This window comes from Styela clava, chromosome 2 (genome assembly GCF_964204865.1).
Source record: "Styela clava chromosome 2, kaStyClav1.hap1.2, whole genome shotgun sequence".
NCBI classification, from domain to species: Eukaryota; Metazoa; Chordata; class Ascidiacea; order Stolidobranchia; family Styelidae; genus Styela; species Styela clava.
The window spans coordinates 5,696,879-5,768,056 of record NC_135251.1 but is presented as its reverse complement, the minus strand read 5'-3'; the positions used below and the strand labels follow the sequence as shown (position 1 = coordinate 5,768,056).

The 71,178-nt window shown below is 35.8% G+C and overlaps 2 protein-coding genes across 6 annotated transcripts; both read right to left on the bottom strand.

The window, feature by feature from the left end:
- Nucleotides 1–4,158: 4,158 nt before the first annotated feature.
- On the bottom strand, nucleotides 4,159–7,636 carry LOC120345318 (uncharacterized). Its single transcript, XM_078110123.1, has 3 exons — nucleotides 5,378–7,636; nucleotides 5,115–5,251; nucleotides 4,159–5,009 (listed from the first exon to the last, which is right to left on the bottom strand). The coding sequence occupies exons 1-3, from the start codon at nucleotides 5,435–5,437 to the stop codon at nucleotides 4,814–4,816; spliced, it is 393 nt and encodes a 130-aa protein (XP_077966249.1). The 5' UTR covers nucleotides 5,438–7,636; the 3' UTR covers nucleotides 4,159–4,813.
- Nucleotides 7,637–40,104: 32,468 nt separating this feature from the next.
- Nucleotides 40,105–64,053, bottom strand: LOC120335734 (carnitine O-palmitoyltransferase 1, liver isoform-like). 5 transcript variants are annotated; one of them, XM_078120470.1, is made up of 18 exons: nucleotides 63,881–64,053; nucleotides 62,939–63,013; nucleotides 60,585–60,724; nucleotides 59,649–59,811; nucleotides 57,242–57,343; nucleotides 56,543–56,691; nucleotides 55,275–55,449; nucleotides 53,899–53,983; nucleotides 52,677–52,813; nucleotides 51,890–51,964; nucleotides 51,052–51,221; nucleotides 50,724–50,946; nucleotides 49,892–50,056; nucleotides 49,356–49,490; nucleotides 48,462–48,534; nucleotides 47,783–47,862; nucleotides 44,006–44,125; nucleotides 40,105–40,245 (listed from the first exon to the last, which is right to left on the bottom strand). In XM_078120470.1, the coding sequence occupies exons 1-18, from the start codon at nucleotides 63,944–63,946 to the stop codon at nucleotides 40,120–40,122; spliced, it is 2,259 nt and encodes a 752-aa protein (XP_077976596.1). In that variant the 5' UTR covers nucleotides 63,947–64,053; the 3' UTR covers nucleotides 40,105–40,119. The 5 variants fall into 5 exon arrangements, with proteins under 5 accessions (XP_077976596.1, XP_077976602.1, XP_077976604.1 ...); XM_078120476.1 differs by lacking the exon at nucleotides 44,006–44,125 and adding an exon at nucleotides 42,382–42,495; XM_078120478.1 differs by lacking the exon at nucleotides 40,105–40,245 and adding an exon at nucleotides 42,470–42,550.
- Nucleotides 64,054–71,178: the final 7,125 nt, after the last annotated feature.

Sequence of the window (71,178 nt, the reverse complement as noted above, 5' to 3'; positions counted from 1 at the left end):
CTTTTGCTGGTTTTAGTAGGTTTTTTGGTGGTTTTTGCATGTTTTAGCTTGATAAATGACAAATACTGATCAACGTGGCTAATCAATTTTGTGGCCCCTGGAGCCGACAACCTTGGACCACTCTGTTCTAGACCTTACCATTGAATTTGATAAAACAAATCAAACTACAAAAGTAGACATATCAGAATCGATATATATTGGGTGAGCCACTCAAACACTGAGGATTCTGACCCATGTTGTCAAATAGATCGAAAGCTTGAGCTTTATGAAATCCCTAATACTCACAAAGCAGAAAACTAACATTAAAATATTACTATGATATTAACACGACCTATTTCAAATTATTATTTCAAGGAGCTAATGGAATGATGCTTCAATAGAGTGAAGTATCGTGGCCCCCTGTTTGAGTGAGTGACCATAGATTTGTATCTGGCTTCTATTTTGTTTACCGAAAATATTGAACTTGGAAAATATATTTTCTCTCGTCATGTTCGATGTTGATGTCTTCATTTCTCACCATTCTTTTGGAAATTTGTAATATAATTTTGGCGCTAGTAGGAATATATCAAATAGAAAGGCCTGCTGTCGTTCGTATGAAATAGGCAGAGCAGCCCAGCCCAGCCCAGGTATTTGGCAGATAGCAGTTACATCACCAAGAAAAAAGGCTCAAAAATATCTAAGACTTCTACATTGTGAGACGAAGCCAATCTTTAGCGCTCAAATTAGGGTTTAGAAATAGGATTTACATATTTATCCCAGGGGAGAGGAAAGCCAATAAGATTGCTTAATCATCATATGCCGAACCACGGCCTCTCGTTCGGTTACCATTTAGTTAGCCAGTTTTAAGATGCATGGACTTGATGGTGGAGAAAGCCGTAGCCGACCAGGGGGTACATGAACCACCTTATGGTGGCGAGGAGTCCAGTCATCTTCTCATGCGTAATCAATCCTGCATGCGATTCGAAATTGCGAACCCATGCATGGTAATCAGAGGTGCGGTGGCAAGCATATTCCTAACTCTTAGCAGAATTTGCCACACTGCCAAGCCATGCGCCACACCTCTGAGAGTTTCTCCATATTACCGGCCAACAAGTCGAGACAGAATAAGTAAAAGAAATTTCTGTTCTTTAGTTGAACACCAATGCTCGCCATAGTTTTATATGCTTAGAACCAGATCATGTTCGTTTCATTGCACTACACATACAAATTTGTAGGTAAGTGGTTGTCAGAAGGGCATATCTGCTGTAAATTTGCAGGATATATATGCATACTGGCTATTTTGCAATTGATGATAATTTTCTGCTATATATTTTCAAACAACTTCTATGATTGTAGGAATCATGTTAATTTAAGATTAAGTAAAATTATATATCACTCAAGGGAAAAGGCAGTGGGGGATATTACATGGGTAATAACCCTCATTTTTTAATTTTCCACGATTCAAAATTTCTGCCTTCTACTTGGAGCAAACAACGGCCTCGTTTTACTTCCAGCAAATCACAGTATTGCGGTCAAAACTATTTTATTCTGTGCACTATCACATCAACGCAATTATCACCACAAGTTTTTATTTGTTTTTACAGCATCTTATGCTTTCATGGCGCTGATAAAAATGCTTATCTCCGGTATTATTCAGATATTTACCTTACTCACCATCAATCATATCGTGATTAATCAAGATTATCAAAAATGCATGGTTTATTAATGAAGAATTGCCAACTGTGGCAGCATCAATGAAATGAACTTTTTCCCTAAGAAAACATCAAATTTATTCTTCGACTGATGAAAACCTCGGAATTGTTTATATACATAAAACAAAATACGAAATGGAATATTACTTTGCGTCGCATCAAAACATTGGGACATACATGCATATATCATTTGTTTATTGTCTATAATCATGTCATATTTCGTGACTGACAATTTACGGTAATTTTATTCTCGCTATATTTCATGTACATTCGTGTTTGTGCCATATTTCATATTCAAATTTTATGGTAGCGTCATGTAGGGCATCGAAAATACAAGATTAGAGAGATTGATGTTACCTCCGTCTCTCTACAGCAGGGGTCACCAACCTTTTCAAAGCCGAGGGCTACTTTTTGGGTACAGATTAAGCCGAGAGCTACCAGTTCAATGTACACTTCTAATAAAGTCAGTTTGCTCGATTAAGTTTCAAATACTGATAATTACTGGTATTTAGTCAAGTAGACCCACTAATAAACTTTAGGATTCTCCAGGATATCAAACGAGTATCACAACGTCGCAATAAATTTCTATCAATGACACTTGCATTTAAAAACTGAGTGTTTTCAAATTGATTTTAAAGTGATCACTAGTATATTATCCTAGGAAACCAAAACGCTCTTGGATTATTTGCAAACACTATGCACGAGCCTAAGATAAAACGAACTTAACAGTTGTGCTATCAAATTTTACAGAGTGTTGTTCTGCGGCGCGTAACTTGACACTGTAACTCTGAGTGAGACTTGCAGATCATCAGAAAGCTGTGTTCCGTGTTTGTTCCGGGTGAAGTACATGTCAAAAAATGTTGATTAACAAAGATAGGTTGAACCAAACAATAGTTTCGAAAAATGGGATTGCCGTATGATTTAAATCGCAAGCTTTTTCTGCACATACTGCGCTGACATGTGGATAGTTAAGCGTGGTAGATTGCGTGATTTCACTCCGCTTTGCCGTCGCTAAAATCGTCCACCAAAAAAACAATTCAGACACACGCAAACTTTTTTCACAGGGTTAAAAATAAATCCACCTCTCATTCATTGTGAAAATGGTTGATTCCCTATCGTTTTTCTGCCATTTTTCCTTGGAATCAATAATTGTATTATTGCTACTCCACAAACCGATGGACAAGCAAAAACGGAGTGGCAGTTCTTACCACTTCATGGCAGCTCCTGCAACGAACGAACAGATGGCAGCTCTTGCCATGGTTTTTGACGCGGTTACAGCAGCACAATTTTCTGCCATTCTTATGTGGCAGCTAAAAAGTCGGTCGCCGTGGGTTTGGCTTGGCCATAGCGGGCTATGGTTTGGGAATACCTCCATGGTTTTGCGGCAGCTGTAGACGTCACAGAATACTTGACACTGTACTTGAAAAAAATATATGTGTGATGTCATAATTGGAAGATTATTAAATGACCCGTCACATTACTGAGGTCAAATCAGGTTGATTGTAACAATAATTAATATAGTGCGATTCCCAGCTCCCATAGAAGTGTGATCTATACCAGGGGTCGGCAACCACCGGGCCGCGGCCCATTGCCGGTCCGCGGAAAGGTTACTGCCGGTCCGCAGAGAGGTGACACAAAAGCGGACAAGGCCGTAATAAAACTTTTACAATCTAACCACAAACCCTATGACTGAAAAACAGCACCCAACAGTAAACCGAACAAGCACAACACCTGGAGTCCGCAAACTGCGGGCCAAAGGCGGCCCGCGAGCTAATTTGTTGCGGCCCTCGAACGACCGGAAATTTAATACATAAAACAAAAATTGATCCCAATTATATTATTATTATATTATTGTCTCTACACGGATTTATGTGGCGAAAAATGCTGCTGCACGGCGCTTGTTATGTAACAAGTAGCGTCAGTTGTATGTCGTTTGAGGTAATTTTGGGACAGGCTTTCAACACAGCAGTAGAAGGGCAGCAAAGCGAATGCTCCATAATTTGAAGTTTAATTAATCGAAGGCGGAAATATTGCGGCCCGCGCGCTACTGGAAATGTGTTTATTTGGAACATGAAGTTTGCCGACCACCGCACAACACTATTAAGCAGCATGGGTGACTTCATAAACAATTGCCATATCAGTATGTCGCAATAATACAGGGTCAATTGTTTTCTCTACGCCCGTATAAGAATGTCTCTCATCAGTCCGAATAAGATCTCCCCAATAAAATGATACAGTCATTGTTAACTTTCCCGAAATCCTATTACTGTACTGTGAGGCCTGGTTTTCAATATTTAGGGGCGTAGCCAGAAATTTTCAAAGGGGGGTTCTGAATTTTTTTTTTTGCCAAGTTAGATTGAAACAGCTAGCGGGTCCGATCGAACGCTAGAATACGCTTGTTTTTATTAGTCTTGGGAGCAGTGTTAACTCTAAGGAAATTATGAGTGCGAAAGTGCTTCGCAGTCGAAAAAAAAAAGTGCGAAAGTGCTTTTTTTCGATTTTAACAACAAAGTGCTTTTTTCGATTTTAACAAGTTAGGTGCCCTAGCTTTTGTTATAACTCATTTCGCTCATTCTGTGAATTTCACGAATTAAAAAGAGTCTCTCTGTTCCTTTAAATCTTGATTAAAACGAGAGAATTCATCGGCAAGGAAAGACACCTGCTGAGCACACCTGTCGCGATTTGAAGCAAATTCATCACTAACGAAAGGACACCTGCTTGGCACACCTGTCGTGAACGAAACTTTCCTGCAATCAACCACCGGAGTCAATTGCTCGAATGACCAGCAAAGCCTTGCACATTCGTGTTACTGCCGGCCATAGATCGATACCAAACTTCGCCTTAGGATTACATTAATGTTTCGTCGTTTCAGATAACTGTTACATGGTGTTTCTACATGAGGTCTGTGCATAAAAGGATTTGCAGGCGGAGCCAGAACCAATCGGATAATTATCAATTTTTTATTTAAAAAGTAACGACGGTATTTTTCTCAAAACATAACATACATTTTGCATGAGTGGCCCACCAAATATCCCGGGGGTCAACCCTTGTTTTCAACGAGAGAAAGTTACAAGGCTTCGATATCAAGTAATAAAATTGCACAGTTCACACATTTTTTTTATTCACAAATAAAAATACAAAAGCGAACGAATAAAAACGGATGGCGTGGCTTCTGCAGCCCGTTCGTGGCGACGTAGCTTGGAATCTTTCCAATGTTGCAAGACATCCTTGAAGAATGATTCCGCTTTGTCTGCTTTTATGGATGTCTCCTCGCCACATCTCAGAAGCATTGTTAGGTGTCTGCTGCTAAGCCTATTCCTACAAAAGTGGTATTCATCAATATCAAATATAGTCCTATTTTCTAAATAAATAAGAAGTTTTCTCAAATTCTCATACTCTCAAAATTGTTATAATAATTTTTACCTGTGTTTCGTCTTAATTATGTTTATTGAAGAAAACCCTCGTTCGGCCCCCGAGGTACCGGCTACGGAAACTTGTAGGACTTTGCCCAGCACTTGAAAGCATGGGTACTCGGGCGCTGCCGCTAAGTACTTGCATACCTGTAATTTATTTGCATATATTAAATTAGGTTTCATATGCTTCGAAGCTAAGTGCGTGTGTGTTGGATGAGAGATCAGAAGCATACGACAAATAAATACAAATGGTAGCTACCGATTAGAACTTACGTTCTCCATAGCCGGTATTTGGAGAATATGCAGATCATGACGAAGATTCTGCCATTCCATCACTACTGCCTCCTTGTTTGTGAATTCTTCGATCAAAGGTCCATATTGTCTGATTTTCTTATAATGAACTCAGAAATGTAAGTAACATACGTGCAGATTGCGGTTCCTGTTTTCTTATCGTGTATAATATATGGAAACTCTCTTTTTCTCTGCCATGCCTACTAAAATAATTTCTAAGAAAGTAAAGTGGTAAATGCCTCGTTCATAATTACGGGTAAAATTGGCTTAACGTAATATTAGGAAGTGGAATTGTAATTAATCTACCACAAATTGATTGCACACTAACACACCATGCGATGATTCATATTCTAAGCTAAGCCTATTTTATCATAATAAATCTATGACAAACTTTTTCCATCCTCGTAGGTAGGTCAAATCTGGGCGCTATCGCTTTAACCACGCTTCCTCGTTCGATAGAATATGCTTGAAAGTAGTCGCTCCTCTTCCAGTTTTATAAGATTGTTTGACGTCATGTTTCTCCGGCTCCCTTTTTCATTCGTTATCGATTGTTGTGTTGTGAAAAAAAAGGGCTAACCTACTTTCCCTTCAAACCTTTTTCTCCAAAATATTGCACAATATTACTTTGAAAGTCATCTCCCGCTTTACGAGATAGGTTAACCTACTTTCACTCCGAAGATTTTTTTCTGCTATTTAAGCAATATCACTTTGATAGAGGCCACCCGCTGTTTCAAGTAAGCGATAAGTTAACCTACTTTCCCTTCAAACCTTTTTCTCCAAAATATTGCACATTTGCTCAATATTACTTTGAAAGTCATCTCCCGCTTTACGAGATAGCGTAACCTACTTTCACTCCGAAGATTTTTTTCTCCGATATATTAAGCAATATCATTTTGATAGACACCACCGCTGTTTTAAGAGATAAGTTAACCTACTTTCCCTTCAAACTTTTTCTCCTAAATATTACACAAGATCACTTCTAAAATCTTTCCCCGTTTCGTGATCTTAAACTAGCTTTTAGCCTAATTTCTCGTTTACATTAATGTTATACTATTTCAGAGCTTACGCAAGGACAAGCAATTTTTTAAAATGTCGGCATGCCTTGATTTGCGTGCGAGTTAGTTAAAATCGGGTAGAAAACATCATATATAGGCAGAATTTGTGAAGGAACACGAAATACAACGAGGATGATTCTCGAAAATTGAAATTAAAACATTGCACCAAAAGTGTGTTTCACGACGACATAATGCCTTTAATAAATTAAAAGGTATGGTCGTTCACAGCGAAATTCCAGTTACATATAGCACACCTTTCTTTGCCTGTCGGTGTTGGTGAATATTTTGCAAGTCCTATTTTAAAAATCGACCATTTATCCGTAGTCAGCGGGTATCCGCATTCAGAAATAAAACACTAAAAATCGCGAAAATTAATTTTAGAGAGAACTATAACATGCAGATATCAGTAGCCTCATAATGGTTTGTATGTACAAAAACGCGCTCGCATGTAGCGCAGATCAAATGCATGAAATGTGGAACTATTACTTGGAATTTATTGTTAATGAAGTTGATTTTTTATTGCCATTTAATGATTATTTACATGCGCGGTGTGATTAGTGGCGAGCAAAATATATTATATTTCGGACAGAATTGTGGGTTCACATCGGCGAAGATGTTAAAGACCACTATTACGGAGTGCATTCACAACACAATTTAATTGTATCCTGATTTTTATCTTCTGTGTAGGATTTGTATCACAGTTTGTAAATTACGGTCGCAATTTTTTTAGGCGAACAATATTACCATTACTGACCCCGGGATGCGATATTTGTGAGGCGGATAGTTGGTATTTCTATGTTTTTAATTTTAGATCGTGTCCGTGTAACCTTCGTAATAAATAATATTTTAAAACTCCGCAAATTGGTAATCTCTTGAATACTCAGTGTCGAGTATTCACGTAACTCAGATTTGAGTTAAAACACTGATACTAAACTCGTGAATGAATCGGCAATAATGTCATTTCTACATGGTTAAAATAAAAATATGTTTTCCCGATATCTTGAGAAATTTCCATAAATACATTATTTGCATGGTTCGACGTTTCTAAGTTTACAAAAACGGGGCTGACACGCTCTGTGCAAAATTAGGAATTGGAAAATATGACACAAAAAGGCAAGGGAATTTCTTTTTTTACATTTATCGTTTCTACCTGTTAGCGATAGCCCCAGGTTAGTTCTTACCCGTAAATCGTTGTAAATTAATGTTATTAAATTCTATATGGCTTTTCAATGGGCTGTGATTCGTATCCATGAAAGTGATCGAGTCGGGAAAAGTACGTCCTTAAATTAACTTATAACCCTTCTCTCCTTTTATGCACCCACGACGGCGGTAAAATTCGTTTCATGTCTGTTTCATGGAGAGAAAGGAAAATACGCCTCCGCAATTGCAATCAACAATTACACATTCTTATTTATCATTATCAGCGCTAAATAATAAAGATAAGATATGGTAATGACAAAAGTCTGTCGGTTTTAATTGTATTACGGTCACAAATATTCTGGACATTAATATCATAACCTCGCATATCAATGAGAAATGGATGCAATGTCGCAAAATTCCGAAAAATGCCACGTGCTTTTAACATTCCTGGTTACAATGCAATGGCTGTTAATAAGGCATATGATATGTGTTTTGTGAATTTGATGATTTTGCAAAGTTTCTTCTAATTCAAAAAATAACTGCATAAGCGTACATTATATTACTAAATAATGTCGTGTCGAGTTTCAGAACTTTCTAAATCCAGTAAAATCTCTTAAGAAGGGAACAAAGGCCCGTCAAACTTGCACCAGAAAATCGTTTCATTTTGTGGCAATTCGTGGATGTCACATGACCACACTCTCGTTCAAAGAAACTCACCGCGATTACGCCGTTGGAGCGTTTTGCGGGAGAAGTGGAATACGCGTGCTTGTATAATAATCATATAATTAACAAGAATTTTGCGTTAATGCAAAAGCTTTATCTTCTATGTCTGCATCTCATAGGTTAGAATTCCGGTAAATATCGTTATGATATGTAGAATTGAGTTACAAAAGTACTGGTATGTTACTTATTTGACAACTTAAGACTCACATAAACATATTTTTCAATTTTGAATTTTTTTCCTTTCAAAATCAGAAAAAAGTGCTATTTCTCTTCAAAATCGAAAAAAGTGCTATTTCGCAGTCCCTAAAAAAAGTTGCGAAAGTGCTTCGCACTTTTCGCAAAAAAGTGCGCTAATAGTGAACACTGCTTGGGAGTCTAAAAAGCATTTCAAGCTACGGAAAATTGCTATCTATGATACAGAAAATAGATTTTATTTTTTTTACATTTCAAAAGGGGGGGGGGGTCGACCCGCAAAACCATCCCCCTGGCTACGCCACTGTCAATATTGATAACTACAAAAACAAAATATCGAAGTAGGCTCGATGTAAGAAACACGTTACGTGTGTCAATGTCGACCATATCTCGAATATCGAAACAATGGCCATCAAACAAATACAGATATCGCATTAAATAGCATCACCGTCGTTTTTGTTATATTCAACATAAATTTCCTGGTGCGTATAATTTATTGCATAGGCTTAGTTCGTTTGTATGAAGGTGGTCCGCCAAGAGTTTGGTCAAGGTTTACCGGTCCGTCACTTGAAAAAGGTTGCCGACCACTGATCTATACAATAGCAGGACAAAAATTTAAGCTTATTTCGGAACAGTCTTCGGGTGACTCATGTGGTATTCTCGGGCGACTTGGTGCCCGCAGGCAACGGGTTTGTGACCCCTGCTCTACAGCAATTTTTTTTTGCGCAAACGAAATATTTGTGGAAAAATTCACTTCACAAAAACAATGCGTGGAACAGTTAGCTGAATTATCAAACATTCAGCGAGTAAAAGACTGGATATTTTATGCAAAAGACCAAAACAAAATAGCTTGGCAAATCAGGTGGCCAATACCTCTCCACTTTCCCATAGCATTTGCCGTAATTGGACTGCTATAAATCTTGTTGAATAAAGCAACAAATCAAGTATGGACAGTGGTTTCACCTTTTCGATAGAGCGGAATTCGAATGAAAAATTCCAGTTGGTCAAGGAGCCCACATGTGCAATAGTTCATTGCCTTTAATTGACTAAATTGAATAAACCATGAATATGTATTAAGCAAATCTAATACTGACAAAACCAAATGAACTACTCATGTAGTATTTGAACCGAGATGGTGGACACTGGAACGCAGAACGGGTAGCAGGTTAGTGTTAGGCCATAATTTCAGGTACAAATACTACGGCAGTCATTAGGCTAGTCCCCGCACTCGTAATAGAACTGAAATAAGTAAAATTGGAATAAATTTATGGCCTAACCCTAACCTGGTACACATGCTACGTTCTAGTGCACATACTACAGGAGCGCTAAAAATTCTGCTCTATGGTGTTTGGCACATACTGTATAGTCAGAAAGTATTCGTCAAATAAGAAATTTAACTATAATAATTACATTTGCGCCACAGACCGCAGATTTCAGGTTTAAAAAAACCAGGTCCATCACAACACTCCGTGTGACAATTCAGTAAATACTTTTAAACCAAAAAGATTCTGATATATAATTTAACATATACAATAATCAATATATGGTGGAATTCTACTATATAGTAGCACCGGTGACTCCAAATATGAGCTTCTCGCCTAAAGCCTTATTTATAGTAAAAACATGAAAACAAATTTTAAAGAATTTAATATAAGAAACTCTACCTTCACATTTGATCCTTTCAATTCAGATGCCAGAGTTTGAAGTGAGGCTGACTTGAGATCACATCTACCGAAACTCATTGATAGTGACTTACAGTAGAAAGCTACTGACCCAATGACATGAACATCACTTATGGAGAGAGGATGACCCCACATGTCAATTTTGTCAAGAGATGATTTGACAATGTCACTCATTTCATTCTTGGCTTCGTTCAATGCAGTAAAAAGTTCCAAGAGATCTGATTTGTTTGACATTTCTTTGAGTTGAAATTGCAGACTTTTCTTAAGAATATCTCGTTTTTCTTCAAGATCCTGAATTTCTGTGAAAATATAAGAATATATGTATACTGATGATACTTGTGTCTGAATGATAAGTTACCATTCAGTAAAGATTGACTTGCAAATAACATTAGCGCTTATCTCTTTTAAATTAGTTATTGGAAAATTAAATCTAGTCAGCCATAGCCAATCAATGTATTGGGCACCTCATTGTACTAATGTGTCTGTTACATTGTTTAGACTAGTCTTTGTTATTGCACTTCAGATTTCCCCAAGCCTAAAACTTTAGTTCAAATCCAGTGTAAAATGTGTAATAATAATGATTGATGCGTATTAATGATGCTCGGCTACTTTTTGCTTTGCAATAAAACACCCTAATACAGAAATGGGCAAAGTATGACCCGTGGGCCAAATCCGCCCCGTTGAGTAATTCAATCTGGCCCGCATGATGGTGCCACAACCAAACTAGAACTAAATTTTGATGTCTTAGTTAAAATTAGCTCAAGAAATTTGTTGAAATTGCGAATAAAATTAGTCTTGGCACGAGGCTTATTGTTTTCCACTTTTGCTTTTGTTACACTGTAAATATTTTTCATAAAATGTAACTTTTACATCACACTTACATGGCCCGCAAGTCTAAGTAGGCACAATTTTTGGCCCCTGGTCGAAAAATCTTGCCTATCCTTGCCCTAGTAGTATCTCAACCTTTGCCCCTATTACCAAGAATTAGATAAATTAATTTTTTATATGAACTTATTCATGGATTTGGCTCCGAACAATGCCCTGTAACAGTGTGCACTGATAAGCTAGGCATAGAGTTACTGTTTCTTAAAATTACAGGAATATTCCTAGGTCAGCATTGTATACCAAATTTATTACACCCTAGGGCCTAGGTGAAAAGACAAGTATGCGATGTAAACCTGAGATGAGTAACCTACAATGCCAATACAGTTATTAGGTTGAAGTTTTTAACTGCTAGGCCATTGCACTGATTAATTGATAATGCGAGAAACGCTTAACAAATTTTAGATTCGAATCGAGAAAAAAAATGGCTCTAGCTTGAATTTGAATCAACAATAAACAACACATTACCTTCAAGTAAAATTCCGGCTGCTTCATAAACTGTCGGATTCAATAAAAATCCACAGATCATTTTTCTGATGAAAACAAAGTGACCGGTATGAAGATGTTTATCCACGAACTCCTTAAAAGATTTTAAATCCAGTCCAAGAATATAGAAAGATGTGAGCATTTCTTGAAAACTTTGATGTTGAAAGTAAAGAAGATGGATTCCTTGAAAGAGTTTACGATATATTCCTCCAGGAGCCAGAATTGCTAGATCGGTTGCTTCTTCGGGTTTTAGATGAACTTGACGAAAGTCATCTTCTGTAAATAGAACTCGACGTTCTACTGTCCCAACGTATGATAGTTCTTTTAATTTGTCCAAAACTTCCATAGTAATCTCTTGGTGAGTGTGGGGTGACCGTAAGATACTTTGCATGACCACAATCATAATACCACTCATGGTGTTTGGTTTGAAGTCAGATTTGAATTTTAATGCTATCAGCGTGTAAACAAGCATCACAGGTGTGGTGCAAAGAAACAAAAGTAATGGAGCTTTGATTTTAAGAAATTCCATTATTTTCTCGGCTTCTTCATTTCCTTCATATCCAGAAATGATTTCTTTGATGGACTCCATTGTTAATCCAGCAAGTGCAATAACCTTGTCTGGTCGAACTTCTCCCCAATAATTTCTGATGGAATGTTCACGACTGGACGATATAATGCGACAGCCAGGAAATAATTTTTCAGAGAGAAAATTCCACATAATTACTTCAGGATATGCAGGCTCATCTAGACTGATGACTTCATAAACTCCATCAACTGTATATTGAAGAGTATCCAAGGAGTCGAGCATAAACAAAACTTCCTCTGGGTGAGTTTTTGCAATGTATATTGCTTGATCTCGTTCTTCTTTCGTGAGATTGTTGAAAATTAGTTCTTCTGCTGTTACTTTACTGTCGTTCATAAATTGTTTACATTCTACATATGGAACCATCTTGATATTTCCTTGGAAATATTTTCCTTGCATGACATCTCTTGAGGTTGCTTTCATGAGTGTGGTCTTTCCTGATCCAGGGGGACCCACGAAACAGACATGACCTTGCTTGAAGTTGTTAAACAATTCACCAAGTTGAGTCTCTTTTCTGATCCCTCTTTTTCTTTCTCGTTGTAAATACTTTTGTTGATTATGTGACTCTGGTACATAATCGTGTTTGGGAATTCTTCCACCTCTATAAAAATCAATTTCTTCCAATTGAGGAGTTACGTCCACATTTAGTTTTCTCTTGAAAACTCCATGAGGTTCAGCAAAGTCATAGAAGTCAGTGCACTTTTCAGTGTTATCATTGATTTTTGCTATTACTTTTTGATAAGACATCATATTTGCTTTACAATGTCATACACTTTAAACATCCAGCGTATTGACCATCTGGTAAAGCTTCATAAAAAAAGATTCATCTGATGTAGTATTCAATAATACTTTTCGACAATAACTTCAAAGTTCTAGGATATAAACTTTAACTAAACCTGCTAGAAATCTAACAAGAAAACATTCGTCATCCAAGTGCGATGATGCCTAACATAGATGCCAATAAATCTGTTATATAATGTACACTTTTGTAAACAGTCGCTATTCATAATATCTTTGTAACATTTACATAATTGTTCCTAAATTATTATTATTGTGTTCTCACGATTTCAAGTATTTCAAGTAATACATTCAATGATGTTTCATGCGACACCCATTCCACGCCTTCTGTTTTGAACAGAGCTCTCTATACCAGGGGTCCGTAAATAGTGGGCCTGCAATCATATTTGGGCCGCAAGACCTTCTAATCTGTGTCACAAAACAATTTGTAATTTGCCATAAATATAAGTATCCAGAGTTGTCTGCGGCTCAAATAAATGTTCCTCTACCCTTCGTAACTACCTACTAATGTAAAAGGACGTTTTCTGTGTTATTAAAAACGAATACAGATCAAAGTTAGAAGTGGAAGAAGATCAACACAGAGCCTGTAATTCTCATTAGGCAGAGTGAATGCAATTATATTCTATTTCATATGCTAAGTATGGCTCGGCGGTGTGGCCACCAAATCTCTGATTATCCTGTGTGGGTTCGCAGATTTAAATCCCATGCGAGTATAGTTATGTGCGAGAGGATTACTGGACTCCTAGCCGCCGCAGGGTGGTTCACTCAACCGATAGTCGGTTAGGGCTATCTCCACCATCAAGGTCATGCCTTCGAAAACAAATACCTGTCTAACTAATCCCATACCCGACTTAGACTGGTAACCGGACGAGAGGCTGTGGTTCGCCATATGAATAAGCCTGATTATGTCATCTCATCGCCTTTCCTCTCCCCGGAATAAATATGTAGATCCTATCCTAAGTTTCAAACAATTCATGTGCAAGAATATTGCTACTGTCAATAGTAGTTTTGAAATTGATATTTTTATTTACAAAGTATTTCCCACAACATTATATGCTAACCAAATGCTTGGCTCGTGAGAAAATAAAACTATTTTTTTAGGGTCGCGCCGAAAAGTACTTGCGAACTCCTGCTCTATACAAGAAGCCAATGATATCTAACAATGTGAAAAGGAATACTGTTCTTTTGACAAAAAATTTTCCACACTGACAGAAATTACTTTATACTGCAAAATTGGGGGGGTTCAATCATACCTCATTGCTGTTAGTTATCTAATAGTGACGCTATCCCCATGTTTATGTTTGTATTTGAAAATGAGATATGTCACCTCAAAAAAAATAGAAAACGCGCGCTGTCGATGCGAATTGAAAGCGACAATAGCAATACAATATCTCTCTTGTGACAAATACTCTCATGCTTCATCATCTTGACGCATTTTACTGTCCCCCGTCTTTATGTTATAATAATGCAGTAGAAATACTGCAAATCTGGATATAATAATTATTTTCGGGAAAATATTGCTTCGACTAATGTAAGATTTTCTACATATGAAAGGCCGAAAACCGAAAACTTAAAATGTGTGTGTGATATTATTGGTTTATTTTAGGGTAATTTAACGCAGGGATGTACAATATAAATTTAATATACGAATATTGCAACCTTCGAATATCGTTTTTTCGTGTTTATAAGAATACCGAATATGGTGCACATATCCTACCGCCACTGTTTAGATTTAAAAACATTTCACAATTATTTCATTTTTTATTGCAATCAGCTGAATCGAAAGCAGCCATGTGTGGCACGGCAATAACTAACAGTCATCATGAATAGATTTCAATAAACTCCGAGTTGAAGTGCTTATAAGACGTCAAGGACGTTCTTGGTTAAAATTTTTTTACATTTAAATTCGGCAATAAATTTAAAAGCAAATTGTGTCGTAATCAATTGTTTGCATCCTCATTTTCGATAGATAACGAACATAACGAAAATTTTTTCAATTTCTTGCAGTCTAGAGTGTATAAATAGCTCTTAAATATTATTTAGTTTCTGTTGGGGATTTTATCGTTATCCAGACAGCGTTGATAACAATATTTTTAATTTTAAGTTGGAGGTATTGATTCATAATCAAAAATAAATTTATAATACATAACATGAAAAATTAAAATCATTAAGAGCTAATTTAAACACTCTAAATTACAAGAAATGGAAAAATTTCCTGTTATGTTCGGTCACTATCGGAACTGAGGATGTAAACAATTAATTAGGACCCAATTTTCCGAGGACGCCTAAACCATCTCGACTAAGTTAAAATATACGATAAGAAAATATTTTAAATCAAAAACGTTCTCGATGTCTTATGAGTTCTTCAAGTCGGCGCTTATCAAAATTCTTTCATGTCGGTTGTAATATATTGTCGAACCACACATGGACGACAACTCTAGGATATATGCGCCATATTTGGGATTCTTATAAACACAAAAAAACAGTATTTGAAGTTTGCGATATTTGAATTTTTACATCCCTGTATTAAATTAGTCAGTTATAGATAGATAAGATAAGTTTATTTTGACTCAATAATCAGCAGAAAGGCGATAAAATGGTCGGTCTTGCATACTGATCCACACAAATAATGATAATAATAATGATCAACCAATTCTTGTTGAATTATTTTGTTTTCTGTTGCTTCAAATATGTTGACTTTGTTTGTGGTAATAAAATCTCACTCTACAACAAGAAATATAACTTGTTTATATACTATGTTTTACATAGCTCTACTTGAAACACAAGGACATTCAAACTCTAATAGCATAAAAGTAGTTTCAGATCTGAGCGCTCCAGAAGTATGTGTACCAATATGGAGGGAGATAATTCTGTTCGCATACTACATGTTGTGTAAAGGAACTGAAACCTATGGTCAGAGGGTATATTTACTTGGCTAACACAGACAGTCCCCAAACTTGTAATAGAACTAAAATAAGGAAAATCGGAATAAAATTATGCCCTAACCCTAATCTGGTACACATACTACAGGAGTACCTGGTTTGTCAAAAGTGACAAAACCTCTATTTATCGAATGACTAGGCCTAATTGGGATATAGTTGAGTGAGTTATACATTTTCAATATTTTCAAGATTTTGAAAATGCAGAGAAATTCAACCCCGAATCCCTGTGGCTATGTCACCTGGCACTGAACAAGGGCATAGCAGCCCCAAAACTGGGAGGGGTGCAATTTGTTTTAGTTTACACGAAACTTACTCGTGATTTTCGCTTTGAACAAGGCCAGACACAAGCGAGCAGCTACTTATATCTCAAGCTCCTCACAAACTCACAGCAATATAAGTGCGGAATTTCATATATCTCATATAAGTTCGTTTGGAGTAAGGATTGATAGTAAACCAAAAAATGTTGAGTGAACCACTTACAAATAGAGCAAAATAGTGTTAAAAAAGAGACATGAGTTTATGCCTCACAGGAAATGCCGCAAAATCACTTTTCAAAAAACATTTGGAACAGTATCCTTGCTACGTTGATGTCACTGAATATACTTTTCATAAGTAATTATACATGATAATCTTAGATTTCAATGCATTATATGAAAAATTCTCAAAGAATACAGCAAACAGAATTTAAAGAATAAACTTTTTCATAACAAATTTGGTGGTCCCGAAGTGTGTGAAACAAGATGACAGACACAGGAACGTAGTATGTGTACCAAGTTAGGAATATTCAATTTTCTTTATTTTGGTTCTATTACAAGTTCTAGCGAAATGACTCACGTAGTATGGTGCTCCCGAAGTATGTGAACCAAGATGGCAGATGCCGGAACGTTGTATGTGTGCCAGGTGACTGTTAGGCCATAATTTTATACCAATTTCCGTATTTTTGTTTTGTTACGAGTTCGGGACTAGTTGAGTGACTTCTGTAGTATTTGTTCCTAAAATTATGACCTGACCCTAACTTGGTACATATTCTACGTTCCGGTGTCCGCCATCTTGGTTCTAATACCTCAAACACAAATTTTGGGAAGTTAAATTGTGTACCAGTCACAATAATACAGCAAAGTAATTTTACCTAAATGATCAAAAGTTTGGATTATCATAAGGAAGAATTGTGAAATGCCAAACTATTCAGATATGAGCAATAATACATTTGTGATAAAGTAGTCAATTTAACTGTTATTTCATGTTGCATTAAATTAACTTTCCTTAAACTAGATTGACCAAACATGGGCTGCTGATGGATTGCACAATTATGGTATGATTAACCTATTGACCATCATCGGTCAAAGAAGATTTCAATTATTATATACCCCCCCTCTCCGCATACGGCTTTATAGGACGGGCAAATATATCGGTATTTCAAGAAATACAGCATATTAATCACCTGTCTGTCGTCATCTGTTTACTTAGCATTTCAATATCTGGTACAAACTGGCTTTTATCAGAAAAACTAATAAATCATTGACTAAGAGCAAACAAAGGGCGCAGTAATATTACAGAGGAATTTCGCAACAATTCAGAAGCGCAATAAACTGAACAAAATATCCAGCCAATACAAGGGAAACTTGCTTTCCCATTTCCATTACAAAACTACAAATCAGACAGACTAGCAGGAATGAAAACATCAAAAAAGTGGGGAAAACTCAAGTGTGATAATTATGTTTAAATATTGCATAAGAAATACATTGACAGAAAAGTTGACAGAATCAAACACCCATACAGATTTTCATTTAACACATAAGAAAGCTTTCAACAGTAAAGTTTAAATAAAATTAATATCATCCCGCAAGGGGTTCAATTATTATCTGTGGAAGGGTACATGGCAATGGCAATCCAATATATTTTGTTACATGTTGTGCCAGCCCAGACCATGTAACTGCAATAAATTCTGTCAGGAAAATCCTTTGTATGTAAGTGTGATAATTAATCATGCATGACTGGGAAGGTTGAAAAATCTAATCATTGAATAATTCATCTACCCGTAATTCATTTACCATCATTGCCTCCATAGAGATTGATTGGGACAGCGTCCAATTCTTTTAGCATTGATAACACAGATTAGATAATTGACATATTGGCGGTATACTACGTTTGATTGTAATTTGTAGATAATGCATTATTGTCGGATATATCAAAAACAAACGCTAACCGTTTCATTAGAACTAATTTTCATTCAATCGTTTATTTAGGCTCTGCAACCTCGTCGTATTAGTGACGAGTGATTTACTGTCTGGTGAATGGTTAAGCGTCAGTTATAACCCATAATGTTTTATTGTGTTATTTTCTTACAAAACAATAATACAATCATTATGATAGTTAAAATATTAATATTTACTGTGAATTTCACATTGTATTTTCTGAATTTGTAAATTCAATGCAAAATACAATGAATGGGTTGGTTTGCATAAGTTAATTCACCTAGGATTGACTTATCCACGTGACTGAAAACTGATGACATCAGTAGGTTCTCTCCAACTTTCAATCAAATGAAAAAATAATTATGAGAGAGAAATGGAAAAAAGCTCTCTCGTTTTACAGTGGCATCCAACAGACACAATTCAAAAACCGGCGTGGCATGGACACATCCCGTTTGCATACAGCTTTTATAGGACTATCGAATATACATCCATAATCACCTGTTCGTCATCAACTGTTTACATAGCACTCCAATTTCTGGTAGTAACTGTCATCTCATCAGAAAAACTATTTAATCATTGACCAAGGTTAAAGATAGGACAATGTTAAATTGTTAATTAAATGAATAGTATTCTACCACAAGAGAACCAGGGCCAGCATTACCCCTTGGAATGCGCATAACAATACAATCGATTATGTCTCATGACTAGCTAGTCACAAAATATAAAGTCTGGAAAGTCCTTTCAAGTATGTGATATTTGATCATGTGTGACTGGGAGAGTTAAAAAAATTGAACTCATTGAAGAAAATATCAAATGATACAATAGTGCCTTCGAATTTTCAGGAACCCATTCTAAATCCTTCAATCCAAAAATATTAATGAACCGTGACTATGAAAATGAACTTTCCTACAGAATATTCACTAGAAATTGAACACAAGCTACCTTTATACTGACTTACTTTATGCTTCATTCATAAAAACCTTAAATCTTGTGGCTAAAATCTTCGAGGGGTAAAACTCTACCCACACTAAAAATTCTAAACAAAATTACATGCTTTTTCATGTGGGCCTTCAATGTGTATGTCACCAAACCCTGACTCCAGAAAAATTCCTTCCTATTGGTCACTATCCTAAATTTTAAAAACTTATTTTGAGAATGATTACGAGAGTTGGCATATCGTTCAAAACCATCATCTGGATCAAAATATTTGAAAACCTGCCATTCAAAAGTATTGATAGTTAAACCTAGTCTCTACCATAACTGATATTTTATTAAATGTTTTACATATTGTATTTATTGTAAATGTTTTATTTTATTTTGAATTCTGTGTTTATGAATCAATAAATTCACTTTATCTTTCTATGTCCACTACTTTTGTTGGCTTTATTGTTATGCAACAATAGAGGTAGGCACTTCTTGCTAAAATTGAATTTGAAGTGTGCAGTGATTTTTTTCTTGATAATTTAGCGTCGCACAAAGAACAAAGTTTGGGAACGGCTGGTCTAGTCAATTGTCGCTTTTACCAAACTACATTTTGATTACTGCAACTAAGCTTGGATAAAATGATAGATAGATGACCATTGAGTTATTTGATTTATACCTGGATTTTTGAACCACTGAAACTGGCAAACTGGATTTTTGAAACACTGAAACTTGCAAACTGGATTTTTGAATCACTGAAACTGGCAAATATCTAACAAAACCAATAAAACATGACAACATGTACAATCATGTACAAGCAAGCAGCCACTTATATATTTAAAAAGCTCCTAACAAACTCACTTTACCTTTCAAAGTTATTCAAGAAAAATTCGCGGAATTTCATATATCTCGGTCGTTAGGTTTGGAGTATGGACTGTTAGTAAGCTAAAACATGTTGAGTTATCAGTCATTCACATACAACAAGGGTTCACAATCAGCGGCCATCAAAGGTGAAATGTGTGGCTGTGCTGGTGTGTATATTTTTTCCTCCAAAATACCATATGTTAGTGTTTTATTAACGAGAAATAAACTAGACTCGGAGATTATAAGGAGTAGCAGTCGTAAACATTGCTACATATCACTAAGGAGGAAAAAGGTCTGTTACATTCCATACATTTTCATATTATTACAAATGCCAGAAGCGTAGCCAGCCAGAATCGTGGGCATAAATATTTGATTCAACTTCGGTAATTATGATATAGATACCAATCTAGCAATATGACCCAATTTTGGAGATTTTCAATGTCTAAAATAGCACTTTTTCATATGGCGTGAATCCTAAAGTTACGGTGTGTTCCGTTCATGTTGTTAATATTTATTAACACCTTTTTAGTCTCTTAATATTTACCCCATCATTTTCAGTTGGAACTTTTTTAGTAGCAGATTTACCCTTTTAATTATACTTAACGTCTCTATGCCGATGCTCGCAAAATAACAAGTTTTTTTGAGATGGGAAGATTTCCAAAAATATAGTTCACCGACATAATATCGATGACGGCCTAAATAACCGCGTTGAGCTGACCAAAACAATCGGTGACTTAAATAACATTTACTCTGCGAAAATACCACACGCTATTAAGGACTTCTTAGGTCTCCGGAAATATTAAAAAAAAAGCAGGATTTTAGGGCTGGCCCTCTTGCTGCGCCAATAACAACAGTAAGTGTCGACCAGTGCTCTGGCTTCTCTTTAGATTGTAGATTAAATTATCCGAATATCTCATATTTATTGAAATTTTCCGATTTGATAAAATATGTTTGGTCACATTGTATTTTCGGAATTTGTAAATTCAATGCAAAATACAATGAATGGGTTGGTTTGCATAAGTTAATTCACCTAGGATTGACTTATCCATGTGACTGAAAACTGATGACACCAGTAGGTTCTGTCCAACTTTCAATCAAATGAAAAAATAATTATGAGAGAGAAATGAAAAAAGCTCTCTCGTTTCACCGTGCCACTCAATAGCCACAATTCGGCGTGGCATGGACACACCCCGTTTACATACAGCTTTTATAGGACTATCGAATATACATTAATATCACCTGTCTGTCATCAACTGTTTACATAGCACTCCAATTTCCGGTAGTAACAGTCATCTCAGCAGAAAAACTATTTAATCATTGACTAAGGTTAAAGATAGGACACAGAAATATTACAGAGAAATTTCGCAATATTCTGGAAGACAAAGAAATTGGAAAAATGGACAAAACTTCGGAATTAGGTTTAGGAAACATACCGACATTATTCACAAAAAATTAAAGCTACAAATAGTTAATTAAATGAATAGTATTCTACCACAAGAGATCCAGGGCCAGCATTACCCTTTGGAATGTGCATAACAATACAATCGATTATGTCTCATGACTAACTAGTCGCAAAATATTGTGCCTGGAAAGTCCTTCAAGTATGTGATATTTAGTCATGCGTGACTGGGAGAGTTAAAAAAATTGAACTCATTGAAGAAAATATCAAATGGTACAATAATGCTTTCGAATTTTCAGGAACCCATTCTAAATCCTTCAATCAAAAAATATCAATGAACCGTGACTATGAAAATGAACTTTCCAACAGAATATTTACTAGAAATTGAACACAACCTACCCTTATACTGACTTACTTTATGCTTCATTCATAAAAACCTTTAATATTGTGACTAAAACCTTTGAGGGGTAAAACTCTACCCACACTAAAAATTCTAAACAAAATTACCTGCCTTTTCATGTGGGCCTTCAATGTGTATGTCACGAAACCCTGACTCCAAAAAAATTTCTTCCTATTGGTCACCATAATATATTTTAAAAGCTTATATTTTGAGAATGATTATGAGAGTTGGCAAATCGTTCGAAACCATCATCTGGATCAAAATATTTGAAAACCTGCCATTCAAAAGTATTGATAGTTAAACCTAGTCCCTACCATAACTGATATTTTAATAAATATTTTACATATTGTATTTATCGTAAATGTTTTATTTTATTTTGAATTCTGTGTTTATGAATCAATAAATTCACTTTATCTTTCTATGTCCACTACTTTTGTTGGCTTTATTGTTATGCAACAATAGAGGTAGGCACTTCTTGCTAAAATTGAATTTGAAGTGCGCAGTGATTTTTTTCTTGATAATTTAGCGTCGCACAAAGAACAAAGTTTGGGAACGGCTGGTCTAGTCAATTGTCGCTTTTTCCAAACTACATTTTGATTACTGCAACTAAGCTTGGATAAAATGATAGATAGATGACCATTGAGTTATTTGATTTAAACCTGGATTTTTGAACCACTGAAACTGGAAAACTGGATTTTTGAACCACTGAAACTGGCAAACTGGATTTTTGAATCACTGAAACTGGCAAATATCTAACAAAACCAATAAAACATGACAACATGTTCAACCATGTACAAGCAAGCAGCCACTTATATCTTTAAAAAGCTCCTAACAAACTCACTTTACCTTTCAAAGTTATTCAAGAAAAAATCGCGGAATTTCATATATCTCGGTCGTTACGTTTGGAGTATGGACTGTTAGTAAGCTAAAACATGTTGAGTTATCAGTTATTCACATACAACAAGGGTTCACAATCAGCGGCCGTCGAAGGTGAAATGTGTAGCTGTGCTGGTGTGTATGTTTTACTCCAAAATATCATATGTTAGTGTTTTATTAACGGAAAATAAACTAGACTCGAAGATTATAAAAAGTAGCAGTTGTAAACATTGCTCCATATCACTAAGGAGGAAAAAGGTCTGTTACATTTCATACATTTTCATATTATTACAAATGCCAGAAGCGCAGCCAGCCAGAATCGTGGGCATAAATATTTGATTCAACTTCGGTAATAATGATATAGATACCAATCTAGCATCATGGCCCAATTTTGGAGATTCGCAATGTCTAAAATAGCACTTTTTCATATGGCGCGGAATCCTACAGCAAAAGTTACGGAGTATTCTGTTCATGTAGGTAATATGTTATGAAACGATTTTAGAGCCTTAATATTCACTCTTTCATTTTCAGTTGGAACTTTTTTAGTAGCTGATTTACCCTTTTAATTATACTTAACGTCTCTATGCCGATGCTCGCAAAAAAACAAGTTTTTTTGAGATGGGAAGATTTCCAAAAATATAGTTTATCGACATAATATCGATGACGGCCCAAATAACCGCGTTGAGTTGACCAAAACAATCGGCGACCTAAATAACATTTGCTCTGCGAAAATACCACACGCTATTATGGACTTCTTAGGTCTCCCGGAAATATTAAAAAAAGCAGGATTTTAGGGCTGGCCCTTTCGCTGTGCCAATAACAACAGTAAGTGTCGACCAGTGCTCTGGCTTCTCTTTAGATTGTAGATTAAATTATCCGAATATCTCATATTTATTGAAATTTTCCGATTTGAGAAAATTATTTGGTCACCCTTAGACACTTTTATTCAGTATACTTTTTATTTACCATCTCACAAATCGTTTTAAATGCACGCCAATGAGATATATCAATAAACACCAATTTCCTTAATTGAGTATGATTTACAAGAATCGTCAATTCCACTTGCAGCCGTAGACTATTTATAAAAACGAAATCCGGCCGTCTTTAGAAAAAAGGTTGTGCACCCCTGACTTACAAGTGGAGCAAAATGGTGTTGACAAAGACACATGAGTTTATGTCTCACAACAAATGCTGCAGAATCGCTTTTCAAAAAACATTTGGGACAGGACCTAGGCTACGTATATAACACTGCATATACCCTATATAGGTAATTATAGAATTATTCTTTGTTTTCAATGCAATATATGAAAAATTATCAAACAATATAGCCCAAGTTTTTCTTATCAAATTTTGGAAAGTCAAATTGGGTATCAGCTATAATAATGCAGCAAAGTAATTTTACCTGAATGATTGAAAGTTTTGATTATTAAAATCAAGAATTGTGAAATGCCAAACTATTAAGATATGAGCAATAATACATTTGAGATAAAGCAGTTAATTTCACTGTTATTTCATGTTGCATTAAATTCACTTTCCTTGAACTAGATTGACCAAACATGGGCTGCTGATGGATTGCACAATTAAGGTATGATTAACCTATTGACCAGAATCGGCCAAAGAAGATTTCAATTATTATATACCCACCCTCTTCGTTTACGGCTTTATAGGACGGGCAAATATATTGCTATTTCAAGAAATACAGCATATTAATCACCTGTCTGTCGTCATCTGTTTACTTAGCACTTCAATATCCGGTACAAACTGGCATTTATCAGAAAAACTAATAAATCATTGACTGAGAGTAAACAAAGGGCGCAGTAATATTACAGAGGAATTTCGCAACAACTCAGAAGCGCAATAAACTGAACAAAATATCCAGCCAATACAAGGGAAACTTGCTTTCCCATTTCCATTACAAAACTACAAATCAGACAGACTAGCAGGAATGAAAACATAAAAAAGTGGGAAAAACTTAAGTTTGATAATCTCACTTTAGTATTGCATTTGAAATACATTCACAGAAAAGATCAAGCACACATACAGATTTTCATTTAACACATAAGAAAGCTTTCAACAGTAAAGTTTAAATAAAATTAATATCATCTGCAAGGGGTTCAATTATTATCTGTGGAAGGGTACATGAGAATTCAATATATTCGGTCACATGTTGTGCCAGACCAATTAACCGCAACTCATTCTGGTTGGAGAATCCTTTGTATGTATGTGTGATAAATGATCATGCATGACTGGGGAGGTTGAAAAATCTCATCATTGGATAATTCGTCTACCGGTAATTCATTTACCATCATTGCCTGCATCGAGATTGATTGGGATTTGATAGGGACAGCGTCCAATTCTTTTAGCATTGATAACACAGATTAGATAATTGACCTATTTGCTACGTTTGATTGTAGATAATGCATTATTGTCGAATATATCAAAAATAAACGCTAACCGTTTCATTAGAACTAATTTTCATTCAATCGTTTATTTAAGCTCTGCAACCTCCTCACATTAGTGACGAGTGTTTACTGTCTAGTGAATGGTTAAGCGTCAGTTATAACCCATAACATTTTCTTGTGTTATTTTCTTACAAAACAATAGTACAATCATCATGATAGTTAAAATAATAATAATTACGGAGAATTTCACATTGTATTTTCGGAATTTGTAAATTCAATGCAAAATACAATGAATGGGTTGGTTTGCTTAAGTTAATTCACCTAGGATTGACTTATCCACATGACTGAAAACTGATGACATCAGTAGGTTCTCTCCAACTTTCAATCAAATGAAAAAATAATTATGAGAGAGAATAGGAAAAAAGCTCCCTCGTTTTACAGTGGCACTCAACAGACACAATTCAAAAACCAGCGTGGCATAGACACATCCCGTTTACATACAGCTTTTATAGGACTATCGAATATACATTTATAATCACCTGTCTTTCTCAACTGTTTACATAGCACTCCAATTTCCGGTAGTAACTGTCATCTCATCAGAAAAACTATTTAATCATTGACTAAGGTTAAAAATAGGGCACAGAAATATTACAGAGAAATTTCGCAATAATCTGGAACACAAAAACATTGGAAAAATGGACAAAACTTCGGAATTAGGTGTAGGAAACATACAGACATTATTCACAAAAAAATTAAAGCTACAAATAGTTAATTAAATGAATAGTATTCTACCACAAGAGATCCAGGGCCAGCATTACCCTTTGGAATGTGCATAACAATACAATCGATTATGTCTCATGACTAACTAGTCGCAAAATATAAGGCCTGGGAAGTCCTTTCAAGTATGTGATATTTGGTCATGCGTGACTGGGAGAGTTAAAAAAATTGAACTCATTGAAGAAAATATCAAATGGTACAATAATGTTTTCGAATTTTCAGGAACCCATTCTAAATCCTTCAATCAAAAAATATCAATGAACCGTGACCAGGGTTGTCCAAAACGAATCGAATATTCGAATGTATTCGAATATCAAAGTATTTGAATACCTTTTTGGCTTATTTTCGAATAATTCTGAATAGTAGCCACTTTTCACCGTAAACGTGGTGTTTCGTTTTACGGGAATCTTCAAACGACTTTTTACGCTGTCTCACGTATTGTAATGACGATGAAATAGAATCGGCACTTTGATTGTTTAAATTCTCTGCGACCGTACGTCGCATAGTGTTGCGACACATTTGCACAGTGGCGTGGGTGGACATTCGTCTACGAGGCTTTTAATTTACAAATTCATTTCCACAATTCATTTTAAATATTTAGGTAATTGTCATTTCCTAAAGAATATTTACTAGAAATTGAACACAACCTACCCTTATACTGACTTACTTTATGCTTCTTTCATAAAAACCTTTAATCTTGTGGCTAAAATCTTTGAGGGGTAAAACTCTACCCACACTTAAAATTCTATAAAAACTACATGCTTTTCATGGGGCGCTTTAATGTGTATTTCACTAAACCCTGACTCCAGAAAAATTTCTTCCTATTGGTCACTATCCTAAATTTTCAAAGCTTATTTTGAGAATGATTATGAGAGTTGGCTAATCGTTCAAAACCATTATCTGGATCAAAATATTTGAAAACCTGCCATTCAAAAGTATTGATAGTTAAACCTAGTCTCTACCATAACTGATATCCTATTAAATATTCTACATATTGTACGAGGTGCGGCTGAAAAGAAACGGGACTGACGTCACAGATTGCGCAACACGATTAACCATCGGTAATCAACACTTTTGCAGTGTGGCGTAATATGTGTTCTTTGTACAACAGCTGTTTTGACACAATATCGCAATTATTTTTGTTTTTTGAGGAAAAAGGTCTGTTACATTTCATACAATTTTATATTCTTACAAATGCCAGAAGCGCAGCCAGAATCGTGTTCGTGGGCATAAATATTTGATTCAACTTCGGTAATTATGATATAGATACCAATCCAGCATTATGGCTCAATTTTGGAGATTTGCAATATCTAAAATAGTACTTTTTCATATGGTGCACAATCCTAAAGCAAAAGTTACGGTGTATTCCGTTCATGTTGTTAATATTTTATAAAACGATTTTAGAGCCTTAATATTCACTACTTCATTTTCAGTTGGAACTTTTTTAGTAGCAGATTTCCCCTTTTAATTATACTTAACGTCTCTATGCCGATGCTCACATAATAACAAGTTTTTTTGAGATGGGAAGATTTCCAAAAATATATTTTACCGGCATAATATCGATGAAGCCTAAATAACCACGTTGAGCTGACCAAAACAATCGGCGACTTAAATAACATTTGCTCTGCGAAAATACCACACGCTATTATGGACTTCTTAGGTCTCCCGGAAATATTAAAAAAAAGCAGAATTTAGGGCTGGCCCTCTCGCTGCGCCAATAACAACAGTAAGTGTCGACCAGTGCTCTGGCTTCTCTTTAGATTGTAGATTAAATTATCCGAATATCTCATATTTATTGAAATTTTCCAATTTGATAAAATAATTTGGTCACCCTTAAACACTTTTGTTCAGTATACTTTTTATTTACCATCTCACAAAACGTTTTGGATGCACGCCAATGAGATATATCAATAAACACCAATTTCCCTAATTAAGTATGATTTATAAAAAACGTCAATTCCACTTGCAGCCGTGGACCATTTATAAAAACGTAATACGGCCGTCTATAGAAAAAAGGTTGTGCCACCCTGACTTACAAGTAGAGCAAAATGATGTTGACAAAGACACATGAGTTTATGTCTCACAGCAAATGCTGCAAAATCGCTTTCCAAAAAAATATTTGGGACAGGACCCAGGCTACGAATATAACACTGCGTATACCCTGCATAGGTAATTATACAATTAATCATTGTCGCCAATGCTATATATGAAAAATTGGCAAACAATATAGCCCAAGTTTTTCATATCAATTTTTGGAAAGTTAAATTGGGTATCATCTATAATAATGCAGCAAAGTAATTTTACCTGAATGATTGAAAGTTTTGATTATTAAAATAAAGAATTGTGAATTGCCAAACTATTAAGATATGAGCAATAATACATTTGAGATGAAGCAGTTAATTTCACTGTTATTTCATGTTGCATTAAATTCACTTTCTGTGAACTAGATTGACCAAACATGGGCTGCTGAAGGATTGCACAAATATGGTATGATTAACATTTTGACCATCATCGGCCAAAGAAGATTTCAATTATTATATACCCACCCCTTTCGCATAGGGCTTTATAGGACGGGCAAATATACTGCTATTTCAAGAAATACAGCATATTAATCACCCGTCTGTCGTCATCTGTTTACTTAGCACTTCAATATCTGGTACAAAAATTGGCATTTATCAGAAAAACTAATAAATCATTGACTAAGAGCAAACAAAGGGCGCAGTAATATTACAGAGGAATTTCGCAACAATTCAGAAGCGCAATAAACTGAACAAAATATCCAGCCAATACAAGGGAAACTTGCTTTCCCATTTCCATTACAAAACTACATATCAGACAGACTAGCAGGAATGAAAACATCAAAAAAGTGGGAGAAACTCAAGTGTGATAATTATGTTTAAATATTGCATAAGAAATACATTGACAGAAAAGTTGACAGAATCAAACACCCATACAGATTTTCATTTAACACATAAGAAAGCTTTCAACAGTAAAGTAAAATTAATATCATCCCGCAAGGGGTCCAATTATTATCTGTGGAAGGGTACATGGCAATGGCAATCCAATATATTCTGTCACATGTTGTGCCAGCCCAGACCATGTAACTGCAATAAATTCTGTCAGGAAAATCCTTTGTATGTAAGTGTGATAATTAATCATGCATGACTGAGAAGGTTGAAAAATCTAATCATTGAATAATTCATCTAATTCATTTACCATCATTGCCTCCATCGAGATTGATTGAGACAGCGTCCAATTCTTTTAGCATTGATAACACAGATTAGATAATTGACATATTGGCGGTATACTACGTTTGATTGTAATTTGTAGATAATGCATTATTGTCGGATATATCAAAAACAAACGCTAACTGTTTCATTAGAACTAATTTTCATTCAATCGTTTATTTAGGCTCTGCAACCTCGTCGCATTAGTGACGAGTGATTTACTGTCTAGTGAATGGTTAAGCGTCAGTTATAACCCATAATGTTTTCTTGTGGTATTTTCTTACAAAACAATAATACAATCATTATGATAGTTAAAATATTAATATTTACTGTGAATTTCACATTGTATTTTCGGAATTTGTAAAGTTAATTCACCTAGGATTTATCCACTCGACTGAAAACTGATGACATCAGTAGGTTCTCTCCAACTTTCAATCAAATGAAAAAATAATTATGAGAGAGAAATGGAAAAAAGCTCTCTCGTTTTACAGTGGCACTCAACAGACACAATTCAAAAACCGGCGTGGCATGGACACATCCCGTTTACATACAGCTTTTATAGGACTATCGAATATACATTTATAATCAGATGTCTGTCATCAGCTGTTTACATAGCCCTCCAATTTCTGGTAGTAACTGTCATCTCATCAGAAAAACTATTTAAGAGTTGACTATGGTTAAAGATAGGACACAGAAATATTACAGAGAAAATTTCGCAATAATCTGGAACACAAAAACATTGGAAAAATGGACAAAACTTTGGAATTAGGTTTAAGAAACATACAGACATTATTCACAAAAAAATTAAAGCTACAAATAGGTAATTAAATGAATAGTATTCTACCACAAGAGATTCAGGGCCAGCATTACCCTTTGGAATGTGCATAACAATTCAATCGATTATGTCTCATGACTAACTAGTCGCAAAATATAGTGCCTGGGAAGTCCTTTCAAGTATGTGATATTTGGTCATGTGTGACTGGGAGAGTTGAAAAAATTTGAACTCATTGAAAAAAAATATATAATGGTACAATAGTGCCTTCGAATTTTCATGAACCCATTTTAAGTCCTTCAATCAAAAAATATCAATGAACTGTGAACTATGAAAATGAACTTTCCCAAAGAATATTTACTAGAAATTGAACACAAGCTACTATTATACTGACTTAGTTTATGCTTCATTCAGAAACACCTTCAATCTTGTGGCTAAAATCTCCGAGGGGTATAACTCTACCCACACTAAAAATTTCAAACAAAATTACATGCTTTTCATGTGGGCCTTCAATATGTATGTCACTAAACCCTGACTCCAGAAATATTCCTTCCCATTGGTCACCATATTAAATTTTCAAAGCCTATTTTGAGAATGATTATGAGAGTTGGCAAATCATTTCACCTTTGACGGCCGCTGATTGTGAACCCTTGTTGTATGTGAATGACTGATAACTCAACATGTTTTAGCTTACTAACAGTCAATGAAAAAGAAATAAATAAGTCGGTGTTTAGGAAAACACCAATAACTTCAACTGCTGTCGAATCACAAAATTCAACTTTATACAACACTAATAAGATATTTTAGAACATGTGTATTGCTTATTTAGATTTTTTATTTGCAAAACAAATTTGAACCAGAACTTGAAGTCTTGGGTGAAATTTGTAACAATAACATTTTCATTTATAAGAAATCATTAAATGCCAATTAGAAGAGTTATCCTAGGCTTTCAATTTTATTTAGATTAGTGGTGGTATAACAAAATAAATATTCTTATTAAATCACTTATTGTTTATTTGATATTTTCAAATACCCCAAATACGGGCAAGCTGAAATTCATTCAGATACTAATGGAAATATTACTATTACCGGTAATTACTACTCTATTGAAATCCAATTGTCCAATTCTCATTGTGGTGGCACAAGTGTGAAATATCATTGAAGATTTCAAGGGCTGACCCCAAATGATAGATATTGCCAATAATGCCAAGTTTGAAATTTCATCAAGAATCTTAGAACATTCTATCCTGAGAATATGGCATGATGTGAGGGCATAATTAAAATTTGATTTCAAACCCTGGATTCTCCCAATAAACGTTTGAGTCATACATATTGAATATACAAATTGCATGTTCATTCAAGCCTGATGCAGGCTTAATCAAATTGGTTGATACTAATAATAAATTTATAGCTCAACCTTAATCTTGCCTTCATTTGTGAAATCAATTTAATTAAGGAAAATCATTTACATTTTACTCTTCCAAAATAGGACATCAATCAAAAATACATAATCAAAAATTCATCACAAGGTTACTTAAAAATTTCCTGGGATTGACAAAATTGGAATATTACTTCTAAATACCACAAACATTTACCACAGAATAACACCACTGAGTAGTGACAGTCAGTATGTAATACAAGACTTGTTATATTTAAATAACCCATATTGTTCAACACTGATAAAATGCCATTCAAATCAATTTTGCAAGTTGTTTATATAATAGTATAAAATTTTCCTAGTCTATTCAAACTGTTTTCTTTCCTTTTATAAATTATACTTTGACGTGTGAATAGAATAGTTCACAAGCACATAATTCGAGGTATGTAACAGACAAGAATGAGGACTGAAGTTTGCCTAGTATTGAGAAGATACTACTATTATCACAAAAAATACTTAGCTTATCAAATGCAGAATATATTTCATTAATTTGTTTCAGATGCATGGACATGATTGAGGATGAAGCTGTAACTAACCAGTGGTTAAGTGAACCACCCACGGTGGCGAGGAATCCAGCAATCCTCTTGCACATAAATATGCCAAGATTTACAGCTTCGTTCTGAAAACAGCTTTTACCAGGCAATTACTGATAAGTGGAAATATTACCTTACGAATGGATCATACATAAGTTCAACAATTGAAAGCATTTCAGCACAAAGATTTTGAGCTTTGCAGTAATCTGTTATTCCATGCCACTAAATTTTTGATCTGTTTACTGCAATTCTATTCCCCCTGGGATAAACCAGGGCTGTGCAACAGGCAGTCCGTGGGCCACAACATGGCCAGCAAAGCCATCAATTGTGGCTCTTGTCAACACTCAGATTTTTTTCCCAATCAAGCATAAAATCCTAACCGACAGTTTATGTTCGAAAAGGCACTCACATGGATAAAAAACATAATGTTTTATGCTTTTGTCGCTCTTAAACTGACCATGGGACAACTAATGAGATAAACAGAGGATGGTGGGACACTAAACCTCACTTCCAGCAAACAAAACAACATTAATGCTGAAAACTAATGTTGGGGCAGTGGCAGAAAATTACAGATAAATAAATTACTAATAGCAGTATGCAACGCTCAAAATTTTAAACTTTAGCCTGCTCATTTCAGTCATTAGCCTACTGGGAGTTAACATTGTGCCTGGGTGAAACTTGCCACCAATTATAATCATGCAATTCTCTTAAATAAGTTGCTAAAAGAAATTCTATAACTCATGTTGCAGGGTGCCATATCTAACATGGATGCCTAGAGATCGATTAACCAAGAATTTGATTTATATACCGGTAATATACAGTTACCGTAGATGTTTCCAACTGAAATTTTTAAATTGATGGTTATCGCCTCACCTATGAGAGGGTTAGTCTAACAATAAACCATACTGAAAAAGAAGTCAAACCTAAAATACTAACAAAAGCGTGACTTTGAGAAACATTCAAGCGACCCGATATCCCGGTGACTCTATAGTTTACGTAAGAAGACAACCTTAGACATGACATCCGAGGTAACCATAGCAGCCGCAGATCATTGAATAAACAACCAATGGTACCGGTAAATATTTCATGGCTGCGCTAAGGACTATTGTTTTTTTTGGCGCAGTACTGAATTCCGGTACACATATAAATATATTTAAATATACACTCATGGATCTCTCTAGAGGCTGGGTGCTGGAGGCAATTATATACATGAAAAGAGGTTGCTAAACTCACAGTAATATGGATCTAGTACGACAGCACATGAGAATAAGAAGCACTAACATTATAAAATTAGGATGATGAAAACGAGTACGATACCGGTACCAGTTCCATATTATAAAAACAAGGCTAAAATATATAAACATGACTATGTTAACAAGCCCAATTCCAGATGAAAATTAACCTATTTTTAAACATGTACTTGCCATAATGTCCATGTGACACGCACAACATGTACACTCATTTGATCCATGTGGAGTCAAGTCAAAATAGGCTGGAGAAGATGACTTGTCACATGCTAATCTGTACCAGTAGCTGGTAAGGTTTCCTACTTCCCATTGTATTTCATTGTTTGAAGCAAAAATTGAGACCACTACTTAAGAACTATTCAATTTGAGAAAATAAAAATCCTAAGGCTCAAAAACCTCAATTGAATGGAAAGTAAAATAAGTGTTATATTCAGTCACAATTTCCTATACCTGCATGTCCTAATCAGAAACAAATATTGAATTGGTTGATCTTTTCGGAAAAAGTCCAAAAAAGTAAACTTTATATATAAGTGTTATTAGGAAAATTAGCATGGTGTTTGATACAATATTTAAAATTTAATTTTAAAGCAAATATTTCCAAGTTAAACTGTTGAATGTTATTGTATGATTGTACGAGTTGTATTTCCAATCAATCTTGATTCAAAATTTGACCATAATTTTATTCCAATTTTCCTTATTTCAGTTCTATTATGAGTTCGTGGACCATCCAAGTACCGGAAATTATAGCCTAACTCTAACCTGGTACACATACTACATACTGGTGTCTGCCACAGTAGTTCACATACTTTGAGAGTACTAATTTTTTTAATAAAAAAACACAACTGTATCCTAATCATGTTCATTTTATAAATAACCAATACATACATATATATGTTCATTAACATATTATTAAAGAAAAAATATGACACACCGGGAAGATTTGTTTGTAAAATTTGATTGGAGTCAGAAAATATTGGATTCAATTTCAGTAAGACTTTGCTATATATTTTCTAAGTTTTTAGTAAAACATAAATTTCGAACAACTATGCAATAAATGTTACCCCGACTTTTGATCCCCTGATATTCTTTCTGTATACTCTACCTGTGCAAAATTATTGGTACTCATTTCAAGAGTGGTTTTACGAGTCGGCGCCTATAAACCAGTTTATATGTTTCAGACTATCATTTTAAAACAAAAGATTCAACAACCTTCCGATTAAATGTACCGGTAGAAAAGTTAGTCTAGTCTGTCACAGCTATTTTTAGACTAATTTTTGATTACTGCAATTTAAATGAGACTCATACGAAGACAAAATGATCATTGAGTTATTTGAATTGGACTTATATTCACCAAAACACAACTAAAAACTTACAAATAGCATGCGAAAACAAGATAATATTCACCATGAAAATCTGTCTGAGTGACACAAAAGTGTTTGAGTGTATGCTAGAACGTTTATTGTTACATCAAATTTTGCACTTATGCTGATTGGCCAATGTTACGGCAGTAAATAAAGATGTCGATGCTCAGGAAAACATCCATAATTTTAATCATATGTTCATAAAGTTGTGATAGATAAATATGCTACACAGACACAATTCTTATATTTACGGAAAATTGCAATTGTTTTGCGACCCAGAGTGGACAGTTTTGGGTCACAACCCTGTATTTGCAGATCCCTGTATAAAAGATATCACTATAATTCAGAATATCTAAATTTGCTATGTAGTGCTAGTCAGCTCGGTGTAGAATGCACACAATAGAATATTAAAAAATAAAACAAGAATACAACGCCGGACACCGGGGGACCCCTAAAATATTTAGGGCGACCCAACTTGGGGTCACGACCCACAATTTGGTGACCACTGTCCTATAGCTTTTCTTACCAATAACAAAAACATCTATTTGATGTTTGTTTCCTGCCTTTCACTTTGAAATAGGCTCTGTATAAGCTTCCACTGATCTGTACAATATTTGGAGTCTGAAATCTTTCCTATTCAAAAGTGTGAATGGTTAAAACACGACATTTCAACCTGCGATGCCCACATAGGTAGTGCTTATGTAGAGCTTTTTAGCCTTGCGCGGGTTGGCAGGTTTGAATCCTGCGATGGATAATTATGTACAAGATGATTGTTGGACTCCTCCCCACCGTTGGGTGGTTCACGTAACCGCTGGTCAGTTGCAACTCCCTTCACTATCAAGTACATGCATCCGCAATCAAATAACTGGCTAACTAATCCCACCCGACATTGACTGGTAACCGGTAGTTCGCCATATGATTAAGTGGTGTTAATATTATCTTTCCTCTTCCTCGGGATATTTAAATTCTCTTCTATCCTATCCTAATAAATATCTTCTTTTTACAATAAAATAAATTGTTGTATATCAACAACCTCAAATTAATAGTACATTTAAGCTAAATCTCCAACTTTAAGAATTCCAAAGTTTCGCCTGTTTTTCCAATACTTTGCCTTCATGATGTGTAAAATTATTTAGGCCGGAAGTTACACCTAAGTCACCATGGATACCGAAAAGAATATTGCTCATCGTTGCCGCTAAGTGGCTGCTATTTAAGTTCCCACAAAATATCATATTAGATGAAAGAAAGGGTGATTACAATTGGTTTGATAATTTACAAAATCATTGCATAAAATTATTTGATGTACAAGTCGTAGTTGAGTTGAAATTAAATGTCTTGATCTTCAGATGTCAATCATTCAAAGACCACGTTGATGAATTTTGTTGTTTTATACTGTCACCTAGTGTGAACTTTTCTAATATTCGCCCAAGTCAGTCATGATTATCAGGACAAGAGAGCAATGCTCAAATATATGGATACGTTAACCATAACTTTGACGCTACCGGTACCCTCAAAAAATTTCCGAGTTTTGCGTAGCAAGGATTTACAGAATCAAACCGGACAGCCAGTGTTTCCATGGATGAAATAATACAGCGAAATTTTAGATAATATATTAGATTTCCTACGAAATTTAGAAATAAATAAAAGTAATAGGTCTTCAACCACTATAAATTTCAAAGCAATTGATCCAGTATTCGAAGAGAAAAGCGATTTTTTAATGATGACGAATAACAAGAACAACAACATAATATTAAAACGATCGTTATGTCCACTAACGTGTCAAATAAGTAGCTGAGATTTCACATACAGTAAGAAACGTGTTTCATCAAATAACTCTCTTGGAAGAAAAGAGTCATATGTCAGAACGAATTCGAAAGCTCTTCTGATAAACAAAAAGCTACCATTGCTATAAGAAGACATGTTAGGTCGGCATTGATGATCAGAGACAGGAGTGTAGCCAGGAATTTTCGAAGGGGGATTCTGAACTTTGTAATTGCCAAGTTAGACCGTAACAGCTAGCAGAACCGGCTCAAGGTCTAAAAAGCGTTCTAAGCTATCAAAAATTTCTATGTGTGATACGAAAAAATTTGCTTTATTTACATTTTAGAAAAGGGGTCTGACCCTGATCTAATGATATTCAATCTCACTATTTTTCAAACTTGCAATTTCAACATCGTCAAGTCCGACACTCGGAGTACCAGGGCATTACAATTTTTTTTATCATTCTTGATTGTTCAAAATGTCTTCACCCCTTCCATTTCAAAGAAAAAACACAATCCTGCAAAATATTGTTCATATTTGTCCAGTTTACTTTCAAAAATTTCAAAACACACAAAAACAGCTAAAAGTTTAAGTATATAGAGAGAACGGCGGGTCTGAATTCAGCAGTATAAAAGTCTATATTTAAATGCTTTTAAATTACAGAATTCTACCCTGCTTGTCAGGATGTGATTATTCTGCCCAGTCATGCTTCAGTGACCATAAGCGGGAGAGCTTTTTGAGATTGAATAGTTTAATCCAGGGATGGGCAACCTTTGATACAAGAGGGCCAGATACAAATAACTTGGTGAAACCGCGGGCCGCACCTTTTTAACATAGGCTTTCTAGTAGTCGCAGGCACAAAAAGTTTGGCTATTGATGATTTGGCTATTTATTATGACATGTGTAGTTCGCTTTGCACAAGCAAGCCATAAGCATAGATGTATATATAGCTATGCAATGCAAAGGGATTGGAATTACTAGCACAAACCAGATTGATACAGGCCGGGTGCGTGGACCACACAATTTTTCCTTGTGGGCCACAGGTTGCACACCTCTGCGTTAGGGCATCCCTAGAGTTTGGCATGCTTTTATCAACAGTATTGGAGTCCGGCAGAGTTTAGTTTGAATTGCTCTTATTGATATTGAAAAGCTGTATTCAAAGACTAACGCAACGGTTCCCAACCGGGAATATTTAAAACTATAAATACCGCTGGAATGATAAACAGGGGGCCAATGAGTCCTTAAAGCCTCAGGAAGGGAGCTGTTGAAGGTTGGGAACCACCGGACTAAAAACTAGAGACTACTAGAGTAGAATCCGGAGTCGAAAATTCAAATCTAAGCGCTCCGGAAATATTTGCTCAAAGATGGCGCACAACCTGAACTCTAACCTGGTACCTATACATCTTGGTGCACATACTTCGGGAGCACTCTAATCTATGGCATTATTTTCACTATCCATTGGATTATTCAGAGTAAACTTGGTGCTCTCAGTATTCGTACCAAGATGGCGCACAACCTGAACATAGTATGTGTACCAGGGTGAGGTTGTTCAGGTTGTGCGTCATCTTGGTGTGAATACTTCCGGAGCGCCTGGGCTTGTATATAAATAGCAAAACTTGAACACACTCTGAGATTCTGATAATGTAAATGACATGCTCCTAAAAAATATGATAATCAGAAAAATACACCACCCTGCGAAAAAAAAATACACTCGAATAAATACTTGAATAATCACACATAACTCATACAAAAATATTGTTTCACCAAAAATTCGAACACAAAATCAGTTGTAGAGACAGGACACAGAGGTTAGTTTTTTGTGGTCAAAATTTGGAATTCTCTAATTATTTATAGTTTCAGACTTCTAATGGTGATAATCATAATTTCGACAAAAACTCAAAAATTAAGCCAAAGAAGTTTTCTTTACAGACAATTGAAGCGTGTATAAACAGAAGCGTAACCAGGAATTTTTAAAAGTGAAGGTCTTGATATTTGTTATTGCCAAGTTGGACCGTAATTGCTAGGTCTGTCCTGGGGTTGTATAAGTCTTCAAGAGTCCCATAAAGTGTTTTATGCTACAAAAAATTGCTTTTTTTTACATTTCAAAAGGATGCCGAAGCATATGGGTTTTAAAGAGTTGAAAAAACATTTTATTTTACGAAAAATTGCTATGTTTAAATCAGTAATATGCCTTTTTACATTTAAAAAGGGAAGGAGCAACCCTCAAAACCCCCTGCTGGCTATGTCCCTGTATATAGGCTACAGTTCTCAATATCAGATTTGGTTTCCGAAATTCAGTCCTGGAATCATAATTAAAACTTCAAAAAAGATTCAATTCCTAACAGTCTATCAAAGAAGATCATAAATATAATAAAAGTGAAGGGAACACCACATTTAAATGAGTAGATTGTCATAAGGAATTGTGTCGGTGTCTTTTATAATAATCATATGAGAAATCCCATCCACAAGCCATTCCTAACCCTATAGGATATGCCATAACTCAGAATATAATCATATATTATCAAATCTAAAATGCCTCATAAATACAGGGTGTCCATAGAGTCCGTTTACAATTTCAATTTTGTTAAGAAGTCAGTTCTCAATATATCTTAACCAGGTTTGTTGTTTTTTAATCAGTAATTGTTAAAGTGTTTTTACCTTCATTCAATACGTCTGTGAGGGTCAAAACAATGAACTAAGAATTTTTTTATTTAATTTCACATCTATGCTGGATTCTTGGTAATGTAAATATGAATATAACACAAATTTTTTATTTTTTTTTTTGGGGGGGGGGGGAGGGAAGCAAATACAATGTGGTTGATATGTTGAATATACAGAAAATGAAAAAGCGAGGAGCACAACATAGGAGTTTATCTTGGAAAAAAAGGGGAGGGGGAGGAAAAAAACTGGGACCCCAACAAATAGCACCCACTAGAGCGGTTTTCCTTCCTGGCTGGGACATTGAAATGGTGGGGGAGACAGGGGGGGGGTGAGAAAAAATGTCATAACCTTTCTGGGTCCTGTGTCCAAATGCGCCCAAATTCTTAAAAAAACTTGAAAAACATGTCTAGATATATATGCTGTATACAGCTCTCATCTGAGTGAGACGACGAAAATTCAAGGGGGGGGATAGGGCAGGGCAAGGGGTCAGGAAAAAAGTTCAGAGTCACTGCCGGTTTGTTCAAAATTGTCAAAATATTTATGCAAGTATGCTGAATCGTGATTTATATCAAATTTTACTCAAATTCAAATTTATCTGAAAAATTCCCCCATCCCTCAGAAATTTTTTTTTTGGTTTTCAAATCTGTTTTACACTAAGATAAAAACACAATCAGTAAATATTACAGAAAAAATAGAACACGCATTTTCACACAAAAGTATAAGTAAAATCAAAATAAAATCCCCTACTTTTTTACTCCCCCCATTTTAATAAAACACAATGCATTAAAACCTAATAATAATAATTCCTAATTTTTTTTTGTTTTTTTCTTAAATTATTTTTTCTTTGCATATTCGCAGAGGTCCTTCACATCCATCATTGCTTTTTCGATGTTATCAGCAAATCGAGATGAGTTCTGATAAGATAAATAGATAAGGAGATAATAACATGGAAATATGAATACATTCAAAAGAGTGTAATCAGAGTGTAACCTAGATAAAAACAGTTAAGATAAGATGATGATAAAATAATGAATAAGGCAGTCTGTCTAATAAGCCCGCCGATGTTGCTGCCACAACTAAACTAAAACCAAATTTTCCTTGATGTTCAAGTTTAAAATAACTAATGGAATTTGTTGATATTGCGATTAAATTTAGTTTTGGCACGAGGCTTATTGTTTTCCACTTTTGCTTTTGCTGTAAATATTGTTCATAAAATGTAACTTTTTAGTCACACTTACATGACCCACCGGTCTTGGTGGGAAAACTGGCTAACTAATCCCATACCCGATATGGACTGGTAACCGGACGAGAGGCCGTGGTTTGCCGTGGAATCAAGCTGTGTTATCGTCTTTCCCTCCCCGGAATTAATATGCAAATCCATCATATAGCAATAGTTGCAAATGCAGGTCACCTAAAAACTATTATAAAAAGAATACTCACAGTTTCGTGAGAGGAGACTTTGCTTGAGATGTGAAACATTATGGTGTTTTCGTGGCAGATGATGTAGGAGACACCGTAGCCATCGTCAGCGACCTGACAAAATGGGGAAAATTTTTTAGTAACAGGTCACAGTACATAGGCTGTGAAGTCGGGAAATTTTGACCCAATTGTGACCCCAAATTCTGTTCCATTTGAAATATGACTTTGAACTGCTCACATAAAGTGAGTGAACAATGACAAAATGAATTCTCGAATAAATTCTTCATGAATTCTCAAATGAATCCAACCTTCAGAAAGAAGCTCTTTACAATCAGTGACTTTTTCTCTACAGCCTTGCTCAGAGGGAAAGTTTAGATCTATTTTCACTGTTTATTAAAGAAGGAATTAAGATGCACAGAAGATTTTGTAGACAAAATTTATTGTAGTTTAGAGATTTCCTTTAACCAAGAGTAAGAAGAAACATTTTTGTTCATCTGAAATCGGTGGTCGTTTTCTAGAAGGCTCAGAGATTGGCATTGGGTATAAATTAATTCTGACTGCACAGCCAACTGGGGGGATAAAATAATAAAATATAAAGTTGCATCATATTATATTGCTAATAAGCTTGGCCATAGAAGATTCCATCCACACTCCATGCAAACAAACACATGCCATGCATGATCAAGTATGATAAGGAGTTAAAATCGAAATAATTCTTATTCATTATCCGGACATGAGTCTTCTTTACTTCTGAGTGAGCACACATCATTAATTTGTACTGTTCAAAAGCTTTGGCATTTCAGTTCTAGCTGCTAAAGTTGCTCAGAGACAAGTCTCCGCTACATTGAGCAAGCTCACATGAAGAATGTATTAAAAAAATTTAATTGAAATTTCACAGATATTGAGTACTAAATACGGCTTCTAAAAGAGCGGTTGAATTCTAGAAGCAAACTAACATTATCACAATTTGAAACACACAATTTTGAAGCCATACTGAGCAACTATGAAGTGAAAAACAAGACTAGAATACAGAATCGTGGAGGCGGAAATTGGGTTCAAGAACTATACCTAAAGCAGTGGTTCTCAAACTTTTCAAGTCCTTTTTAGAATTTGTCAAGTTTGCACCAGACTGGTGAATGTAAATACCAACATAAGGCAGTCAAGATCAAATCAAACAAACACTACTGTCACACTGTCTACACGCCCCACCATTGAGAACCACTGTTCTCAAGTATCACCGCAGCCGAAAACATTAACGATGTTGAGATCCTTCAATAGACTGGCCATGACCTAGCGTAGTGGTTCTCAAATGGGGCGCGACCTGCAAGGGGGCCGTAGACAATTGTTTGATGGAGCGTCAAGCTAATTAAAAAAGAAAATTCGATTTGATATTGCATGCCTTATTTTGGATATATACATTAATTTCATTATTTATGTTCCATCCACGTAGATTATTTTCAATTAGCTTCAAGCCCCCTCAAATAATTGTCTACGCCTTCCTTGTGGGGCGCACCCCATCGCTTGAGAAACACTGTTTTAGCTTTATTTAATTTATTTAATCAGCCCATTGGTCACTCTGTATATAATCACGTATTGTATCAACCAATCAAATCAAGGATTTGTTATTCAAATTTTGACTTGTTAACACACACCACACACACAATTAACTGAAACAATTTTGGTAATTGAGGTATTGAAGAGAGGAGGACACAGCTGCCCGAGACATTATAAGCTTGACTATAATTATAAATACAAGGTGTGCATAAAATCCATTTACAATTTCAATTTTGTTATGAAGTCAATTCTCAGTATATCTTAACCAGGTTTGTTGTTTTTAATCAGTAATTGTTTAGGTATTTTTACTTCATTTCATACATATGTGAGGGCCAAAACAATATATGGTATCGATAAATTCCCTGCAATTGTAAATAATTTTAGGACTTTATGGACATCCTATATTTTTTAAAAAGTTTGTGCTTTGTGCGCTTCCTCGTCTAGGAAAGATGACTTATAATTGAAGAAATATTCCATGCATATAAAGATAAGAACATTCTGTCTAGTCATGCTTCATTAGTCACTGGTGGTAAAAGCCTGCAGCAAAATTCTTAGGGGTAATTGCAATAAGCCACTGATGTGTGTTATGGAGTTTCTGCTGTTACAGATTTAAGACTCAATGCAAGGAACAGCACAACATAGCCTGCAAGCGTGTGAGACCCATACGTCCATTAGATGTCGCTATTGCATTCTTACCGGACCGAATCCTCCTCCCCCAGACAAGAATGAGGGGTGTTCGACAAGATTTATCTTCATTCCCTGTTGGTGGGGGGTCTGAGACGTCGAAAGACGCCACGGCTCACGAAGAACCTGTTGGGGTGAAGCAGGGTCGTAGCAGAAGAGTGGAAAGGTCAGATTTAAGGAACTTCAGGGTCAAAGGTTATTTTGTAGAGGTCAAATTTTAAGTTGAAGGTCATTTTATAAAGTAGAGGTCAAATTTAGGAGTGAAGGTCATTTCGCAAATTAGGGGTCAAATTTGGGGTTGAATGTCATTTTGTGAATTAGAGGTTAATTTTTTGGTTCAAGGTGATTTTATAATTTGGGGTTAAATATCATTTTATAGAGGTCAACTTTCAGGTTGAAGGTCATTTCACACAGTAGAGGTCAGAATTGGGGTTGAAAGTCATTTTATAGAGGTCAAATTTATAGTCGAAGGTCATACAATGTTAGACAAAACTACCCAAACCATAAAGTACGTTATTTCAAGCACCTAATGTTTCGTTATATGTTGGAATGATAAGGGGTCATATCAGGTTCAAGGGTCATAAGATCAGGAAGTAGGAAGAAAGTTCAATAAAGAGAGAAAAGGTGAAAATGATTAGAGCAATGAAAATATTATTGTTGTAAAAATGGTTTCTAGCAGAATAGGCTTACACAAGTCTGGCTCTATATGCAATTTGCAAAATTATACGCCTACGGGATCCAAACCTCGTACTCACACATGGTAATCAAAAGTGCAATGACGAGCACGTACTAATCCATTAGAAACCATTTCTACAAATATACAAGATTGTTAAAATTAAAACAAACATCTAAAATATTGCATTACATAATCCCTTGTAAACCAGGTAGAATACAACTGTTTTATATATGTTATTTATACAAATTTGCCAAAAAGTAGGCCGTTAACACAGGTATCAATAACAGTAGGCCCACTTTTGGACCAACCTGTAATGCGTTCAGTACTCCCGAAGTATGTGAACCAAGATGGTGGACACCGGAACGTAGTATGTGTATCAGGTTAAGGTTAGGCCATAATTTCATTCCAATTTTCCTTATTTTAGTTCTATTTCGAGAGGGGACTAGCTAAGTGACTCCCTTAGTATTTGTACCTGAGATTATGGCCTAACCCTAACCTGGTACACATACTACGTTCTGGTGTCTGCCATCTTAGTTCAAATCTTTCGAGAGTACCATTTGTTCTATGTGAAAACTTTTTGCATAAGCAATACGAGGATTTAACAAACACAGAGGATTTTTAGGGAAAGATATAGAAGTCGAATGCCCTCGCAAAAAGTTTTCACACAAATACCCCCCCCCCCCCTCCATTGATCGGTAACTCCCCCCATGATGACTGAACCTGACTGAAACAGAAAAAATTGCAAAAAAAATGGCAAATTAGGTTTAAAAAATGCGTTGAGGGCAATGATTGTTGCAATCGCATGTTCTGTAGAATTAGAAAGAATTAAAAACTAAAAATTAGGAGATAGAATTACGCAAACAAGGGTGTTAGTAATACCATGCATGAGTGATGATTAGACAAACAGCCAATCACAGCCAGTGTATTATGACACGCTTGATGATGTCATATTAGACTCACCGGACCAAATCCTCCCCCTTGTGGTGTCAAGTCAGTGTGAAAATCTTTATAATGGTCGATACGACCAGTTTGGTTAATCGCAGTCTGGGATGTTGACAATTCCCACGCTTCACCGAGCACCTACCCCCAAATTATGATGTCATAAGTCAATATATGATTTCACAATGAAACAAAGTAAATCATTTAAACAGACATGGTCAAGTTATGAAAAGAATTTCCACGCCTTACCAAGCATCTGATTTCAAATTATGATGTCATGAATCAAAATATGATGTCACAATAAAACAAAGTCATGTGGTTAAGAGTGATTCTTACATCATAAGATGAATACTAATACCATATTATGACATCAAAATATCCTAAAAATGAAAATCGTTGCACTATAGTGATGTCACAACACAACCATAGTTACATCATAATACAACATAAAAACTAAAAAGCAACCTCGTACAAACAGTGAATTAGATCGAAAGGTGAGCGTTAATACAAATGGTTAGAAGCACAACCCAAAGAATATTTGAAGATATTTTTTAGATTAGATTTGAAATATTAGGGTATAAGGTTTAGGCCAGTTGTTCCCGAAGTTGATTGGCCGAGGCCAAATTAGAAGCAGAAGGATATTTGCGGGTCGGGAAAGTGGAGTGCTCGCTAGGGGTGGAAACCAGTACCGGTACATATAATTTAGATACCGGTATAAGTAAGAATATATACAGGCTTAAACTGTGATAATGACGATATCTGGAACTAAAAAAAAATGTGTTAAACTGTTTCACTTGAGTTCGGCGGGCCATATTAAATCGTTGACCGGCGGGCTGCGGTTTGGGAACCACTGGTTTAGACCATTTTTGCTTGTGTCCACCTACATACAAAGTACAAGTATTCATTTTTAGCCAACCCTGGTTATTAGTTGTTAAGTCAGTTTGGGCGTAATTTTAGAAAAAAAGCCAAAAAAGACTTGAATATTAATCAAGGTCAAGCATATTTAAAAGTAGGGCAAAATTTACAGAATTCACCGCGGAAAAATCAAAGCATTTTATGTCACTATTTTCAGGAATTGAATTTTTCATCTACCATCATCATGGACCATCTAAATATGGCGTACCTGCACCTGTTTTAGTTTTGATTGCAAGTCGTCCCTTATGTGCATTTTAGTTTTGGTTGTTACAACCATACGAACGTTGTTTAACTGAAAATAAGACCTAGCCTGAATTTTAAAAATGATTTTAATATAAGCCTTCCCATCAAAATAAGACCAAGTCAATGTTTCACAAAACCTTAAGATGTGACATAAGCCAATTTGGTTAAATTGCAGCAAGACGGACTTACTTAAGTCGGGAGTTATTGCGACAGAAAACATGGAAACTGATTGAAGATTAATGAAAACAGTGAAAAGAAAGACACACAGCATGATAATAGTTATTTTTTAGAGTAGAGAAACTCAAAGATGAAAAAGGTTTTCTTTTTGATATGAAAAAATGTGATATGCGTGTAATGACTACATCCAAAAAATGGGATTCCCCCTCCCTCCTTCAATTTTTGAACTATGTTTTTTGAAAGGCTGATGAGTCACAACCCATGGGTGTATTTGAAAGGTCCAATGACTTGCCATGTGGGTCACGGTTAGATGAGTTAAAATGCAGGATTGAAATGAAAATAAAATTAAAAAAGACTGTTAATTTTTCATTATCAGATTCAACTAAAATAAAAGTTTTGGTCCAATAAGTAAAAAAAGGGTTTAAATGAAGCAAAATTGACGTGATACATTCGGGGGTCGCAAGGATTTGTAACTGCTTTGTCACAGAGTGTTCAACTGAAGAGTCGCGGTCTAATAAATAAAAATACAGGGTTGAAATGAACCAAAATTGATGTGGATCTATCTATTCATTCAGGGGATCGCATGGATTTGTAAAGTCACAGGGTGATATGTTACTGAGGGTTCAACTAAAGAGTCACGGTCTAATAAGTAAAAATGCAGTATCAAAATGAACTAAAATTGATGCGGAACTATTTGCGTATTCACAAGTTGCTGCTGTCACAGAAGGGACGAATGTTTGCTGGATATACAAATCAAGACAATTTTTTTTTAGTTTAGTTAGATACAAAGAAAATTTCTAAATCTCAAAATATATAATGGTTTTGAAAATATCGTACATTGTGGCGAACAAATAAATAATTATTTTCATGATTGTAATTCGCGATTTAAAAAAAACTTTTTTGAAAATTGTTTTTTTTTGACATAATGAAGAATTTGATGACAATAGACAGCCATGCGTTAATAACTAAAAATGAAGGGTACAAATAAAGACAGTCACAGTTGAATGATTAAAAATGCAGGGTTTGAATGATAATAACATTCTTTATGATTTTTTATATAATGAACTTACATTTGTGAAACACTTAATCATAGTTATGGTCAGAGGAATAAAAATGCAGGGCCAAAATGAACAAATAATTTGAGATTAGGAATGTTGGCTGGAGCATCATGGTCTGATGAACGTAAATGTAGGGTTAAATTGAACAAAAAATTGATGAATATGAATATGCAATAGAACACCGCATGATTGACAAATGAATGGCAGTCATGGTTGGATGAATGATGACCGAAAATGCAGGGTTAAAATGAGAAAAATATTTGATTAACGATAATGACTAGAGAGTCACATGATTGAGAAATCTAATGGAAGTCATGGTCGAATGAGTAAATAATGCAGGGTTTGAAATGTCAATGTGACCAGATGAAATTAATTCCATAACAGCCAATTTGACAAATTTTTAGGGACAAAATTTCGTGAATTTCGAATTAAACATACACTAAGTTGCAACAGCGAGAAAGAAAATTATTTTCCAGCGATAGCTTGCACCAGCATGATAAGAAACACCGAAAAGAAAAATTATCGTTGTGAGAAATGTTTTGAAAACAACTTATGCTTTTAGTTTTTACTTTTATGCTAATGTTTATGGTGTGAGACTACGTTGGCTGAATAAAAACTCTGCTCACCAGCTCACCTAGGGGTGCAATAAATTTGGGTAGGCAAAGACGAAAGCGGGGCAGGAGTTACGAAAAGCACCCACCCACCTGGGTCCAACTTTATTTGTGATTTACTTTAATTCTAATGTTTAAGGGGTTGGACCTAGACGATAGTTTGAGTTCGAACATCATGTCGCCCACCTTACCCAGGGTGTAATAAATTGGATCATCGGCTAAACTGGAAAGATTCTGTAACTTCTAGAACTTGAGGATCTCACATAGTGGAGATATGGGAACCTACGGCCAGTATGTACTTCAGCATTTCACTTTGGAGGGGGGGGGGGGGATTTAGAAGGTTGGTAAATATTTTCCTATTAGCGATAAAACTATTCGTAACTTATAAAAATGTGTTATGTATTTGACAGACCATCTGCACTGATAAATATTCTACCTTCTGGATATTCAAATACAATTATACTTAAGTTAGGTAATCAAGTGCTGTATCTTACTTCAAAATTAGGGGGGTGTTTGAAATTTTAGAGAGGGGTGGGTTAATGCCAACAGCGAATCAGAAACTTCCCAGTTCCCAGTATTGCCTGCCCAATTAATTGAACCCAGACATTCAAAAAAAAAGCAGGCCCTTACAAATCATCAGTGACAACTTATTAGGTTTGTCCAGAGCGAAGACACAAAACATCACATAAGGTTAGCGTATTAGGAAGTGAGTAGAAATATATAAACAATAAGAAAAAGTTATAAATCAAAATAAAATTTAAAAAAAAAAGAAAAAAAGAAAATGATATTCTGACCTTTTGCAAGAAGGGAGACTCAATCTTGAGATATTTTGACACGACGTAGAGACAGAATAAATGACGATCAATTCCTTGACCTACAAAGAGAAAAAAAGATCGGTTTAGAATTGGGGCCTTGTGGGAATTCCCCCCACCTCCCAATTTACTTGGATTGTTTCAAGCATAGATTAGTGTAGTGGTTGGGGGGGCTTCCCACAAGAGGGGCGTAAACAATTTATTAAGGGGTCGTGAAGTTCGTTAAAAAAAAAAAAATTTGTTAGATTGGATTGGATTGTCCGCTTTATTCTGAATATGTGCGTTCCATCCAGGCATTTTCAACATGTTTTTTGAATAAAACATACTTTCGCCTACCTGTTATTACTATCTGTTATTTGTAGCTTATTGTTAGCTAGTTATTTTCAATAATTTCTGTAATTTTTTAATAGCCAAGTCAGAAGAAACAGCTGGTGGGTTTAGCTGGATGCGGGGTTGAAAAAAACGTTGGCTTTCAAGACTCTGAGGGTCTAAAAAGCGCTTCAAGCTAAGAAAAATTGCTGTATGTTGCAGAAAATGTTTTTTACATTTCAAAAGTGGGCGTTTCGGCCCTCAAAACCCTATGTCCCTGCCTCATATAGCCAGCGGGTACTAAGTTCGAATTGAGGATAAGAAAATGTTTCTGAATAACACAATAACTTACCAGTCATGGCCTCCTTATATCCAGATACATGGCGTTCTGTGGCTTTCTTCAGAAGAGCAATTCTGTCCTCATTCTGAAAAGTGGGAATTTATTTGAAATGAGGAAATAATTTTGGTTTGGTTTAACAGAGGAAACGAAAGCCAATATATTCCAATGTTAAATTACACAGCATTAATAGGGGCCTCTCTACCACGCATGCAGTAGGTGGGTTTTGAAACCAGAATTTTTAATTGCCAAGTTAGCCCGTAACAGCCAGCAGGTCTGGAAGAAGGCCGGAAAAGCGGATTTTTAAACAGTCTCGAGAACAAAAAACGGTCCTCCCGTGGTATTTGTACCAAGATGGTGCAATACCGGAACATAGTATGTGTACCAGGTTAGAGTTCTGGTTGTGTGTCATCTTGGTAAGAATACTACCGGAGCGCCCAGGAACTGCTAAAAATGCTTTTTTTTTTTAATTTTGATAGAGAAGGGCTCGACCCCCAACCTCACCATATCCTACCTGGCTAGCCCCCTGGGTTCTCCCATATCAGTGGCTTCTCATACAAGGCCTTGCTTGAACCGGTTGTACAGAAGTTTCTCTGCGGGCCCCAACCAAAAGGCATCGCACTTGCCATTTGAGATTACTATATCAATTCATAATTCAATATGAATTAACCATTATTGGTTCAATATCTTCGAATGTAATAGATTTACTCTTTTATGTTCATTTTGCATTATCGAAACCAAGCACCTCCATAGGAGAGCTGGCAGGCCACAAGCATTGAAAGTCTTTAAGGGGGCCACAGATTATAAAACTTGAAATAACAGCATCGAGTCCTGTTTATTATAATTACATTATTCTGACTAGTCACACTCTAATGAGCACAGCTTGGTTTAGTCAAACAATAAACTTACAGTTTGTTCTGGATCTTCCATGGCCCGAACGAAAGCGCAGGATTCAGTCGTGCATGAACGAACAGTCTCGGTCCTTCCTTCTCGGAACAATCTCGTCATCGAAGCTTCGTACGTCAAACTGAAATGACCTTTGTCCTGTAATAAAGATGATTTTTATTTTTAATTTCAGAAGGGAGGAAATATGAGATCTGATCTGTTTTGAAGGTTTTAACATTTTAAAAAGGGGGTTCCGACTCTCAAACCCCGCTGGGCACAAAACTGAGTTTACTTTTCCTTTTCTTATTACTCCCCGTTCTCCCTAGTTTCATTGGGTGATAAGGTTATTTCGCAGGGTGCTTTTACTTTCTCGAGCTTGAATTAAAATAAGCCGACCCTCAACCAACACACCCTTTCTACTGTAAGGTTTATGTGATGACGTTATGTACATCGAAAAACTAAATATTATGTGTGGCTAGCTAGATGTCTGAAGTTGGTTATATGGCTCACCGACAAAAAAATGTTTACAATATTTTTGATTTAAAAAAAATGTCTCTCACCCTGAAATGTGCAAGTTGAAGGGACAATTGGATGAAAGCGTCAGGAGACATTCGGAAAGTTTTGATCAATCCTTTCCCGAATCGTCGGAATGGAAACACGTGAAGGTCAACGTCGTCAGATAAAAGCTTTGCAACCTTTAGACTTGAGTCAATGACGTCAATGCACTGTATAAAGGAAAATTAATTGTTAGGTAACTGATTCCACTCAGTATGAAATCAGTGCTACCAAGCAAAAAATGCTAATATATAGCACAGCAATTCCTAACTGGAGGCCACAGAGCAGTTTCAGAGGGGCCACGATGCTATGTGCAAAATGATTGTGGGAAAAATGGCACCTGGCATTAAATTAGTGTTCCCACACAAGATATTTTTAATCAAATAGCCAAGATTTAAAGACAGATTCCACCTGGCATTAAATCAGTGTTCCCACTCAAGATATTTTTAATCAAATAGCCAAGAATGAAAGACAGATTCTACCTGACATTAAATTAGTGTTCCCACACAAGATATTTTTAATCAAATAGCCAAGATTCAAAGACAGATTCCACCTGGCATTAAATCAGTGTTCCCACACATGATATTTTTATTCAAATAGCCATGAATGAAAGACAGATTCCACCTGACATTAAATCAGTGTTCCCACACAAGATATTTTTAATCAAATAGCCAAGGATGAAAGACAGATTCCACCTAGCATTAAATTAGTGTTCCCACACGAGATATTTTTATTCAAATAGTTAAGATTGAAAGACAAATTCTACCTAGCATTAATTTAGTGTTCCCACACACAATATATTCCTAACAGAAGAATTTTTTTTAAAGCAAGACTCACAGGTTCTGGAATGTTCCATTTTAAGCGTTGAGGCGGGAGTGGGGTCGTAGTTAATTCTCCGACACAGGTACCATCATCGTTATATCCAAAGTTCGCAAACTCATCATACAATACTTCTTCCGTAAGATGACTCATGATCGGAGCGTCGGCCCAGGAATGTTCCGCGTTCATTCCAAATCGCCCGTTTTTGTAGAAAATAACTTGGAAAGATTTGTCGAACCATCTGAATTGGATTTAGTGACTGTTAGTGACTCGCTTATATGTGGAGGGGGGGTGATTATGCAGTCACTCTGAACATGGTAGGGGGATAATCATAAAATTTGATCACCTGTTATGGCATTTTCCATGCAACAGCGAACGTCCGAACTTTGAGAAAGTTGTCGCATCATCAACGTCTAACACATGGGATTCATCGTCCAACACAACCACGAACGCCGCTTTCTCGATCGCGTGCAACGACTCTTTGTTTACTCCGGATTTGAAGAAATCACGACGAGCCTGTGAAGAATAAAATAATCATTTAGATCAGTTTTATTTTAATGGGCCTCAGTGGCTTAGTAGTTCAAGTATAGACTCCACTATGTTGGTAATGTTGATTACATACTCTGGTTCAACTCCCATGCCCTCATAAACGGCGCCCAGGCTTTAAGACGCAATTGGCACTGGTTTTGAGTGTGCACAGTAAAGCATAAAGCACCGACTTATAATGAGCACAATTGATTTTGAGAAAAAAGATTTCAAAGGGCTCCTTATGCGCAGTAAAATACAGAAATTTCTATAATTAGCCAACTAATTAATATGAGATAGCGATCGGAGACCGCCAACTTATCGATCTTCCGTATGTTCAGTTAGGGGATCCCCCAAAACAGAAACGGCGGTTTCGATTCCTTCGCTCTGACTCAATAGCACCAACGCGTGTCCCATCACTAATTAATTAATAACTCGCTAATTATACGACATAATTCATCAATAGGCTTCTGGTCCGAGATATGATGAATGCACATGCAAAATTTAGAGCAGACTAAACCTCGCTTTCGTGAGATATCGCGTAACATAAGAAAGTGTCTAACAGACAAACAAACAGACAAATACCTATCAAAACCTATCCTACGAAACCATTCAAACAGACAAATACCGATCGAGATCGCTAAGTAATAATTACTAACCTCTGCCCATGGTCTTCGTTCTCCAGCAGTTAAAGCACCAAGATGTTCCTCCCCGGCACTGGGGGGAGATGGGTCCTGAAAAAAATTAAATTGTCAAATACTTTATATATACTGGTTAAACAAAGTGTGACGTTGTCCTAAATCATGGCGCTACCAAGATAAAGCCAAGATTCAATTTTTGTGCGAGAATATGCAAGCACATCGATCTCATTAAGGGAATCTCACAGGAAAATTTGAAATGTACGAAAGCCAAATGTACAAGTCACACATATCGCGAAAGAATGTTTTGTCAAAGATTGAATAACAAACGCAAATAGAGCTCTTATACGTAGCGGACATGAAATTCAAAGCCGAAAAATAGGCCATTGGAGAAGTGTGTAAAAAAGTTGGGAGACATTGGTCTGTAAATTACACAAATTTTGCATCAGCTTACTGGGTGTTCGGTAGAATTGTTTTATGACAGTGGAGTGCAAAGCTAATAAAAAATAAAAACATTTGTTAGATTTGATTTTACCCGCCTTGTTTTAGATATTCACATTTCTTTATTATGGATATTTACGTTCCATCTATGTATTTCCATCTTGTTTTTTGAATGAAACATACTTTCACTTTACTATATGTTATTTGTAGCTTATCTTTAGCTAGTTATTTTTGAGATGGGGCGCGAGACTTCTAAAAAGGGCATAGCTTAAAAAGTCTGAGAACCACTGTTTTATAATTTGGGGAACTTAATGAAAAAAGGATTGGAAATCCCGCATTCCATCGTCATATCCACAAGTAAACCTACATTAATAATAGCCTCCATCTGTGATTCAATTTCTTTTGGTCTGAGCAAGATGCCGTGCTTATAACATGGCACTTTAAACCAGCGTCCGGCATGGTACACGGCAACATGACGACAATCCATGTAGTGAACATTTTGATCTGAAAAATGTTAAACAATAAATCAATTTTCCCAACTCGACTGAATTTTACTTTGTATTAGCACAGGGATGGCAAATTACGATACGTGGGCCGAATCCGACTCAAAGTGTTGCATCTGGCCCACTTGTCTCTGCTAAAATTACAATTATAGTTTTCATGGATATGAATTTCCATTAAAATATCGATGAAAAGAACGTCATAATGGCCCCAATTGTTACTTCGTGTTTCTCCTATTATTATATAAACGTTAGCCTAGCTGTTGTAAATAAACTGTTTTTATCATTGTTTTTGCTGATATTCTTTACTTATTATTATTGTAATATATATTTATTTGAAACTGAGCAAAAGCCTAATTGCACATATTATACCAGCTAATGATACAGTAAATTTGAACAACAATAAAAAATTATATATAATTCGTGACCGTATATAAAAAATGCCACTGCTGCAAATAAACTCTGCAATCTTGATGAAATGGCCACATAATGTTGTATTGTTTATGTTCCATTTAATTTGTAAAGTTGATTATGTAATTGTACCCTTAGTAAATGTTTCATCATTGATTTAAGATTTATTCAAATCATAAAATTCAAATCTAATGCCTGCAAAATTTTTGGTCGTAAATGTTGAGAATACCTCAAAAACACCTTTGCCAGCATACATGTATTATCTAAACAGCAAAAAATAACTATTCTCAAACCAATATATCCTGATCAAACTTTAGTATCTAATTCACAATTTGTAAAATTTGTTGTTTTACAAAAATGTAAAAACAAAACGAGAATATCGGTCAGAGACCGGAGACTTATCGATCAAAAGTTAGGGGATCCGCCAAAACAACGCTCTTACTCCATAGCGACACCTTGTGTCTCACCACTAATTAATTAATAACTTACTAATTATACGACATAAATCGCCCAAAATCAATATTCTGGTCCGAGATATGATGAATGCACATGCAAAATTTGGAGCAGATTCAATCTCGTTTTCGTGAGATATCGCGTGCATCTAACAGACAGACAGACAGACAAATACCTATCAACATACTTACCGATTGAAATCGATAAGTAATAAGGAAAACATACCGATATCAATTCCAGGGCTTCTACTGGTGTTGAATACTCTCTCATACTGGAAGCTGCAGAGAGGTACAAGCCCATTCACTTGAATCTGAAATATTTAAATATAATCATTGAAAAAATGGGAAAACATAAAAAATTTGGGCTATTGGATAATTTACATTTGGGTTCTCCGGGAGTATGTGTACCAGGTTAGGGTAAGGCCATAATTTCAGGTACAAATACTACAGGAGTGACTTGGCTAGTCCCCGAACTTGTAATAGAACTAAAATAAGGAAAATTGGTTTGAAATTAAGGTCTAACTCTAACTCGGTACACACACCACATTCCGGTATTCGCCTTTTTTTTCACATAATAAGGGAGCGCCAAATTTTGCATATTTTGTGCAAAGATTTTATTATCAAAATTAGATTCTCTGGGCTTGGGCCTGAAGCCAAAAGCCATTTTTTTTGTTTGAGTCATTTTTGAAATTTTGAAGAAAAAGTTATGCATGACTTCTTTAATAGACTGTTAAAAATGCTCAGTAGAGTCGGGATTGTGAATTCCTTGGAGTGAAAAATTCAGACTTTAATTGGGAAATGGGGTTGAAATATGAAAGAAAGATTTGACTTGGACTTGAGAGTTGAGAAAACTTTCACTCCAAAATCTGAGAAATCAAAGTATGCAAGCCTATTTTAATAGATTGTCGAGAATGCTTAAAAATTTTTAAAACTTCCGTAGGAAGTTTTTTCTTAGAGTTTGGTACCAAAGTCAAGATTTTTCTTGACCCAAAGATGAGATTCGATTCGCTTTAAGCATGCCTGATTCTATCCTAAGTCGAAGAGTTCATTGCAATTATCTTCAACCGGACAAGATTGACCTAGGCCTGGGGTGGAAAAATTACGGCCCACAGGGGTTTTGGGCCCCCCGAATTGTTTCAGCCAGCCCATTTGTGTCTGCTGAAAGTACGGATATAGATTCAAATTTCTGTTGAAAAGAACGTCATAATGATCCCGATTGTTACATTGTGCTTGTTATTAATATATAAACGCTAGCTTAGCTGTCGCACTATCTTTCGGGGATGGACTATTTTTTATTCATAAATTTTCATGTTGAGTTTTGAACTTCCTACCTAGTAAGCAAGTCTATTGTCTGTAACTGGCTCACACTGAAAAGGGTATTCCCGAAGTATGTGAACCAAAATGGAGGACACCGGCATGTAGTATGTATACCAGGTTAGAGTTAGGCCATAATTTTAGGTACAAACACTACAAAGTAACTTGTCGGCTCAACCTTAACCTGGTACACATACCACGTTCCAATGTCGGCCATCTTGGTTCACATAGTTCTGGAGTACCCAGAAAAGTAATTGCCTACCCCTGAACTAAACCATCCCTACTTACCGGTTTAATCTTTTCTTTATCAAGTGTGCTTCGGAAAGCAAATAACGCATGAGTGATAGTGGCCGCTCGCGATATTTGACTCGACGTCGGCTGCATGAACATCAAATCCATGCCGTAGTAATTAGAGTTCACCATAATTGGACCACGGCCTGCAAGGTAGACATATTGTTCCCACCTGGAAAAATATAATAAATTTGTACTATGTGTATTTAAGTAGTGTTATCCATATAAGAATATACTAAAATAGTGCTGGTAGTAGTGAATTATCGGTACTCCCGTAGTATGTGTACCAGGTTAGGGTTAGGCCATAATTCTATTCCGATTTTCCTTATTGTAGTTCTATTACGAGTTCGGGGGCTGTCTGTGTTAACCAAGTGAATATACTCCCTGCCCATAGGTTTCAGTCCCTTTATACAACTTGATGTAAAATGGGCGAACAAAATTAGTTACCTCCATATTGGTACACACACTTCCGGAGCGCCGAATTATCTTATGAACATAAGTAGTGTTGCCCCCAAAAAACTAAATCAAAATAAAGTCTATGTGCAAATATGTTCTATGTACTCTCAGTCCATGTTCCCACCTGGATAAAGTATATTAATATTGATTCTATGCGCATTTAAGTAGTGTTCCCATGAATAAAATAGATCAAATTTGGATGCATTGCCCTTTGGGAAAATTCCCTTGAGTAAAATATATCAAATTTAATTGTGTGTGCAAATAGGTAAGGTTCCAATTGGACAAAATATAAAAATATAAAGTCTTTATGCATTTCAGTAGTGTTCTCCTTGCGAAAAATACATCAAAATGAAGTATACAAGAAAATATACAGTGTTACCCTTGAAGTTTGTGTGAAATAAAAGCCAGAACAAACAATTTTCTCCAAAATTTCAACTCCTCTCACTATGTGAAGTTTAAAAAGTCTTCACAGCGGTGACAGTTTGAAAATAAACGCCATAACAGGAGCTTAGTAAAGAATTTTTTCAAAGGAGGGTTTAAGCTTGGATTAAAGAAGTACTCCAAAGGACACTCACAAAAAAAAGAAGGCTCATATACATGAAGTATATGTGGTTAGGCCGTAATCTCAGATACAAATACTAAGGGAGTCACTTGGCTATTCCCCGAAATCGTAATTTAACTAAAATATTGAAAATTGGAATAAAATTATGGCCTGAACCTAACCTGGTACACATACTACGTTCTGGTGTACGCCATCTTGGTTCACATACTTCAGGAGAACCGATTATTTACCTTTAGCAAGCACTTACCAGTCAGTGACATAGTTAGTCGACCACCAAGATTTCAAAATCAGATATCGCTGTAGTTTACTCCCCAAAGTAGCTTCGAATTCTTGAGACAAAGACACGATTGAGTCGTACTCGGGGTCAGCAAGAAGAGGTCTGACGCTGCGTAGATACTGAACGAAAAAGAAAGATAATGTGATGAATTAATGTAGTGAACCCTCTAGTGTTTAGTAAAAGTTTAAGATAGAAAAATGAATCAACGCCACCTAGTGTTAGGTAGACAACCCTAGATCCTGATTACGAGTCAAGACGTGTCAAAGTTAAACCAAGAGTGGAATCGACCCAAACCAATTCGATGAACAAGGGCCAGGGCAGGAGTGGGCAAGGTTTTTGGATGAGGGGCCAAAAATTTTGCCCACCCAGAATGGCGGGCCATGTTTGTATGACGTCGTGAAAAATTTTATGAGCAATATTTACAGTGTTACAAAACAAAAATGGAAAACGATAATCCTCGCGCCAAAACAAAGTTTAATGGAAATCTCAACAAATTCCTTGAGCTATTTTCCAGCTAAAACACCATAATATGGTTTCATTTGGGTTTTGCCAGCTTTAGGCGAGCCAGATTGAATTACCCAATGGGATGAATTTGGCCTGCAGGCCGTAGTTCGCCCATGTCAGGACTTACTCTGAGAACATGCATAGGTGAACGCAACCCTAACTCACCCTTTGTACAGTATTCTTGACAGATGGAACAGGCAATCTTGGAAGAGACGCTTGATAACTGAACAATCGTGGTTCCTTTCCACAGAGAAGTTTTGTAGAGACCTGGAAAAATATTGAATTTTTATCAATTAGAGAGATTTGAGCAGGTTGAGTAATTTATTGGGTGCTCCCGAAATGCACCAAGATGACGCTCAACCTGAACATAGTATGTGTACCAGGTTAGGGTTATCAGGTTGTGCGCCAATACTTCTGGAGCGCCATTTTTTTGTTATGTGATGCATATTCGCACCCTTCACCGCGAACAAGGCCTTCTACAAGAATCCCCACATATCTATCTAACGATATGAAAAAACTTCTTTTTTTGGAAAAACTGGGACCTTTGTGTTTCGGTTATTGTCTATCCAATTCATTACACTCCATTCCAGGGGTGGGCCATTTACAGATAATAACGTGGTTACTGGGTCCAAAACTCAATATGAAAAATTATGAAAAAAAAGTTCATTTACAAAAAATAGCGTAACATCTACTAATGCACAACAAGCAGCTGGTGTACGAAGTGACACAATGATTAATAAGACTGACTGCATACTTCGTCAATATTGTGGACAGAAATTATATGTCCATAAAAACGATAGCCGAGATTTCGGCAGGCACAAGTAGGATGTTTGAAACACTACGGTGGGCCGTATTTGGCCCGCAGGCCGTGCTGACCCTTGCTCGGCCCGTCGCTTCATTATCTGTGGCCCGCACCACATTCGGAGAGTAATCAATAAATCGCATTTCAAATCGTGGTTAATTAAAAAAACATAGTGTTACATATTATTGATACATATATTTGACACTAATGTCACTGAATTGACTAGTGTTACGGCTAGCTGAGGCAACTAGCGAAGTTGAATGGTGTGCTTGGCAGTCTAAATTATTATCTGGCTTTCTATCTTTTTGGTCGGGAATATATGCTAACAATATAGGCATCATAGAGAACTAAAAATCGAATGCGGATTCTATTAGCCTGGGATGGCTATGTCTGATAAATGTGTTTGCACAAGAAAAATGTTTGTTTTGTATTGCACTGTTCACCTATTCTTGGCACTATTGTGGCCCGCGAATAATGAAAAAATAAATTTGTGGCCCCGACAACCTTGGATCACCCTGCTCTAGTTGGTCTTCTCCGAGTATGGATAGGCATTGTAAAATCAATCAGGGTTGTCCAAAACGAATCGAATATTCAAATGTATTCGAATATCAAAGTATTCGACCTTTTCGGCTGATTTCGAATAATTCCGAATGATAGCCACTTTTCGTCGTAAACACGGTGTTTCGTTTTCATGCGAATCTTCAAACGAGTTGTACTTTGTCACGTATTGTAATGACGATGAAAATCGGCACATTGATTGTTTATATTCTGTGTGGGTGTGCGACGCATATTCTTTGACCTTTGCACTTTGTGTGGTAGGAATTGCCGCCATTCCCCTACAAGACTTTTAATTTACACAATCATTCCCATTGCATCGAAAAATTGAAAATAAATTGAAGTCGTAATTGTTATGATACCCAACAAATCGTCGCAAGTTGGAAAAACAAGTCTATTTATTAGGAAAAATAATTCATACTTTTTCCCGTTTTTCGACAAATAATTTCGCCGATGATAGCTTAAAAGCTTCGACTTTTTACTATGCTGATTTTCTGTCGCACAAAATATTCCAATCCATGACCGATACTACCATTCGAAATTATTATGCCCTATTAATTAAATTTTGTTCAACGTAACTCATGGTTGCGTCTACAATCTGTGGAATATAAAATGTATGGTAAACTACACGATATTATCAATTTCTGATTCATATTTACAAAATAATAAACGTATTATAACTGAAAAATGCCACGACAATCTGTGGACATCAAATGTGTGGTAAACTGCCGATATTATTAATTTTTTATTTCTATTTTCGTATTTACAAAATATTAAAATTATTATTATTCTAAAATAAATTGGCGATATGTGGACTTAAAATGTGTGGTAAACTGCCCGATATTAATTTTTTCGTGAGTACAAAAACATGAATTAAAAATTAATTATATTAGGGCACAATACCAGGGCAAATTGTAGACATAAATTGTATGGTAAACAGCGCGATTATTATTAATTATTGATTCCTATTTTCGTATTTACAAAATACAACGGCGATCTGTGGACTTTAAATGTGTGATAAACTAACTGAATATAATTAATTTTTGATTCATATTTTCGTATTCATAAAATAAAGTGCCCGAAACATAATTAATTTTTGACTAGTATTTTCGAAACTACTAAAATATGAAAAGCAATAGCCTACGAATCAATCAAAGAAAATCTTTCAAGTCACCGCAATAAATATACGTAAAAAAACAGTGAAAAAATACTTACCGCCCATAATTTAGTCGTGATCGAGACTTTTCCTCGAGGTTCGAACATCCATCCATGGTAACAAAGCAATAGTTTGAGGGTATACCGGATGAGTAAGACGGCCAGAGTCCAGACAATCGTTGTAAAAAGGATAGCTGCGAAGCCTAAGACAAACTTCGACGGCCTAAAAAAAGGTGTTGCTTTTTGTTAACTTCATATTATCATTTACATTTTGTATATGTGTTTGTCGTAACGGCGGCCCGACAGTATGGCACGCATCGAGCAAAGCGTTAAAATATCGCTGATCACCCTGTAGTCGCAGGTTCAAATCTTGTGGGCGATAATTATGTGTAAGAGGTTCATACATCCTATCCTTATCCGGGAATTATTATGCTATAGCGTCCTATTTCCCACTCTTAAACTAATGACAGCACAGAATGATAGTACAGCCTTATAGTCAAAACCACTACGTAAATGCTGTCATTCTGGTCTTCAATGGTCAATTTTCAAGGCAATTCTTCAATATTTTCATATTTTATTCGCTGAGGATGTTTAGGTCTGATAAATTTTAAACGTCCGCTCAGTTGGGTGCTATGCCCTAACGCAGCGACTCCCAACCTTCTGGGCCCCCTTCCTTTTAGTGCTCATGGCACCCCTGTTTAGCATTCTAGTGTTATTTCGATTCATAAATCCCAAATCCCATAATGTTTAAACAATTCATTTTCAACAATGTACAAAAATTCTGTAAAATAGCCTAATCAAGCAAAGAAACTAGGAAAAACAGGAAGTTGTCTTGTCAAGATAAAAGTAGGCGCAACACTGATTTTACTTTCACTTTACAAGAAAACTCACCGTTCTTCCTAGTTTTATTACTTGATAAAATTATTTCGCAGGATGTTTTCAGGGTTTGTCTGAGGCGAACAGCGTAGATAAGCGTGAAAAAAAAATTATACTTACTCAGTTGAGATATACCCAGCTATACTCGGTATGTACCCGAACGATAGGTCGAACCCACAAACCGTTACCAAGGTTACCACTCCAATTAATACAAACAAACTTGAGAATGTTGCAGGGTATACTCCACTCAGAAAACGATTCTGAAATTAAATTAAAAATTCAAATAATCAAATAGAAATGGTATAAGCAATATGCATACACATAAGCTCCCGGGCTGGCCTAATGGGGGCCTTATACGAAAGAGTTCCACAGTGTCAAGTCTGGGTAGAGATAAGGGAAATGAAAAGGATTTACGGCGCTACAGAAGTATGTGTACCAATATGGAGGTAACTAATTTTGTTCGCCTACTTTACATCAAGTTGGGTAAAGGAACTGAAACCTATGGGCATGGGGTATATTCACTTGACTAACACAGACTCGTAATGGAACTAAAATAAGGAAAATTGGAATAAAATTATGGCCTAACCTGGTACAAACACTACGGGAATACCGAAATTAGTATGCAACTTCACAAACCATGAATGTACAGACTAAACATTTTGACTTGAACATAGGGATGGGCAATGTAGAATAATTTACTATTCTAGAATAGTTAAATCGAATCCAGAATACCGAATCCTATTCTATTTTCATACTTATTCAAATAGTGGGAATTTCCACATTGCTGGATTTAGATGGTAAAAAATTGCAAATGTATTACTTACTATAAATGTGTTCTCTATTTGGAAATGTTCTGAACATTGAATTTCATTTGATACTAAACCAGGACAGTTCCCAGGACAATAAAATTTAGGAATTTTACAATATTTTTTGCCTTCAATTGTTCCAAATGTATGTAATCCCTAAATACTGATATGCTAAATTATTAAGACACGCTTTACACACTTTAATAGTAAGCGGTTAAATACAAAATAGACATGAAACGGCGGTAAATCATTATTAATGTAAGTCTGCCGAGTATACTAAAACATACCCGCTGAGAATTAATTAGATGCTGACCCAGCGTGTGACCACTGCAACCTATGCAACTTTTTTCAAAATTTATCGGCGACCAAAATACTACAGACACTCGATCAAACGTGCGTCTATCTTGAACGATAGAAATGTTATCATTAATCATTATCTACCCAGACTTAGCCCTACTCAAATTCAATACGTCACTATCTTCGCCAGATGCGGCAACTTTTTTCAAAATTTATCGGCGACTAAAATACTACAGACACACGATCAAACGTGCTATCTTGAACGATAGAAACGGACCGAAAAATATGTAATCTTTTGGGAGTGAAATTTAAATGTGACAGTTGTTCGCGTTTTGCGATATAACTTTGTATTTCGGAAAATGGTATAATAAAATTATTCGTAAAATATTTGATCTAAGTTAATGGCGAGTAATGTTATTACATTTAACGCCTGGCTTTTGGTTTACGAGCATCATTTTTTGGGGAAAACTCGTAGGTCGCGAAAAATCATTTAATTTAAAATGAGGCAAGGCACGTCTGTAAACAATTAAAGATTGTTGCATTCAGATTATCGGAATATCACCAGTAAGTCGGCACAAATAACGCTAGCTAGATAGGAAAGAGGAAAACGCAAAAATGGTGCAATAACGAGTCCTCGCCGTGAGGTTATATTACCGACTTCTTGTCCTGAATATGCCGATTGAAATGAGAGTGTTTGATGTTTACCGATTTACGGGTTCTTTGCGAGCAGAGGCAAGTTTAATTAAACGAGAGAGATTTCCACGCGAGAAAAACGCTCATCTATAATTGATAAATTAGAAACCCGAAATACAAAAATTGACGCTTGGCGCCGGAGAGGCGGAAACCGAATCCTGTTATCGGATCCCGTTGGATTCGAATACTTTGGGATTCGAATCCTCCGGATTTGGTATTCTATATTGCCCATCCCTACTTGAACATGATTATAATTTAAAAGACTTGAACACGATAATTTACATCTAGAATTAGCACCAAGAGAAGTTCCAGTGCTGTATAGCTCGATTGGTTTTTCCACACATCAGTGGCTGCATATACGTTTGCTAATTTATAGAAAAAAAACTCGAGAAAGCTGTTGGGTGTACTCTGCTCAGAAAACGATTTTAAAATTAAGTAATTAGAAATAGTAGTCTTTCAACCAGGTCTCCAGCTCCAACCCCACTATTTAGTGCTCCTGAAGTATGTGAACCAAGATGGCGCACAACCTGAACATAGTATCAAACCAGGTTAGGGTTCAGGTTGTGTGTCATCTTGGTACACATACTTCCGGAGCACCCACTATTCTATGTACCACCGTCGATTACACTGCTCTGTTCCAAATGAGCCCTAAATGAAACATACTAAATCTATTTTTACCCTGAATCTAGTTGCCCTCTTCCTCCAAGATCTGATCCCAGAAAGATAAACAGCGCGAAGAGCTTCACTTGAAATCTGAAAAAAGTGAATAAATCAACCTGTTAGTTAGATCTGTGCGAGAAAACATACTCAATATTGTCGATTGCCATCAGTAGATTCGAACATCGTGAAAAATAAATGTCTATGACAGGTTTCCCAGAACCTTCTGTACCCTTTGGAATTTGGATACATAACTGGTTACTCATCTACCCCCCAAAATTGGTCATTCAAAAGTAAACTTGATAGTCACTGTAGATAAAGCTTCTATTGATGTGAAAATGTCATTTCACAAGCGTTTCAAATTATTAAATTCAGTTGGTAAAAATATTCTAGGGCAGATTAGCAGTTATGGAAAGAATATCCTTATACTTCATCTAACGTACACCTTGAAAAGTCAAAATGTGCCCCCAGACAACCTGTTCCATACCAGTAAGCATCAGCCCACTTCTGGGGGCAGGTAGGCCACAAAACTATTAATAATTGATATAGTCATTGATAAATTAGTTAAACTGATTTTTGTAGCAAAAAATGATGTTACTATAGTTTGGTTCTGGGTGGCAATTCTCATTATAATTAATAAAGTGGGAGTGCCCATCTTTGCAAAAACATTTCTGTTTTTCTTGTGTAGTTTTTCCCTTGTATGAAAGAGGTTAATGAGCCATAATTTTTTGGGCAACTAAAGTTGGCCATGGGAAAAAAACAGGTTGAAAAAAGCTGCGACGTAGTCTGAGAAAATTGCTTGGTTCCTTGCTGATTTAATATGCCTTTTAATTAAAAACAAGACTCCGGTAAGCAGCCTGGTTTTATTAAGGAGCTACCATAGTTAGTGAGAATTATCAATGTGGGAAAATAGTTAGGAGCAAAAGGAGAACAAGCGGCCTAAAAAATAGAATCAGTGCTTACATGGAGTCTTAGTCCATCAGGAGTGACAGTGAATTGAAACGCTACAGCGGCATGGGCTTCCGCCATCTTGTGTCAGCAGCGTCTAATCCCAGGCAAAAAATACTTGTGTAGAACAGTGTAAAAATGAAAAAAATTAAGCTTAAATCTGAAAAAATATGCAACTTTAAAATTATTTCCTTGATAGAGTTCATCTGACTAGATTCTCACGGTGGCAAAAAACATATTATTTGTCTTGGAAGTGGGGAAAGTCGATAAGAGGTCTTGCAGTGTCGGAAAGATAAGGGCAGTGGAATTAACTATTGTGTACTCGATGATGGGGTTTTATTTGTTTTGTTAGAAAGTTTATAAATCCAGGGGTTACGGTCAAGTCAAGTCATAGGTAGAGCTGTGCACTTCGAATCGAATAATAAGTTATTTGGTCGCAAAGTTCAATTTAGATGAGGTTAGAGAAATTGCAAAATAGTAATTGACGAGAACATTCTAATAAAATGGTTTTGATATGAAACATTAAATATATATCCTACAATAGCCTTTCGCAACTGAGGAATTCACACAAAAAAAGAACAAAATCTTGGGATACCAAATATACTATTCAAGTATAACCACACCTACTTTTCAATACCCACTATAATTACCATGCTACCCACAATTCAAACTCGTAGCAAAGTTTGCTAAATACAAACATACCGGTAGACAGCAAACCAATATATATTTGTCAATGGTTAACCCAATTATATACAAGGCTTTGGTTCTACTGTTGGCACATCCTGCTAAATGGGTAGTTTTTAGACTTTCATGTCTTTTGCCTAATTTTTAAGAACTTTTATAACATCTGATTCCACTGCTATTATGCAATCAGTAACTCGTATCTTTTTTTCACAATCATGAAAATAAACTTCGTATTAACATTATATAAAATGTAAAAATGGCATTTTAGTGTGGAGGAAGGCACGAAAAACCAATACTGGTTAACAAGCAACAACACCTGTGATTAAGTCTTAAATAGGTATCACCTAAAAGAGTTTACAGCACAAAAAAACAAACCTGTAACATAGAAAAATATGGCTATGAACACCAGTAGATGAGGTAATAGTGTTCACCCAAAAACAACAAGAAGATTGTTACTACAACTTAGTCAAACAATTAATAGGTCGACTCCGTGTCTAATAAATAAGTCAATCATGCAAGAGAACTAAGCTTCTTTTTTAAGACGCTCTAGACCAGGGCTACCTAACTATTTTTACCAAAGATCCGCATACAAAACTTCAAAATTATCTGGGTCCGATCTTTCCAGAAACTATATTTCGACATCCTTAAACGCGCACTGGCTAATGGTTATCAGCTAATCAAGATTGTTCATCATGGTGCTATAGTTCTTTTTATATAAATTCAAAACTATAAAAGTCATTTTATAAAAGGGAACTTCAAAAGTGGGGCTGATGATCCAAAATAAAGAATTAGGTGGGGTCCGAATCAAATACTCGAAAGGTTCAGATTCGGACCGCAGTCCGCAAGTTGAGTAGCCCTGATCTAGTCTAGTCAACCATACAATAAATGAAGATTTCTTGGAATTATAGTCAGAGAATCACGCAAATTGCAGCGAATTTACTTAAATTTGAGAGCTCTAAACAATCGTGGTCACACTCTCATATAAAAATACATAGTTCTGCTTCAAACATACTTTTACTAATCATTTGTGTGCCATATTTAATATTAAAAAGCCAACAAACAAAGGTAAAGAAACTACCAAGAACGCTACTTTCCAAATGCAACAACCCTCTTGCCAACCAAACAATAAATGAAAATTTCTTTTCTACATGGAATATATTCCCTGTTCCCACCTCCTACGAGGTGAAGAAAATATTAAGTGTTAATAAAAGACACATGTGATGTATTCAAGTGTTAATTGATAGAACATACGTGTATATTAATATGGAACATAAAATAAGGTAAAGACATCAATGAGTGTAAACATCTAAGCAATAAAACACTACTACATCAATTTTAAAAAGTAAACTGACAGCAATATGTTTAGTTATTCGACTGTAGCGCATTTAGATTTCTGCCTTGGTTTGTTGGCTTTTTATTATCAAGTGTAGCATATAAAATAACTAATGGGTTAAGAACAGAAATAATATTGAGTTTTTTAACAGTTTCTAAAAATACATTCAAAATATCACTCACAGCTAAATAAATCTATCAAGTAAAATAATTAGTCAGGCCTGCATGCGAAACCATAAAGGAAATGTGTCATAAGGACGTCACAACCAGTAATGTTCAAATAAAAATAATTTAATATTCCAAAATATCCCTTGCGATAAACTATATGAAAATAAGTAAGGGATTTGCATATTTATTCCAGAGGAGACGAGAGTTATTAAAACAGCTCAATCATGTGGCATACCATAGTATCTCGTCCAGTTACCAGTCCATGTTGGGTATGGGAACTGGTAACCAGTTATTTGTTACAGATTCATGAACTTACTATTTAATAATAATTAATACAAAAGGAGTTTTTTTTTATCTCTCATCTATAACACAGCACATAGAATAAACAACACAATCAAAAGCAAAGAAAAGATCAAGGAAAAAAGTAAAACCTAACATCGAGAAACTTTATAACAGTACAACGAACTGACGAATGTTGTAACACATTCACCCACAGTCGAGCAAGTGGAAAAACACATCAAGTAAAAATTACCGAACACCAGTCCCAATATGACTATCGTACATTAACATTACAGTAAAATCAACCCTAACTAATTCAAGTAATACTGCCAAAATACAGTCTGACAGTACATGAACAATATACAGATTACATCAAGCTGTCAAGCGGCAGTGTTCAGGTCTCGCTGGCAAGTACTACGGTACCAGTACTTCCTAGGCTAGGACTAACCTACGGTACCGCTATAGCAAATGCCATGAATACCTGTTCAACTAATTTCATAACCGACAAGGTTGAAGTTAGCCTTGTACTGTTGTAATAAAAAACGACTTTTCTCAATAGCAGGACAGTTACGCCACCGGTAGTCTAACACAAAATAAAACACCATCATCGAGTACACATTAATTAATTCCAGTGCCCTTATATTAAACACAAAGAAGCAGCGCAATAATTAAAACGCAAGCCTTCTTCATATTATCGGAACAATATACATTTTTTTACACTTACGCCCTCGAAACATCCCACGAAACGCCTCTATTCATGAGGTAAATTCGACTGTGCGCGTCGCAAAAAAACGCAGGGCTCAAATTGTGCACTTTGTTTTATTCTTGTGTGTACAACAGTATTCGTAAGTATATTTCAACTACATAACGGCACAACAGACGTCCAAAACATTTAAACAAAACTGATTATAGAATCAAGTGGTTGAAGTCTATGGTTGTTAATCAAAGCAAGAATACCGCACCAAGTCGCATTTCGTGATTACATTGAAACGCTATTCCCGAACCAAACCTATGTTTAGCTAGCGGCCACGAACCACCTTTCGACAAGAGCTTTTTTGATTTTGCACTCTCCAGATTTTGTAATTGGTTTTATAATCCCACAAAATTTGAGAGCGGTCTCGATCCGCTTTGCTTTTCTCCATTATTTTATTGCCTACTCTGTTGAATAGGTATGGAACCGAAAAAGATTAATATGTGTACTCACTTTTGAACTACTAAGTCGTCTTTGCGACCACAGTTAAGTGACGTTTTTTTTTTCAAAATAGGTATATTTACTTCGAAGTTACGATTTGCGCGTTGAATAGTTGCCAAACTACACAAATTTGAATTTAATTTCAACAACGGGCCTATTTAAAGCTATATTAGTAAGGAGCATACAAAAACTCCTACGCAAGATAGAGGTTATGTCGTAATGGCAACAGCTGCAATCAGCGATAAATATTATCGATAAGATTACATAGAATAAACTGGCACTAAAATCTTCATAAAGAATTTCTCCAAATTAAGTTAATTCCCCGATAATACCGACTAAACTTATAAAAGTAGCAGCTGATGTAAGCGAAAGGATGTTCAATTCAAACCCTGCGTTCCTAAGTCCACGCCATTGTGTGTCACAGAGCAAAGTCCAAATTTCAATCGATGCGCGGCAAGGTTATTTATTACATAACAGATAGTAGATTAACCTGTTGACACAAGGTCACCGTGACCGCGCCAATCTGTCGTTCTGTGGAAGCGGTTAACCGCCGGCAAGGGGTTTAAAAACGCCAGTTCGTTGCTAGCAGTGCCTGTAATTTCGTAGCTGTTTCAGTAATTAATATTCCTATGATAAGAAAGATCTTTTGACGTCATTTGCCTGCCTATTCTTATAATAATCAGGACCTCAAAAGATTAAAGTCCATTAGAGATATCTCTGGTGTTTTTTCACTTATATTCATGTATGATTAAGAACGTATCCAATGAAATTTCACATCATACTCTATGTTACAGAATCTGTGATCAACGTATTTTCTTCTCCTCAAATTCCGCTTCTGGTTATGGTCTGTGTCCAATGAATTATTCGAATAATTAATAAAACAAAATTTGTTCTTTTTATGATTGTTGTAAATTTTCTTTAATGTGTCCGGTTTCAGACAATACATGACCTCTCAAAATCTTCAATTACCTAAAATTGCTGACTCATTCATTTCTTTATCCTATTTATATTTTCTCTTATTTGCCCTCATCCATGGTACTATACTATGCCACGATGAGCTTATATACACAAGGGTCGGGAGCCTAGATGACTTTGATCGGTCCTACACACTGACCCGCACAAAACAATAATCAATCACAGTTAAAAAAAAAATTATTTATTATCGGCTTTTGTTTGTAATAATGGACTTGATGGCGGAGGAAACCCTAACAGATAAGCAGTGAAATGGAACGCCCTACGACAGCCACACTTTCTATCACCCCCTATTCCACAAACACTACAAAAATTTTGATTGCAAAGTTCAAATTTAATATTCGGTTCTATAGATTTTTTTATACTTTTTTTAAACCTCGTTTTAGGGTTCCCAATTTTTTTTTTTTTTTTTTGTCGGAAATACCAAAAGAAAAGTACCAAGTATGTGTCTTTATAAATTATCATTCACCCAGATCATTATCGAGCCATAGAATCTCTCATTCATGGATTAATGTACTGACTACCTACTAACTTAACCCAATTTGAAAGCCAGATAATATATGGTCCAAACCGCTATTAGAATGGTCTCCTCCGTTATGGGGCAGCCATATAAACAGCAGGTTAGGAATATGGGTGAATATATGGTCCCAATCTCCCACGGCCCATCTAATTGGGCCACATGGGCCATGGCCCATCAAGCTATGGGTCGCGGCCCGATCAAGAAAAGTTATCTTACCAAAATTTTCAATTTTTACAAAATTGTAAATATTCAAACCAAAAAAAATAAATCGTGGGATGCCACCAAATTTTTTTCTTACGATAAGCCTTCATATAAAAATAAAGCAAAATACCAAGCTACAGAAAAGGACACTCCTGTAGTATGTGTACCAGGTTAGGGTGAGGACAAAATTTTGTTCAGATTTTTCACATTATAGTTTTTATATGAGTTCGGGGACTGTCTGTGTTAGCCAAGTGAATAGTCCATTTGCACAACTTGATGAGCCGTGGCCCATAGCCTGACAGCAGATTAGGAACATAGATGGATATATGGTCATAATTGTCATTTGAATGGTCATCCTTGCAGTCTTGCCACCTTCCAATTATAATTTGTTGATTATTGTTTGTTCGTATATTCTTAATGCAATATGTACTTCAATGAAATATTCAGAAATAAATTATTATCTATGTTCAAATGTTTGGATTGAGTAAATAATGGATTAATCAAGCATCAAGCCACGGCCATCAATTAATAATGTTCCGGTATGGATTTATTGAACAAAGCTGTTCTAAATCCTTCCGCTGTTACTAAGTATGCTCTTCTTTGCTAAAAAGACTGCAATAGGGTACACTATCCAAATTCCAAGAATTTTCCCCCATTTGGCTCAATGAAACAAACACTTCATATGTCTCACAAACGAGGGGCGTCTGGCACGACGACAGATGCGTCACATCGCGCCATGCTTGTCCCAATAATAATCTGGACTGGCGACCAACAGGCGAAAATAGTGAGAGTTCATATCCTTCAATAACATCGCCTACCAAGGGTACGAACTGATACTATACCTGCACCTAAATTTGAATAAAGACGAGATACTTTGTGAAAAGTGTGACTATTTTGTCATTGTATTAAGGGCCATTGAACCATCTTGCGCTATGCATGAAGTTAGAGAGACATGTGCAATCATAAAATTATGTGGTACAGAAGTTATTTTTTTGAAACCAGATAAATTTATGCCAGTTATTTATAATATTAATATATGTCAGTAAATTTATGTTTAGCAGTCAACAGCAATGCTCCTCAAACCATGAGTCAACTCACAGGTCAGAATTTCAAGTCGAGCCAAATCATTGAGTTAATTCTCACCACCAGTTAGTTGGAAACAAGTCATTTTACTTGCAAGTCTTTGAGAAATGGTTACCCAAGTTGAGGCAATTACTTGAAAAAAGTCTACCGCAAACAGTAACGGACGCACAGACAATCCAAGACGCACAGACAATCAGCTGAAATCGATCAAGATATTTCTTTCATTTTTTCATCACACCGATACCCTGTGTTTAAATGTGTGTGTGGATGCGTGGGTAAAATAATTCAGTAATTTTAAGTGAGGAACACTTACCGTACCACTTCTTCTTAACAATACAGGTACCTTCCATCTTATATTCTATATGTTTTGAACCCTGACCTTATCTAAGGCTTTGTTTGCTCTCCTGATATCATAATCAGTTTTTATTCATTATTGAGTCTTATAACTGTATAATAAACTTATACGTGTATACGGGTACATGATACAGTGATAGGATACGGTACCGGTAGCATTTACACATCCACTGAATCACTCCATACTATCTGGCTATATCGGAAGATCTACTGCTTCAAGAACTTTTGATCTAGCTTAACACCGCTAAAGTATACATATCCTAACCTCAGCCGTGTTTTTAATTTTAAAATTTGGAATGGACCTTTCCCCGACCTTTGACCCCCGGAAAATTCTTCCTATACTTTACCATTGCAGAATTTTCAGGGCTATTTTAGGAGTGCTTTTGCGAGTTGGCGCCTGTAAAATGGGGTATGTGTTTCAAACCATCATTAGGATTCATCGCACACAACAATCTGTTTTTTAAAAGTACCGGTAAAGAATTTCAGGCTAGTCTATCACAGCTATTTCTACACTAATTTTTATTACTG

Coding starts and splice junctions, on each gene's coding strand:
- LOC120345318 (XM_078110123.1), bottom strand. CDS start 5,437: ATGGAATGGCAGAATCTTCGTCATGATCTGCATATTCTCCAAATACCG. Junction 5,252..5,377: donor AAATACCGGCTATGGAGAAC/GTAAGTTCTAAT, acceptor AATAAATTACAG/GTATGCAAGTACTTAGCGGC. Junction 5,010..5,114: donor ATAATTAAGACGAAACACAG/GTAAAAATTATT, acceptor CCACTTTTGTAG/GAATAGGCTTAGCAGCAGAC.
- LOC120335734 (XM_078120470.1), bottom strand. CDS start 63,946: ATGGCGGAAGCCCATGCCGCTGTAGCGTTTCAATTCACTGTCACTCCT. Junction 50,057..50,723: donor AATGGAACATTCCAGAACCT/GTGAGTCTTGCT, acceptor TCCTTTATACAG/TGCATTGACGTCATTGACTC. Junction 40,246..44,005: donor AAGGGGGAGGATTTGGTCCG/GTGAGTCTAATA, acceptor CCATTTTGTCAG/GTCGCTGACGATGGCTACGG.